Genomic DNA, 60,948 nt, shown 5'->3' on the forward strand with positions numbered 1-60,948 from the left:
AGGCAGCACAAAAGAAAGAAACATGAGAGAGAGAGAGGGCATGTGGCATGAGTGTGCGGTGTACACGAGAGGAAGAAAAAAAATTTAAATCTTTTCAACTCCGATTGTAAGGTGATTTCAAGCCTGATCGAAATGAAATTTCAATATATTATTCACAGAAGCGAGCTCTACAAACTGAACGATTTGGATCATTGTGAAACCTCCTCTTATGTAACTTGCTTATATCTAATTTCATAAGATCGGTCTCGTTTTCTCTTTATATTCCTCAGTATTGATATATTATACTGAGATAAGTATTATATATTGATTAGAGAGCCTCTAGTACGCTAGAGAGAAACTTTGCTGTAGCCATTGTTTGGTGATAGTGGAAGTTTGATCTAGACTTCGGTCCTATGATTTTTATCTCCATATTAAAGCGATTTTCATGTAAATTTGGTATCCTTATACTTGGATTAATTTACATTTCTTGCTCGATTTGATATTATCGAGTTACTATCTATTTTAATTACCACAAAGAGGATAGAATTTATCCTAGATATAATTGTCTTTGTGGCCCTTTTATCCCAACACTATAAATGGATATTAGTCAACATGTTAAGTATATATGATTTGTTATGACGCCATTCCATGTTCCTTTCTGTATAAACAATCTTGATCAGAGCCAGCAAAATGAAGTAGCCATCGAGCAATAAAATAGCTCTGAGAATCTACACCCTCACTTGCACCTGTTTCAAAGGCTTCAAAGATACAAACAAATCTACTTGTTCTGTTTTAACCAACTAAAGCACATTTTACAAAGAATTAGAAAATAAAAACCCATAGAAGTTGCTTGCAACTATTTTGGCACTTCCCCAAACCAAAGGTTTAAAATATACAAAGCCAATCCAAATCATTGCATCTCACCAAATTATACCATGTGTGATGCCTCTCCCAATCTACGGTGGATTTTGTTGGTTTCTGTTATATATATATATATATATATATATATATATATATATATATATATATATATATATATATATATATATATATATATATATATAGCATCAAATAAGAGAGATAGTTTAATATAAGAGGCGGAAAAAAAAAAAAAAAAAAAAAAAATATATATATATATATATATATATATATATATATATATATATATATATTCCCAATCTACGGTGGATTTTGTTGGTTTCTGTTATATATATATATATATAACATCAAATAAGAGAGATAGTTTAATATAAGAGGTGGAAAAAAAAAATATATATATATATATATATATATAGCATCAAATAAAGGAGGTAGTTTAATACAAGAGGTGAAAAAATATAATAATAATTTTTAAATTTATATTAACAGTTCAGACGAGAACGTGATTGTTCAAACTATCCAAATATTTTTAAAATTTATCTATTTATTTTTTTTTAATTTTTTTTAATGTACATATGTGATGTTCATATAAATCGTTGGTGTGGATCTAAAAATTATTATTATATTTTCGTTTCTCACATTAAACTATTTTTCTTACTTGATTAAATTTCTCTCTCTCTCTCTCTCTCTCTCTCTCTATATATATATATATATATATATATATATATATAGTAGCCTCGATGTTGTGATCACAACGACGGCCTCCGTACCATGACTGCCAAAACTGTTGGAAAAAGCAAATATTAAATATATTTGAAGAAATCCAAAGGTCATTTTGTAAACTTAATTGAAGTGGGAAAAATCAAGAGTCACATGGAAAAACCAAAAGTCACATGGAAAAGCCAAGAGTCACATGGAAAATCCAAGAGTCACATGGAAAGTCTAAATGATAAATTTATTAGGGGAGTCAAAAGGTCATTTCTTATACCTATAAATAGGTGGTTGTTGTAGAATTGACGGTGTGGTGAAGTGGTATCCAGAATAGAAAAAAAAGGAGAAGGGTTTGTGAGAAAAAGTTGTATTCTCCATTGTTTTATATAGTTTCTCATACTATTGTTGTATGTTCCACCACCATTACATATTCTATCAAAGTGGTATCAGAGCTCAGAGGTTGGAAATATGTCCAACAGCATGCAATTCCCCATTCCACGACTCACCACCACCAATTATGAGAATTGGAGCATCCAAATGAAGGCATTGCTAGGCTCTCAAGATATTTGGGAGGTTGTTGAAAAGGGATATGAAGAACCCCAAGATGACCGCGCACAAACGGCGGCACAAAGAACGGCGCTTGTCGATCAAAGAAAAAAAGACAAGAAGGCCCTTTATTTCATCTATCAAGGGCTAGATGAAGCCGGATTCGAGAAGGTTGCTTGTGCCACCAACTCAAAACAAGCTTGGGAGATCCTTGAGAACGCTCATAAGGGCGTTGAGAAAGTGAAGAAGGTGCGCCTCCAAATGTTGAGAGGCGAGTTCGAGACTTTGAAGATGAAGGAAGGAGAATCCATCTCGGATTACTTCACAAAGGTTCTTTCTAATGTAAACCAAATGAAAAGAAATGGTGAGAATGTAGAGGACAAGCGTGTGGTGGAGAAGATCCTAAGATCCTTGGATCAGAAGTTTGACTATGTTGTAGCTGCAATTGAAGAGTCCAAAGATGTGGACACTATGACAGTTGATGAACTCATGGGTTCTCTACAAGTCCATGAGCAAAGGATCTTGATGCGGAAAGAAGAATCCTTGGAGCAAGCCTTGAAGTGCAAGCTCACCATCAATGAGAAGAAGGATGGCCCAACTAGTGAAAGCAGTCAAATAAATCGCGGTCATAGTTATACCCGCGGATACGGTCATGGACGAGGCCGTGGACGAGGACGAGGTTCCTTTGGACATGGCAGAGGAAGAGGAGGCACAGGAGTCTTACCTAATGAAGAAAGCACACAAGGTCCCTCTGGCGGAAGAAGGCAACGAGGTTTCTCAAGAGGAGGACGAAGGTATGACAAAAGTAAAATTAAATGTTATACTTGTGGTAAATATGGTCATTACTCCTCAGAATGTTACCATAATGAGAATAACCAAGTGCATGAGAAGGTCAACTATGCAAAGAAGGAGGAAGGAGAAGATGATATCTTGCTACTAGCAGAGAAGGGAGAAGAAGGTTCCAATGAAAATATTTGGTACTTGGATACCGGTGCAAGCAATCATATGTGCGGGTACAAACACATGTTCAAAGAGTTAGATGAGACAGTGGAAGGCAATGTTTCTTTCGGTGATACCTCAAAAGTTCAAGTGAAGGGGATAGGTAAAATCCTAATTCAACTCAAGAATGGTTCTCAACAGTTCATTTCTAATGTTTACTATGTGCCTAATATGAAAACAAATATCTTAAGTCTTGGTCAATTATTAGAAAAAGAATTTGATGTTGTTATGGAAGGTAGATATCTTTACTTAAGAAAACATGATCAGCTGATTGCAAAAGTACCTATGACCAAGAACCGAATGTTTATATTGAACATCAAGTATGTTATGACAAAGTGCTTGAGTGCATGCATGAAGGATGACACATGGCTATGGCACTTGAGGTTCGGGCATGTGAACTTTGGTTCCTTGAAACTCTTATCTTCGAAGGCAATGGTGAAAGGATTACCTCTCATTGAGGATACCCCTGAAGGAATATGTGAAGGATGTATTATTGGAAAACACTCAAGAGCTAGCTTTCCAAAAGAGTCATTTCATCAAGCCCGAAGGCCTTTGCAACTCATCCATACGGATATTTGTGGTCCCATCACATCGGCCTCATTTGGAGGTCGTCATTATTTTCTAACATTTATTGATGATTTTAGCAGAAAAACTTGGGTGTATCTCTTGAAGGAGAAACGTGAGGCCCTGGAGACATTCAAAAGGTTCAAAGCTCTTGTGGAGAACCAAACCGGGTGCAAAATCAAAGCTTTGAGATCAGATCGAGGAGGAGAGTTCACCTCGAAGGCATTTGAGGAGTTCTGCAAATCTCAAGGTATTTGGAGGACTTTGACTGCACCATACTCACCCCAGCAAAACGGCATAGCAGAAAGGAAGAATCGGACCATTCTTGACATGGTGAGAAGCATGTTGAAGACGAAAGAAATGCCAAAAGAGTTTTGGGCGGAAGCTGTGAATTGTGCGGTATACATTCTCAACCGCTGCCCAACAAAGAATCTTGAAGGAAGGACCCCTCAAGAAGCATGGAATGGATATAGGCCAGATGTATCTCATCTGAGAGTATTTGGTTGCATTGCCTATGCACACATCCCAGATCAAAGGAGAAGCAAGCTTGATGACAAGAGTTATCCTTGCATCTTTATAGGATATGATCAGAGATCCAAGGCATACAAACTTTATGATCCAAAGGCGAAGAAGATCCTCATAAGCCGTGATGTGAAATTCAATGAAGAAAGAATCTGGAATTGGGGCACCAACATGATAGAGGTGCAAGAAGAAGAAGAACAAGTGAAGGCTCAAGTTGAAGATCCCATATCACCTTCATCACCTAGCACGAGATCTCCATCTTCAAATGAAGAATCCAGAAAGACAAGAAGCATTCAAGATCTCTATGAGGTGACGAGTCCCCTTAATCTCATTTGTTTATATGCTAATGAGGATGTAATCTCTTTTGAAGAAGCAGTGAAGAATGAAAACTGGAGGATGGCCATGAATGAAGAGATGAAGGCAATCCAGAAGAATAACACATGGAAACTTATTACTCTTCCAGAAGGTCATGAACCCATTGGAGTGAAATGGGTATATAAGGTAAAGAAGAATGCAGAAGAAAAGGTGGAGAAATATAAGGCTCGATTAGTAGCTAAAGGCTACAAGCAGCAAGCCGGAATTGACTACGAGGAGGTATTTGCTCCCGTAGCACGCATGAAGACCATTCGTCTGGTGATTTCTTTGGCTGCACAGAGTAATTGGAACATCTACCAGTTAGATGTGAAGTCGGCATTTCTAAATGGCTTTCTAGAAGAAGAAGTATATGTTGAACAACCCAAAGGGTATGTGAAGAAGGGACATGAAGAGAAGGTTTTAAAGCTAAGGAAGGCACTTTATGGTTTAAAACAAGCTCCAAGAGCATGGAACTCAAGAATTGATGGCTACTTCAAAGCAAATGGCTTCAAGCAATGTCCCTATGAGCATGCTGTGTATGTAAAGGAGAAAAATTCTAACATTCTACTTGTGTGTTTGTATGTGGATGATCTTATTTTTACAGGTAATAATCTACAAATGTTTGAGGAGTTCAAGCATGCCATGATGAAGGAGTTTGAGATGACAGACATGGGGTTAATGACATATTTTCTGGGTTTGGAGGTCAAACAATATCAAAAAGGAATTTTCTTATCTCAAGAAGGTTATGTCAAAGAAATCTTGAAGAAATTCAAGATGAAATATTGTAACCCTATAAGCACCCCCGTTGATTGTGGAGCAAAGCTGTCAAAAGAAGATGAAGGAGAGATTGTGGACCCTACTCTCTTTAGAAGCTTGGTAGGATGTCTGAGGTACATGACATGTACTAGGCCGGATATTCTATATGCAGTCGGCCTAGTCAGCAGATTCATGGAGGAGCCCAAATTAATGCACTGGAAGGCAGCAAAGAGAATTCTTCGTTACATCCAAGGTACTATTACTGATGGACTATTTTATTCTCATCATAGTAACTTTGAACTTATGGGCTATTCGGATAGTGATTGGGCTGGAGACATGGATGATCGGAAGAGTACTTCCGGATTTGTATTTTCTATGGGAGATGCAGTTTTTTCGTGGATGTCAAAGAAGCAACCTATTGTTACTCTTTCTACATGTGAAGCCGAATATGTTGCTGCATCCGCATGTGTATCACATGCTATATGGCTAAGAAGCTTGCTGAAGGAAGTTCATTTTGAGCAAAAAGAACCTACCAAGATAAGCATTGACAGCAAGTCGGCTATTGCACTAGGAAAGAACCCGGTGTATCATCAAAGAAGCAAGCATATTGATGTGCGTTTTCATTCAATCCGGGAACATGTGAAGAACAAAGAAGTAGAGCTACTGTATGTGAAGACACAAGATCAAGTTGCCGACATATTCACTAAACCATTAGGAGCAGAGCTCTTCACCAAGTTTAAAAGTTCTCTTGGCATGATGAAGAAAGAACAATTAAGTTTAAGGGGGGGTGTTGGAAAAAGCAAATATTAAATATATTTGAAGAAATCCAAAGGTCATTTTGTAAACTTAATTGAAGTGGGAAAAATCAAGAGTCACATGGAAAAACCAAAAGTCACATGGAAAAGCCAAGAGTCACATGGAAAATCCAAGAGTCACATGGGAAGTCTAAATGATAAATTTATTAGGGGAGTCAAAAGGTCATTTCTTATATCTATAAATAGGTGGTTGTTGTAGAATTGACGGTGTGGTGAAGTGGTATCCAGAATAGAAAAAAAAGGAGAAGGGTTTGTGAGAAAAAGTTGTATTCTCCATTGTTTTATATAGTTTCTCATACTATTGTTGTATGTTCCACCACCATTACATATTCTATCAAAAACTTGTCCTCATGTCTGAGATGCGAATTAGCTGCTGGAGCCCGAAGCCCGGAGTCCGGACCCCGGACTCTCCCTCACAAGCCCACATAGAAACGGGAATGGAAGAGAGGAAAGCTACCACTTAGCTTTTCCGCATACTTCGGTCCAAGGCATGCCCATCATCTTCGCTTTAGGCATGGCGGTGACTCGCTTCTCCTCCTATGTCCGGCACCCTAGCCTTTTCTTTGCTGGGCCTGTGCTCCTCTTCCCTAGCATCCTGCTATTAGATCGCTCTAGCAGCTTCCATTCTACGTATCCTGCTATTAGTCATTGATACTTTGACTGGTATCATTTAACGACTATTGAAGATTCAGGAAGCTTCTAGTCAACAAATTAAAACATGGCAGCCTTCTCTAGGCAATTTTCCACCAATAAAGTTGTCCACGAGGTGCAACTCTGATCTTCCAAATGAATAAGAAAATTATTAGCCTCAATATTTTCAGAGGGATCATTGCAGAATAGGAAGTCGTTAGCAACCTTCATCTTTAACAAAGGAGAACCAGATTTGGCCCAAACCAGAGTATCTATGCATGGGTGTTGAGGTAATGCAATAGACTTAATTTCAACTACCATGCCTGAAGAGAAAGTACAGCTCATTAAGGTGCTGCAAATTCTACTGGCCTTGTGTAATTAATGAAGAAACCAGCAAACTGTCAAGGTTCAGAGTAGTACTCAGCAAGTAGGGGACTTGAGAAGAAGAATGTTCAATACCAAACATAAGAAAGAATCTGAATTCTGCTAACGTCACCTATTTGTCGCTGAAATGCAAAGCTAAGCCTCTTAAAATGATTGGCAATTTCCTTCCAAATAGCTGACACTTTCCCTCTAACAGCATACTCCTCCCAGTTGCCACGAAATCCATACTTTGCTCCAACAACTTCGCCCCCCAATGAATGAGGATCGAGGATTAAATTCACTGCCAAACGAGTCAAGAAAGCTGTTTGATTCTGCTTCAGATCCTGAAAGCCGAGCCCACTGAACATCTTAGGCTTACATTCCATGTTGACCGATCTCATGAACCTATGGAAACGATCCGATACCTTTTGAATATTATCAATAATTCTGGACGGCACGACACAACTAGACATCAACTAAATGGGCACAGAAGAACAGATTGCCAGAGAACCACTCTTCCTACTTGACATAGTAACCAGCACTTCCACCCACGCAGCTTACTGTTTATTTTATCAAGCAGAGGATCAAACTTGGTTAGTTTTAATCTCCGACCTGCCACAGGAATACCAAGATAAGTAATTGTACCGACCTTCTTGTTCACATACAAAATTGCACAGATTTGCATCTGATCTTCATAGCTAAGCCTTAGACTGAAGAATGCATAAGATTTATCCATGTTGACATGCTATCTCGACTGTGAGCAATAAGATGCCATGATATCCCGAATGATCTTCGCATTACAGATTGTTGCCTTAACAGTGATTAGAAGGTCATCCGCAAACATGGAAAGGGAGCCTTGAAAGCTTCTACATACGTGCCGGTTGATAAGCCTTTAAGGATCCCCTATGAACAGCTTCCTGCATAGATCTAGACAGTATATAAGAGCCAATACTGTTTTGAGACTGTTTTGGTGCTGTTCACTATAATTTTTAACTGATATTACTATTAATCTAGAAACAGTTATCTTAGATTTTTGCAGTAAGAATAAAATGTATTGCTAGTGCTATGATGGCGAGGCCAAATCTATGCAGTCCAAAAGTAGAAGAGAACCAAAATGCAGGTGACCTAACCAAAAGAGAGAATAAGCAGGGATGAACAAAAATCATATGGGGCAGGCACTAAAGAAAAAATTAAGGGACGGACTTTCTATTTTGTCATGTTTCTTCTAATACCAACTAAAAAAAAAAAAAACTAAAAGCAAATGCGCCTCCCAACAATGAAGTTGTTAGTTTCGTAAGTAAAAATAAAAAAGCATGATTTTCTCTTTATTCCTCATTTTCATAATATATCTTTTATCGATATATACTACATAGTCAAATGATACATACTAAGTAAATTAATCATCAAGCAAATCAATACATACCTTCAGATAAATTGATACACAGTTTGCAGAATATAAAGTCTATCAATACACTTTATACAACCAAATGATATGTATTTAATAAATTAGTTATCTAGCAATCCAAAAATACATACCTCCAAGCATAATGATATACACTTTATAGAATATTATGTTTACCAATATACAACACATGATATAGTGATACATACTCATCGACTTCCTAATACATACTGCAAATCTTTTTGATACATACTTGGCAGTATTTAACATACACATCTAGAAAAATCAATACACAATTTTTACAATATGAAATTCACCAATATAGAGTCTACAGTCATATGATATACACTTAGCAAATTAGTCATCTAGCAACTCAATATACATATCCGAGCAAATTTATATATAGTTTGCAAAATAATATATCACCAATACATGGTATATGATATGGTGATATATACTCATCGGCTTTCTGATACATACTGTAAATTTTTTTGATATACATCCAATAGTGATCCAACATACACTTTCAGATAAATCGATACATAATTTCTAAAATATATTTTTTATTTGAAGTTATGTATTGGATCACTTTTGAATATGTATCAAAGAAACTTGCAATATGTATCAAGAAATTGATGAGTATATATTATCAAGCTATGTACTATGTACTGGTGAACATTATATTTCAAAAATTATATATCGATTTGTTTAAAGATGTGCATTGAGTTGCTACATGACTAAGTTGCTAAATATATATCTTCTGGCAGCCATATACTATATATTGATAAACTCTATATTTTGAAACTATGTATAGATTTAGTTGGAGATGTGCATTCACTTACTCAATGATTAATTTATTTAGTATATATCATATAGCCATGTAATATATATCGATAAAAGGTATATATTGAAAATGAGAAAGAAAGAGAATGGCATATTTTCTTTAATCACAAGATTGATAACTCTATTAGTAGAAAGTTCTTTAACTTTTAAATTTATACTTTAAAATTGATATTAAGAAAAATATGGCAAACTATAAAGCTCATCCCATAATTGTTTCTCTAATGCCCACCCTATATAATTTTTGTTCATAGGGAATGTGGGTTGCACGAACGAGCACCGAGGTAAGTTCATGCTTTTTTCATGCCCACCTTCAAAACCAATGGTGCTTGTCACTTGCCACTTTCCTTGGATTAAAGACCACATTTCTAAAAGTTATTTTATTTTATTTTAAAATAAAAAAACAAAGACCTCTTGTGCTTGCATGACAAAGATCAATATGGGCATCACACCATCTTGTTGTCACGCCCCAAACCTAATAATATTCACATCGGTCATGTGATAACCGCATACTCCTTAGGATAAGATCCTAAAGAATATGCAAGGCTTGAAAATTCATTACAACCTCAAGATCTCATGAACACTATTGATTTCAATTTATAATAAATATTCTACATTATCAAATCTTAAATAATTTACATAACTCAGACAACCATCTGTTATTGATGATGCTCTATCTAATCAATTATTTTAAATTGAGATTTCAATTTTAGCAAGTATAAGCATCCTATAATTGCAAAAAAGAAAAGATGAGGGTTGTGAGCTTTACAGTCCAGTAAGAATCTCCACACACTGACACCAATATAGAAGTATAATTTAAAAATAATCGATAAATAATATCAAAGAGAAAATATAAACTATAAAATCTCAAGTCACGTATCCAATATAACTTGATATCGATATATATAAAAACATGCATCATATATCATCGAAGATCTATTTTTTTTCAAAATTGATATATTACACATAGATCATTAAGTAAACCTCTTTTTACTTAATTATAATTTCATATATTATCATCTATATCTCATTAATATGATCCAGATCAATCAATAGTTATTTTTAAAATTTTGGACTAATCATGGTCATGCTCGAACCCGTGACTAGCAAACTTAAATATCACGTCACTGCCAATGGTGAAGTTATTTTTAGTATCATGTTCCTATCCATGGCAAGCTATTCACAATGCCATGTTCTGTCCATGGCGAGCTATTCTGAGAAACATATTTCTACCCATAATGAGGCTATTCGTAATTTAACGTGGCTAGTCCCAACCCTTTTTTCTCGATCATCAATTTATCAATCTTAATCATACCAAGAAAATACTATAAATATTATTATTTTTTTAATTTTTAGTAGCTGATATCATAATCCAAACCATTCGAAAGGCCATCAATAAAAGTATGTATTACAAAAAGTATAAGTAGTCATACCAACAATTACATATCCATCAAAATCAGTCACGAGAAATCAAAACCATACAATGCATAAGTAAACATATATATAGATATTTATGCCTAAGAATCCTTATCTCCACTAATTATAGACCCAAGTAGAGCGAATGTTGACCTACTCTTTAGTTTACAAATTCGAGGATAAAATGCCCGACTCAACACCATCTTCCCTTAGAATTGCTCACCTATGGAGCCAATCCAACTATCAAATCAATTATAAAAATCCAAGATCTCTCTAGTGAAAAATTACAGAAATTTAAATAAGTGATTGCACGATACTAGTCTGAGACCTTGCTCATACAACACAATCTAGGAACCTCCTCCTAAGCTCAACCATGATCTAGGTTTGCCTAGGTTTCTGGACCATCCATTCATCCAAAAGACATCTAAAGAGAAATCCAGAAAAAGAAAAAATATAAAGAGAGAAACTAGAGAGAAGCTTGTGGAGAGATAAAGAAGAGAGAGAAACTGAGGAAAGCAAGTGAAGAGAGGGAAGGGAGAGAAAGAAGAGAGGTTTAGGCCGGTCACCATTCTTTATGCATGGTGTACTCGGATAGTAGTGACCTTTGGCCAACTGTAGCTGCAACAGTGACAATACCTAATCGTAAATAGCTATGACACGACCCTTGATGATGATAGCCAATCTGATAGAAGAAGAAGAAGAGAGAGACAGGAGAAGGGGAATAGGGCTCTAAGCCAGTCGTCTCCACGGTGGTGACCCTAGACAACAATAACGCCTCGATGGCTTCAGCCCTCGGATGCCCAAGCATGGCTACATCCAATGATGCCAGTCGATCCAGCGGAAGAAAAATAGAAAAAAGAAAATAAGACGGCTTTGTCTACTAAAATCCAACGAATCGCCAGCCAATTCTAGGTGATAAGAGAAGAGGCATCAAAGGTCTTTACTCATCTTTGATGAGATATCGGCGATAGTTTTCCAAGGAACATCCGGCAGAAACTAAAAGGAATGTTATGGATTTTGTCGACTATTGATCAAGAATTGAGAGTGAGCCACTTAAGAGGAAAAAAATGCTCCTTTTATAGATTGAATCTAGGACTCGGACGAGTGATGAATCCTTCTCCTTACCAAATCTGGGAGAGAGGAGGCCAACTCCTATTAAGAGTACTCTTTTTTTCCGCCTCATATTTCCAGGTGAGGTTTAGATTTCTCTCCTTTTTTTTTTTTTCTATTTTAAGATTCACGTGGAAAAACTAAAAAAAAAATATTGGGTCCTCACTCTTGTCTGTCCGTTAAGTACCTCTTGTGCTTACGCTGCAAAACGTAAGCAAATCTTGATCAACGTAGACAAACGATCAAAACATCCACTCAAAAATGGCAAACGATGAAAAGTATAGGCAAAAGCAAAAGATCAATAATGTAGGCGTTTAGCCGGTTCTTTCATCCTTCCTTCACGTGAATCCACCATCGGATCACCCACATCACAGACCTCAAAGCAATAAGAATTCCATCATTCGTCCTGCTGCACAGTCCTCAGAGCGAGCGTGGATGATCCAACGGTCTCCGGGCGCGAAGGAAGCCGTATCCTCCTTCCTTCAAATGACCGCGTCTCACTCTGCCGGACAAAAGATAATGTTTTTTTTGGAAGTGTTTTGGCTATTTTTTGCGGGGAATCAACTAATAATTTCTTTTTATAGGATCCCGCCCACCTCTGCGACCCACGAAATGGAAATGGAAGCGTCTGTGACCGGAAGCTGGAGTCCGGATTCCCGACTCTCCTTCACAAGCCCACATAGAAATGGAAATGGAGATGGAAGAGAAGACGGCTACCATTCATCTCTCCGTACTTTGGTCCAAGGCATGCCCATGTTCGCTTTTGGCGTGGCGGTGACTCTCTTCTCATCCTACGTCCGTCAAGCTTTGACCACTACCAGGACGGCCAACTTCACGCCGCCGATGGACATGCTCGCCTTCTCCTTGCTCGGCCTATTCTCCTCTTCCCTGGCATCCATCACCTTCCGTCCTAAACTTCCCTACATCGCCTCATCCTTTGAAGACATCAACGTTTTCTTCCTCGCATCCACTTTCGCAACGCTGGTTTGCATCCCTACTCACGTCCGGCATCATTGGATTGTGTACTCAGCATGTATGGTTCCTTTGCTGCCTCTTGATCGAAGTCCATGCATGCTGTTGCTCCGTTTTCTAACTTGGATCCTTCGCCAAATCCAGCATCAATTACGCTCCTCCGCGCATCATCCTCACAACCTGTGATGGCTGCTCAACACGATATTGCTGTTTCTTCTGCTACCGCTCGTCTTTGCTGATGATGGTCTGGTATATATGTAGTGTTACTTTTACTACTGCTAACAAGTGAATGGGATGTTTATTGTGCCATGTGCCTTTCAGGATTTCTGCTACTTCCGACCACACTTCCTTTAGTATCAGTTTCAAGAGTTGCTGATAGGTTCCTTTATCATCAGTTTCAGTTTCTTGGGATGTCTCTTGGGTCTGTTATATCTCTTCAGGCTGATATGCTCTGCTTGTTCATTCCTCCAGGGATTTTCTTTTTGTATCCATAGCTGCTACATGTTTGATATATGCTGTTTAATTATATATGTTACTTTGAGGTTGCTTTTTCTGTGTTATTTCAGGTTACTGGCTGGCTTTTTTACAGTATAGTACTTTCGTTTGGGCCAGTTACTGCTCTTGAACTATGTTGTGCTTATTTTCTTTTCTAATATAGTTTCCACGTTGATTTAAAAAAAAAAAAAAAAAGAACAAGGGAATGTAAAATCTGACGAATATTCTAAGCGCTCAATGGTACATGGATACCTCTTCTCCATCAACGGCATGTACCAGATATCAATCACAACTTAATAAAATATAACAATTCTGGCTTGGGTCGGTCAAGGCAATGACCAAGACACGGCAGGCTGTGAGATTGAAGTGAAGAAACCTGATTGCAACTTCCCCGTTGGGGCTGGCTGGTCCACTATCATGTATGCATCATATTCTGCACGTAAGGGCCCCAAGTAGGTGGACCTGCACCTGTGTTGTGCGCGTGAGGGGTGCTCGAAAAAATCGATCTGTACTCACGGAAAATAAAGTTATAATTTTTTTATATAATAAAATAAATTATCATAAAATAATAATAATCTTCATAATTTAATCAGATAATTAATAAATAAAAATAATCAAATAATTTATAAAAAAATATGACAATTTTGACATGAATCTTTCATTATTTAAAATAATAAAATTATTATAAATCTGCTATAGATCAACTAGGAACTACATAAATATATCATTAAAAATAAATTTTAATTTTCATAATAAAAAAATTATTATTAATAAAATAAATTTTAATAATAAATAGAAATAGAGGACATGCATCATCAAATATGTGGATATTTATAATAATTAATAAAAAAAATTTAAAAAATTAAAATTATTTGACTTGTAACTTGCGGTATCAGAATTGAAATAGTATACCGTAATTTTATCAAAATTATGATACCGCCAACCATCTGTTAGGAAATATTCATATGAAATAATATTATAAGCAGTCAGCTTGCGTTGGATTTAAAACATTTACTTTTTCCTCTTAGGAAAATGTGTTTATCAAGAAAATATATCGATCCTTTTCCTCAAATAAAAAGCCAAATTCAGATTTTTATTTTAAAAATTACCTTAGAAGAGTCAAAAGATGGAAAGGTCTCGGTGACGGGGTAGAAAAGCTATGAAGTGCTGGAAGAATGATAACTACTGAATTGCTGGGAACAGATGGAGATAACCTAATGACATTAATAAATAAGAAAATACCGATAATACCCTTGTGGAGACCGACTAAAGGTCGGCTAATTTTCATAACGACTGGATAGAAAAGTTGAAAACAGATAGAATAATGAAAACGACCTAACTTAATTACATGGAGGATAAAGATGAGATAAGAGGATCCAGAGAGAAAGATATAGCGACCGTACTCTGGATCTGTTTTGTCGGATGTAATCTGATATGATATGAGATATCAAATTTTGTCGACTCTAAAGATCTGTTTTGTCGGAGGTAATCTGATTAAAATATTAAATTTTACATCAAGTCATCATATTTAGTATACGTAGAAATGACGGTGAAATAATTGATGGATCCTGTACCTATTCTTTTGGAGGAGAAGAGTAAAATAAATACCATCGGAAGAGCTGTGGGTATTTTTTTTTGAACCACAAAGTAGCAGTAATCTGAAATTATAATTTTCTGATAAAAATATTTTTTCATAAATTATATAAATATTATATTAATTATATAAAATAATTAATATTAATTATATAATAAAATATTAGATTAATATATATTAAATAATAATATTTATAAATAATAATATATTTAACATATTAATATATATATTCAAAAATATTAATTATCAATAAATAATTAACATTTTTTATTAATTATTAAGAAATCTAACATAGTATTTATTAATAATTAATATATTTATTTATTTAATCTAACATAATATTTATTAATAATTAATATATTTATTTATTTATTAAAACGTATTAATTTTTTTTATAATAAAAATATATTTTTTAATATATATATATATATATATATATCTAATTTAAAAATATTTATTGACTCAAGTATATTTGAAAGCCAACATGGCCATTATATAAGTAGGCCATAGATGATTGATAAATAGATTGAAACATTACTTGAATTGTTTGTCAAGAGTATAATTGAAAATTTGATAATATTTTCGTACAAAATTATCTATAATTAAATATGATAATTTTTTTTAATACTATATATTTTATGGAGTAATTGTCAACCAGCAGAGTATAATAAAATTTATTTTTCTTTATAATTATTTATTTAGATTAATAATTTTTAGAAATCATTGAATTATCTTATATCTAATCAAATGACTGCTAAAAAGAATTCACGCATATCACTCCGCCACCATAGGTTGCTAGCAAGCCAGCGTAAGCCTGTAGCTGTGACTTTGGAGTCACCACTGCTAACCAGGTACTGCTACATATCTACAAAGACATGCAATGGCTGTACTATAGGAGGTGATCTCTTGGATTTTGAAAATACTTATGCTTTCCATGCCAAGCATGCCATAATCATCGCCAAGGATTTTTAGTTTTTTTTTTTTTTTTTTTTGGGTAAGTAAGGATTTTCAATTGTTTGGGAGGATTATGGAGGTTAGAAGATTTAAGGTTTATTCTCGGTGAGGTCAGTCGTCGTGACTTTTGCAACTTTTATTTTTGTCTTTTAGTAAAACCTGTAGAACTTGGAAAAACTTATAATTGCAATAGCAGGTAGTAGGATGTTGCTGAATGCTTCTCTGGTACGAAATTGGTAGCTCTTTGTGATGGTGAGTATATTTTGCTTTCAGTTCAGCCCTCATCTTTATTTTCCTTTTGTTCCCGGTTCGCTCCTTGGATACGGACAACAACTACTTGCAAAACCAATCACCAATGGCACAAAAATCACCATATTTACGATACCAAAAAGTTAGAGATGGCAATCAGATCCGATCGTGTCAAAAATTTATCAACCTAAATTTGATATATTTATTAAATAAATCAAAAATTTTAGATCTAAATCCAATCTATTTAGTAAATAATCAAATTCAACCTATATTATCTATTAATTAAATAAATCAAATCAGATTAAACAGATTAAATAAATTTTTAACGAATTAAATGATTTAAACAGATTAAATAGATTAAGTGGGTAAAAATATATTAAGTAAATTTTTAAAAAATTAAGCAGGTCTTAAAATGTTAAATGGATCAAATTATAATTCGATTTATTTATTAAACAGATCAAAATAAATTAAAAAATTAAAAATTTATATTTAAATTTAATTTATTTATTAAATAAATTTAAATAATCAAATTTATTTATATTCTAAATCTATTTATGTCAAAATCCAAACCTGTTTGCAACGCCCCCGACCCTAAAGAAAGTTTCTCGGTGGTTTGTACCAGTAGTCAAGTTTGCTGCATTAGATTGCTGCACAGTTTGCACTCTATTATTGTGGGCGGTACTAAACGTTTTTTATAAGAGGAAGTTGGCACATGGTGACACATATAAATGCGGAAGAAGACGACAGCGGGTAGGAACCATACGAGAATGGGTGTGAGCACTAGGGGGATGGAGTGATCTGAGGGAGACTCAATGTTCGTTCGATGGCTATTCTAATATTTTTAGTTTATGCAATTATACAATCTATGCGCATCCTAATTTTATGTTGTTATGGATTTTTTTTTTTTATTTCAGAATTTTATTTTACATATATAGGCACAAGTAGAGTTGTGAATGAGCAAACTTGAGCTTTCAATTGTTTGGCTTGTCTCACTAATATAAAGAAGGTAATAGAGCTTGAGCTTAGCTCGATTCGAGCATGACAATGAATGTTCAAAATTGGATTGCCTATTAATTGAACGAGCTTGTTATCAAGCTGAGACCGAGCATCTATTTATTTTTGCAAAGACCATAACTCTTAGGTTCAGCTTATTTGAGTTTTTGAATGAAGTCCGAGCTTGGTTCTTTTCCTAATTGAATGAGCTCAATTGCTTGCTCTCAAGTTGAGCCCAAGCCGTTTATGTATTGGTTGGTTTATTTTCAACTGTGGGCATAAGGCACATGATAACTTTAATTTAAAGTTCTATGTAGGATCCTATTTTTGAGGTTTAAATGACTTAAAGTGTTCACCAACTATGTTAAAACAAAAAAATTTCCAGTCACGCAAATAGTTGGAGTGTTATCACTTAACTCTCCATCATGAGGAAGGTCCATTTACAATCTAGCCAGGTGATTATGTTTGTCAAGTGTATGATTCTTTACTTTACAAGATGACTTGGAACTTTCTCTTTTCTGCTTTTCATGTAGATTTTATTGCTATGTCTATGCTTCTTGTCCATGTTGACCCATGACCTTCTTATTGTTTATTTTTTGTCCGGATACCATGATGGTGGAGTGACTCAACTCTCCACCAAGGCTAGATGAGGTTCTACTTGATTCAACTAAATCATTTGTTATTTCTAGTTCTTTTTCATCACACTGTGCTATTACACTATGACGGTTTTACTTATATCAGCTAGGATTGTGGGTTTCATCCTAAAAGTTCCTAACCCTTTTTGATGTGTTGACAAAAGAAATGTGAATGCTAGGAGGCCAATATGGTCATTTGAACGTTATGGCAGCAAGCAATATTATTGATATGATGAAGGAGGTTGCAATTGTACTATGGGATAAGCGATAGAAGTGTTTTAGCTAAGTGGTTTCAGTCATCTTGTGCCTGCTATTATGAAGGGATGGCATAAATCTCTGTTGTAGAAATTGTTTCATGTGTAACTTTAGTCAAAGAAAGTTGCCTGCCCCATATTTTAGGTGTTGGTGGGATGTGGGGTTGGGTTAATGCTGCCCTGGTTTAGATTCACATTGCAGTGCCCATGTTGCGATTCAAAGCAAGATTAATTTTTTAGGTTAAGGGCTGGTACGTACGATGGCAAGCTTTTGAAAACAATTGTATATTATTAGGCAATACAAGTTTCTTAGGTTAAGACTCTTGTTTTTTTTTGTTCTTTTTTTTCCTTAAGAGTAAAAGAGGCTGAGATGTTTTGTCACCAAATACATGCTACATGCTATGCTGGTGGGATTTCTGGCAGAGAGATGCAGACTGGGAGTTACAGACCTCATGAACTTGCACATTGCAGCCAATAACTTTGAAGCAAACAATTAATTAGGGGATCAGATGATAGAGGAGAATTGTTACTGATTTTTGTAGCAGATGATGCTGGGGATACTAAAATTTATCCATCTGTGATGAGGTCCTCATGAAATGATATGGCAAAGGAGGATTCATGAAGTAACAGATTGACATAATATTTTCAACAAAATCCTCCCAATTGTGTGGCATATAGCAGAGTATGTTTCTGTTGTGTGCTTGGTCTATAGTGCCAATCATGCTGAATGATGGGCATGTGAGTGAATTACCTCATTACAGTTTTAGGACTTCATTGTTGGAGGAATTGTGGTAATCTTTTATATTGTACTAATGCATTGCATGGAGGTGCAGTTAAAGCATCTATTGATTTTTCATAGAACTGTAGATGAGAGGGATTACTCTGTAATGCCCCGGCCCAAATTGGGCCCAGAATCAGCCCACAGTTCAAACAAACAAAAAAAAAAAAAAAGAAAAGAAAAGAAAATAGGGGAGAGTCTTCTTCCTCCTCTCGCCGGCTCCCAATCGGAGTCGGAAACGAGCTCCCTCCGATCCTATTTAAGGAGGAGAACTCTCCTCTCTCCTCTCATCGAGAAATCTCGGGGCAAAACGGCGGCAATCACCGAAAATTCCTCACGGAGATCCGTTACTGTGCCGTTCAATTTCTCGTCGGAAAAGCTTCGCCGGCGATAGAGGTAAGCCTCCTCCCCTTCCTCTCTCCTTCCCCTTCCTTCTCGAGCCGATGTGCACGCTCGCCGGCGATCGGAGTCACCGGATTTTGTTGCGGAAGAATCTTCCTTTTTGCCATTTTTCCGTCGTCGGTGGTCACCGCCGACCACCGGTTTGGCCGCCTCTTGCCGTCGGATCACCTCTCCTTCAGCCGCCGACCATCCCCGCGTCGGCTGTGCCGCCGGCCGGCCAACCAATGAGGGGATCAAAGATCCTTTGTTTCGATCAAAAACAAGCCGCGGGAAGAAAAGAAAAAAAGAAGGAAGAAGAAGAAGAAAAGAAAAGAAAAGAAAAAGGAAAAAGAAAAAGAAAAAGAAAAGAAAAAGGAAAAAGAAAAAGAAAAAAAAAGAAAAAGAGAAAGAGAAAAATAAAAATAAAATAAAATAAAAAGAAGAAGAAGAGAGAAAATTTTTTTCTCTCTCCTCTCTCTACCTTCTCTCTACAGTTTCTCTCTCTAGATTTTCTTTTTATTTTCTCTCTCTAGATCTTTCTCTCTTTTTATGGATTTTATCTCTCTAGAATCTTTCTCTACTCTCTCTCTGATTACATCACAGACCCTAGGATAAATTTGAAATAAAAATATGATGATTTGAGATTGCTCCGAAATTCATGCGGTAGATCTGATCCCAGTCGATCCTATTCGAAATTGTAACACTTGATTCACATTAAGTCACCCTGATAGGACCTCTGATGATCTCGACCATAATTGCCTCATCTGAAGGATACGAAGATTTCTCTCTCCACTTTCTCTCTCTACTTTCTCTCTCTAAAATTTTCTCTCTTCATGTATTTTCTCTCTCTAGAAGTCTTATGGATCAGTGGAGGATCCTGATACATAGACAAGTCCTAATTTTGGTTAATTTTGAGAGAGGTCCTCGATCTATATTATTAGGATCGATTATCGATAATTTTCTCCATATATGATCTTTATATTTGATCAGGGTTACGAAGAGATGATTGTCTGCAAATGATATCGAGTGGAATATTTTGTTAAAGAAATTCATAAATCAAAGAAGAACATTGATTTTTGTGCTTGGATCAGTCACCAGTAAAGGTAAGAATCCCTGTACATAATCATCATTATAAATATGTTATTTTACTGTTGGTCTTGCATTATTGGTTTTGCATCGTTGGATTTGAGATCAATGAATCTGTTATATCCGAGACACTGTTATTTATTTATGTGTTTTTGAGCATGAGTATGTTATATCAATACATATGTATCAGCGATTGATGGCATGATTATATGGGTATGACATATTTATTACATTGCAAAATTTGAATTGATTAATGAAGTCAATTATTTTAATTTCATAAAAATGAAAAGAAAGAGAAATATGGTTTGGACTGGCCTTGTCATGTGGAATAGTTTGCCAGGAGCTTATGCCTGGGACAGCCCCCACAGGCTTATATGTGGAAGAATATAATCCGAGAAAGATCATGAAGAATCTGATCCAAGAAAGATCATGAATAATTTGATCCGAGAAAGATCATGGCCACTTTGATCCGAGAAAGATCATGAATATTTCGATTCGAGGAAGATCACAGAAATCGATCCGAATAAAAGATCATGGCCACTTACTCTTCTAAGTGGATCAAAAGTATTTTGATATTGTTGTTAATTTAAGGAAGAAAAATTTATTTTGTCAGAATATGATATACAGGTTATGATGAAATCTTTAATAATTCATATTACCATCTTCGGATTAAATTTTTTTTTATATTTTTCTTGTGATTGTTGAAGATGGTGAAGTGTATTAATTATTCAAGTCAAAGTTTGGATTTTTTTTTAAATTGAACTAAGACATCTTATTAGTGTTAAATTTTGAATGACTTATACAAGGGATAAAATTTTGTATGAATTTATTGATTGATATTAAGGGTTGTGATGAAAGGAGCTTTATAAGAAATAATCAAATTGATTCTACTTAAGGATGTTGGTTTGAGTTCTTCTAGTTTGTCAAGTTAGAATTAATTCTTTTAAAAAAAAGAAGATTGATTTAGAAATTATCTAAATGATTGTAAGGTAAATCTAAGGTTAACTCCAATTGATTCTAGATATGTTGGATTCTTGAAGAGTGATGAAACTTATGCAATTATTTCAAATATAGGAAGTGGATCAAGATTTAATTTTTATATGCTATACCCAAAGGTAGTAAAGATAAAGAAACTTAAAATTTTGTCCTAAGTCTTATATGAAATTTGAAGATTGGATCTATTCTGGATTGATCTAACATATAAGGATATTTTTATCTTTGATAGATTTATATAATTTGATAAATTAAGATCAGAGTGCGCAGCAAAAGCATGGTGGATTAAATTGATTAGAAATATTAATCTTTTAAATCAAAAGATATTATGATGAAATACATTAGTTGTAAATAAGGAAAGATTTTATTGATAATGAAAGGATGCAATAAATTTTGATCTAATCTGATTATAGTCGGATAATTTTTGTCAGTAGGTTGTTTCATTGTAGATAATACCAAGAAATTCTAGATATCTCAAGTTTATTAACAGCTTGATAGTTCTGATATTAGTTCAAACTTAGAATGTCCTGACATAGATTTCATATTTTTTTTTAAATTTAATATTGTTACTTGGACTGATATAGAAGATTAAGATTTTTCTTAAGATGAGAGTCTACATATAAAATTTGTTGGAAGATCAAGTGAAGAAAGAAATCGATGATTGTGAAGAGTGCCCGATGTTTGATCTTTATTTATTTTTTATCAAGGATAGTCTGAGATAATTATGAATTTTGAGTGAAATATATTAGACAAATAACGGTGGTATATTAATACAAGTCCAAAATGTTACAGTTCTTCAAAAAGTTGAGAAATCAATAAGAGGAGATGAATTTGAAATTTCAAATAATTTTATTATAATAAGATCATGAGAAATAAATAATATATAAGACATTATCGTAAGTTTGAAAATAACATGAAGAATGGATACTTTGAAATATGTATCTCGAACGACATAACTTAATTTTGAGGACGAAATTATTTGAAGAGGGGGAGAATGTAATGCCCCGGCCCAAATTGGGCCCAGAATCAGCCCACAGTTCAAATGAACAAAAAAAAAAGAAAGAAAACAGGGGAGAAGACTCCCGAAGGGAGTCTTCTTCCTCCTCTTGCCGGCTCCCAATCAGAGTCGGAAACGAGCTCCCTCCGGTCCTATTTAAGGAGGAGAACTTTCCTCTCTCCTCTCATCGAGAAATCCCGGGGCAAAATGGCGGCAATCGCCGAAAATTCCTCACGGAGACCCATCACTGTGCCGTCCAATTTCTCGCCGAAAAAGCTTCGCCGGCGACGGAGGTAAGCCTCCTCCCCTTCCTCTCTCCTTCCCTTCCTTCCGAGCCGATGTGCACGCTCGCCGGCGATCGGAGTCATCGGATTTTGTTGCGGAAGAATCTTCCTTTTTGTCATTTTTTCATCGTCGGTGGTCACCGCCGACCACCGATTTGGCCGCCTCTTGCCGTCGGATCACCTCTCCTTCGGCTGCCGACTATCCCCGCACCGGCTGCACCACCGGCCGGCCAACCAATGAGGGGATCAAAGATCTCCTATTTCGATCAAAAACAAGCCGCGGGAAGAAAAGAAAAGAAGAAGGAAGAAGAAGAAGAAAAGAAAAGAAAAGAAAAAGGAAAAAGAAAAAGAAAAAAAAAGGAAAAAAAAAAGAAAAAGAGAAAGAGAAAAATAAAAATAAAATAAAAAGAAGAAGAAGAGAGAAAAATTTTCTCTCTCTCCTCTCTCTACCTTCTCTCTCTACAGTTTCTCTCTCTAAATTCTCTCTCTACAGTTTCTCTCTCTAAATTCTCTCTCTATTTTCTCTCTCTAGATCTTTCTCTCTTTTTGTGAATTTTATCTCTCTAGAATCTTTCTCTACTCTCTCTCTGATTACATCACAGACCCTAGGATAAATTTGAAATAAAAATATGATGATTTGAGATTGCTCCGAAATTCGTGCGGTAGATCTGATCCCTGCCGATCCTATTCGAAATTGTAACAATTGATTCACATTAAGTCACCCTGATAGGACCTCTGATGATCTCGACCATGATTGCCTCATCTGAAGGATACGAAGATTTCTCTCTCCATTTTTTCTCTCTAAAATTTTCTCTCTCTTCATGAATTTTCTCTCTCTAGAAGTCTTATAAATCAGTGGAGGATCCTGATACATAGACAAGTCCTAATTTTGGTTAATTTTGAGAGAGGTCCTCGATCTGTGTTATTAGGATCGATTATCGATAATTTTCTCCATATATGATCTTTATATTTGATCAAGATTACGAAGAGATGATTGTCTGCAAATGATATCGAGTGGAATATTTTGTTAAAGAAATTCATAAATCAAAGAAAAACATTAATTTTTGTGCTTGGATCAGTCACCGATAAAGGTAAGAATCTCTGTACATGATCACCATTATAAATATGCTATTTTACTGTTGGTCTTGCATTATTGGTTTTGCATTGTTGGATTTGAGATCGATGAATCTGTTATATCCGAGACACCATTATTTATTTATGTTTTTTGAGCATGAGTATGTTATATCAATACATATGTATCAGCGATTGATGGCATGATTATATGGGTATGACATATTTATTACATTGCAAAATTTGAATTGATTAATGAAGTCAATTATTTTAATTTCATGAAAATGAAAAGAAAGAGAAATATGGTTTGGACTGGCCTTGTCATGTGGAATAGTTTGCCAGGAGCTTATGCTTGGGACAGCCCCCACAGGCTTATGTGTGGAAGAATATGATCCGAGAAAGATCATGAAGAATCTGATTCGAGAAAGATCATGAAGAATTTGATCCGAGAAAGATCATGGCCACTTTGATCCGAGAAAGATCATGAATATTTCGATCCGAAGAAGATCACAGAAATCGATCCGAATAAAAGATCGTCACATGATCCTGGTAGTCCAAAGCCAAAGCCAAAGCTAAAGCTAAAGCAAAAAAAAAAGGATTAAAGATGATGTGATAATAGAAGAAAATAGAAAGATAAGACATGAAACAATCGTTGAATAAAATTGTTTCTCTTATTAACATATGATGATGCATCTCTTTTGATGAAACAGTTAATCTATAAATGTTTGTAGTATTTTGGACAGTGAGCGTCGACTTTTATGTGTTATTGCTTATTTTTATTTTCAGATTATATTATTATATTGGTGTGATATGAGAATTCTTACTGGGCTGTAAAGCTCACCCCCCTTTATCTTTCTTTTCTTCTCAGAGTTACAGGATGCTTATGATTGGCTATGGCCTGGATTTACGGGTGGACAGAAGAATAAATAGAAGTGTCATAGTATCTGATCAGAGAATTGAAGAAATTTAATTGTAATTATGCAAGTTTTATGAATTATTATTGAAATTAAATATTATGGTTGATAAGGTTGTAACGATTTAATTTGGCCTTGCATATTCTTTAGGGCTTGCTCTAAGGAGTGTGCGGCCATCACGTATCCGATCCGGGTGTTGGGTTCGGGGCGTAACAGAATGGTATCAGAGCTTAGGTTTGAGATCACCAGAGATTATAAAGAGATATTAAAACTTTATGTAAGATCAGTAGGATGTGACAGAGTGGCATCTGAGCTTAGAGCTTAGGTTACATTTATTTGGAGACAATGATACAAGTGATTAGGATATGATAGAACAGTACTAGAGCTCAGGTTTAAGGTCACTAGGAATTGTCATATAAGTGATATCAAAATTTTGAGATTATAATCAATAGAGTATGATTGATAATATTAGAGTTTAAGATTATGATCATTAAAGGTATGATAGAATGATATTAGAGTTTAGGTTATGATCACTAAAAAAAAATATATATGATTTAAGTGGTATTTGAGTTTAAGGTTATAATTATTCAGAATTATAATTTTAGTGATATCTGAACTTAGGTTATGATCATAAGGAACATGGTTGACATAAAAGAAAGGAATCAATATTTGGATTTTGAATCAATAAATACTATGATGAAAATTTATGTATAAGTGGTATATGATGTCTATAATAAAATTGATGAGTATATATTGGATTTCAATTAGTAGGGTGGCCTGAATATAAGAAGAGTTGATCTTAGAAGGAAGTGAGAGGTATTGATATGTTATGTTGAGTATACTCGATGATTTTGGAATGCTAAACCTATATGGAAGGAAATCATGATAACTTTTTTAATTTTGATGTTAATTATCTGAGGATTACAAATTTTAAATTTATCAGAAGGAAGTTAGGATATGGTCTAAGAAGAAATTTCATCATATGAGAGAGAAATATTTTTGAGCATTGAACCTATAAGAGAATCATATATGAAACTCAATCTTAGATGAAAAAAAATAAAATAAATATATATATATATATATATACTTGAATTTTATTTTGAGAATATGAGATACACATCTTGATAAAATCTTTGGTTACTCAAAATATCATATTCTGAATATGATTCCTCGATCTTTCAAGTTTTATTGAATTTCAAGTCAAAAGCTTACTCTTCTAAGTGGATCAAAAGTATTTTGATATTGTTGTTAATTTAAGGAAGAAAAATTTATTTTGTCAGAGTATGATATACAGGTTATGATGAAATCTTTAATAATTCATATTACCATCTTCGGATTAGATTTTTTTTTATATTTTTCTTGTGATTGTTGAAGATGGTGAAGTGTATTAATTATTCAAGTCAAAGTTTGGATTTTTTTTTAAATTGAATTAAGACATCTTGTTAGTATTAAATTTTGAATGACTTATACAAGGGACAAAATTTTGTATGAATTTATTGATTAATATTAAGGGTTGTGATGAAAAGAGCTTTATAAGAAATAATCAAGTTGATTCTACTTAAGGATGTTGGTTTGAGTTCTTCTAGTTTGTCAAGTTAGAATTAATTCTTTTAAAAAAAGAAAGATTAATTTAGAAATTATCTAAATAATTGTAAGGTAAATCTAAGGTTAACTCCAATTGATTCTAGATATGTTGGATTCTTGAAGAGTGATGAAACTTATGCAATGATTTCAAATATAGGATGTGGATCAAGATTTAATTTTTATATGCTATACCCAAAGGTAATAAAGATAAAGAAACTTAAAATTTTGCCCTAAGTCTTATATGAAATTTGAAGGTTGGATCTATTCTGGATTGATCTAACATATAAGGATATTTTTATCTTTGATAGATTTATATAATTTGATAAATTAAGATCAGAGTGCGCAGCAAAAGCATGGTGGATTAAATTGATTAGAAATATTAATCTTTTAAATCAAAAGATATTATGATGAAATACATTAGTTGTAAATAAGGAAAGATTTTATTGATAATGAAAGGATGCAATAAATTTTGATCTAATCTGATTATAGTCGGATAATTTTTGTCAGTAGGTTGTTTCATTGTAGATAATACCAAGAAATTCTAGATATCTCAAGTTTATTAACAGCTTGATAGTTCTGATATTAGTTCAAACTTAGAATGTCCTGACATAGATTTCATATTTTTTTTAAATTTAATATTGTTACTTGGGCTGATATAGAAGATTAAGATTTTTCTTAAGATGAGAGTCTACATATAAAATTTGTTGGAAGATCAAGTGAAGAAAGAAATCGATGATTGTGAAGAGTGTCCGATGTTTGACCTTTATTTATTTTCTATCAAGGGTAGTCTGAGATAATTATGAATTTCGAGTAAAATATATTAGACAAATAATGATGGTATATTAATACAAGTCCAAAATGTTACAGTTCTTCAAAAAGTTGAGAAATCAATAAGAGGAGATGAATTTGAAATTTTAAATAATTTTGTTATAACAAGATCATGAGAAATAAATAATATATAAGACATTACCGTAAGTTTGAAAATGACATGAAGAATGGATACTTTGAAATATGTATCTCGAACGACATAACTTAATTTCGAGGACGAAATTATTTGAAGAGGGAAGAATGTAACGCCCCGGCCCAAATTGGGCCCAGAATCAGCCCACAGTTCAAACGAACAAAAAAAAAAAAGGGAAAGAAAACAGGGGAGAAGACTCCCGAAGGGAGTCTTCTTCCTCCTCTCGTCGGCTCCCAATCGGAGTCGGAAACGAGCTCCCTCCGGTCCTATTTAAGGAGGAGAACTCTCCTCTCATCGAGAAATCCCGGGGGAAAACCGCAGCAATCGTCGGAAATTCCTCACGAAGACCCGTCACTGTGCCGTCCAATTTCTCGCCGGAAAAGCTTCGCCGGCGACGGAGGTAAGCCTCCTCCCCTTCCTCTCTCCTTCTCCTTCCTTCCGAGCCGATGTGCACGCTCGCCGGCGATCAGAGTCGCCGGATTTTGTTGCGAAAGAATCTTTCTTTTTGCCATTTTTCCATCGCCGGTGGTCACCGCCGACCACCGGTTTGGCCGCCTCTTGCCGTCGGATCACCTCTCCTTCGGCCGCCGACCATCTCCGCGCTGGCTGCGTCGCTGGCCGGCCAACCAATGAGGGGGATCAAAGATCCCCTGTTTCAATCAAAAACAAGCCGCGGGAAGAAAAGAAAAGAAGAAGGAAGAAGAAGAAAAGAAAAGAAAAGAAAAAGGAAAAAGAAAAAGAAAAAGAAAAGAAAAAGGAAAAAGAAAAAGAAAAGAAAAAGAAAAGAGAAAAATAAAAATAAAATAAAATAAAATAAAAAGAAGAAGAAGAGAGAAAAATTTTTTCTCTCTCCTCTCTCTACCTTCTCTCTCTACAGTTTCTCTCTCTAGAATCTCTCTCTATTTTTTTTCTCTAGAGCTTTCTCTCTTTTTATGGATTTTATCTCTCTAAAATCTTTTTCTACTCTCTTTCTGATTACATCACAGACCCTAGGATAAATTTGAAATAAAAATATGATGATTTGAGATGGCTCCGAAATTCGTGCGGTAGATCTGATCCCAGCCGATCCTATTCGAAATTGTAACACTTGATTCACATTAAGTCACCCTGATAGGACCTCTGATGATCTCGACCATGATTGCCTCATCTGAAGGATACGAAGATTTCTCTCTCCACTTTCTCTCTCTACTTTTTCTCTCTAAAATTTTCTCTCTCTTCATGCATTTTCTCTCTCTAGAAGTCTTATGGATCAGTGGAGGATCCTGATACATAGACAAGTCCTAATTTTGGTTAATTTTGAGAGAGGTCCTCGATCTGTGTTATTAGGATCGATAATTTTCTCCATATATGATCTTTATATTTGATTAGGGTTACGAAGAGATGATTGTCTGCAAATGATATCGAGTGGAATATTTTGTTAAAGAAATTCATAAATCAAAGAAGAACATTGATTTTTGTGCTTGGATCAGTCACCGGTAAAGATAAGAATCCATGTACATGATCACCATTATAAATATGCTATTTTACTGTTGGTCTTGCATTATTGGTTTTGCATCGTTGGATTTGAGATCGATGAATCTGTTATATCCGAGACACTGTTATTTATTTATGTATTTTTGAGCATGAGTATGTTATATCAATACATATGTATCAGCGATTGATGGCATGATTATATGGGTATGACATGTTTATTACATTGTAAAATTTGAATTGATTAATGAAGTCAATTATTTTAATTTCATAAAAATGAAAAGAAAAAGAAATATGATTTGGACTGGTCTTGTCATGTGGAATAGTTTGCCAGGAGCTTATGCCTGGGACAGCCCCCACAGGCTTATGTGTGGAAGAATATGATCCGAGAAAGATCATGAAGAATCTGATCCGAGAAAGATCATGAATAATTTGATCCGAAAAAGATCATGGCCACTTTGATCCGAGAAAGATCATGAATATTTCGATCCGAGGAAGATCACAGAAATCGATCCGAATAAAAGATCGTCGCATGATCCTGGTAGTCCAAAGCCAAAGCCAAAGCTAAAGCTAAAGCCAAAAAGAAAAGGATTAAAGATGATGTGATAATAGAAGAAAATAGAAAGATAAGACATGAAACAATCGTTGAATAAAATTGTTTCTCTTATTAACATATGATGATGCATCTCTTTTGATGAAACAGTTAATCTATAAATGTTTGCAGTATTTTGGACAGTGAGCGTCAACTTTTATGTATTATTGCTTATTTTTATTTTAAATTATATTATTATATTGGTGTGATATGAAAATTCTTACTGGGCTGTAAAGCTCACCCCCCTTTATCTTTGTTTTCTTCTCAGAGTTACAAGATGCTTATGAGTGGCTATGGCCTGGATTTATGGGTGGACAGAAGAATAAATAGGAGTGTCATAGTATCTGATCAAAGAATTGAAGAAATTTAATTGTAATTATGAAAGTTTTATGAATTATTATTGAAATTAAATATTATGGTTGATAAGGTTGTAACGATTTAATTTGACCTTGCATATTCTTTAGGGCTTGCTCTAAGGAGTGTGCGGCCATCACGTATTCGATCCGGATGTTGGGTTCGGGGCGTGACATACTCTATCCGGTCTAATATTTTACCTGAACACTTCTTTGGATTGGTTGTTTATTTATTCATCTCCCTCTTTCTTACATGGCACACGATTGGTGTGTTCTTTGATATGAAATCCTTTGATGAAGGTGACACCCTTTTGAGAGTAATCAGAACACTTTATTCATCGAATACAAACAATTATTGAACTTTAATTTAAGATCTCTTTATAGATACACTGCTATGAGTAGATGATTGTGATTTTTGTTTTGCTTGGTTCATGCTTCTTTTAATTGCACTGAACTGGCAACCAGCTGGCTATGCTACTGCGTGGGCCAGGAATGAGCCTTGTAGGGACCTGATAAAGATTCTCATGCAATTTTTAGGGTGGATGTTTTGTGTACACTGAATGTGTCATTGGTTATAGTAATCATGTTTCAGAGGAAACTTACTGTGGAACCATATCTGACTCAATATGTAGATTCCTATTTGGCTATGAAGGTACTAAAACTTATCCTTGCTTGACTTGAAATCATCCTCTTTAGAGGCATTTCACTCATATTATTTTTTTAAAAAGGAAGGTTGCGAAATGCGGTTCTCCAAGAATCCTGTAAAGGACAGCTTATATTTGAAAGAATTGCACACTACTGCTGTGCTGGTTTTATAATATTGTACTCCTTCTATAATTTGGTGTCACACGTATCTTGTATTGTGTTTTAGTGTCCGCAAACGGTACCACTTATTTTTTCTAACATTAAAACTTAAGATAAAGCGCATTACTAAGCATGATCAGGTTTGCAGTTCTTTTTTTATTATTTTTTTTTTTTTTACCTTTGCAGAAAAGCAATGTGTTGTGTAAGATGTATGATTTATTTAATTTTCCATTTTATAGTAAATGGGGATTGTTCTTCAAGGAGGATTTTAATATGACTTCCAAGATTCTCTTTGATGGAGAGTACTAGGGTGACAACTGACTCAGTTGTTGAAGTCACTCTATTTTGTATACAAATGCCCTACGTTCAAATCCAAAGTATTGATATGTCGATAGTGGTAGTACGACAAGACAAGAAAAAAAAAAAAAAAGTTGCTGTATAGCCTGTGAGAGAAAGGAATAAGCTTTATGAACTGTCTTTTATCCGAATCTAGCTTAGTTTTTCTGGGAAATAGCTATCAGATGCCGTGGACTCTGGAGGCTTGAGAAGCAATGCTCATGTGCAAAAAAGATGGCACAAATGTTACTATTTTCAATTGCTGAGAGATGATCACGTAGCAAAGAAATGCTCATGGGCAAAAGGGTTTCACAAATATATATGATGTTGTGGAGGTTGCTGAGATATGATCTCCTGGTTGGTGATTTTCAAATGCTACACAAACATGACCAGGGACTGGTGCAGTAGGCAGGAATGGTCCCCCCATGTTGTGGAGGGATACCACATGGACTATTTGAAAACAGTTCTTGTGAAAGCCTGCTCCATTCTTTCCATCGCTTACATCACTTTTCTTCTTCCAATTCATCATCTTCTTATTGCTTCTAATGGATTGCCTTAAGTTGTATCATCGCTGCCGATCGGAATATATTTGCTTTTTTTCATCTCTTATTCGACCACCATTTGTAATATTCTCTTTTTTTTTTTTTTCTTTTTGAGAAATAGGGAGGCAGCAGCCACCCAATCTTATTGAAAGAACAGAGTTTTACATAAGCTATTTACAAATGAAAAAGAAAGTTGTTAATCTTGCTGCCTTTGGTGAACAAAAAAACAAAGAAGAGTCATCCCAAATTTCCGCTTGATGAAGGACAGAGTTATCCTAATCTATTTGAAGGATAGTAGTAGACCAACATCTCTAGCCTTTTCTTTAGCTGATCATGGCTATCGAGCATCTTTGTTGGGCACAAATGCTTCCAAAAATGAAAGGAATGTAAGGTTCTTTGAAGAACAGAGTAAATAGGGCCTATTTTTCTAAGAAAAATCTTTTCATTCATCTCTTTCCAGATCTTCCAACAAATTAGTGCAATCAATTGATCTCCTGCCCTCCTGGATGCTGGTTGAAATTTTTTAAATCTCCAACTAGTCCATAAATCATGTAAATTCGATGACAATTGTAATATTCTCTTCAAATTTGGTTTTCTTGAATCATAGTGTTAAACATTATACTTGTCAAAAAAAACTAGTCTATATTTTTTATAATTAATTTTATATTTCCTTTCGCAATATTTACTCTCTTACCATTAGAGACAGTCACTTTGTTCTCATCGTATCCTTTGGCCATTCATGTCTTCCCTCATGACAGATACATCCTCTAGTACGTCTAAGGTAAAAATAATCCAGTGTGCATTCGTAGGCCTCAGTTGGATTTCTCTTGCAATGTGTACATATGGATCTCAAGCCCTATTAATGTTCTTCGCATGCCTTTCTCTTCTGAGTTACGTGGTCAGTTGTGCAATAAAAGAAAACGGATCCTTTATGGTACTTAAAAAGTATCATAATATGCATATTTTAGAGACGTCCATCAAAAATGGATGGCCACACTCTTATGCACACTCATTAAAATACTAGAAAAAGAGGAATAGATAAATCCTAGAGATATTTGAATAGTTAAGATAAATACCACATAACCGTTTCTTTTTTTATGGACATCCCAATATATGCACAGCATCCTACAGTATTTTTTGAGTATCACAAAAGATCCCGTTCCGTGACAAAAATAGGCTAATGTGAAGCAGATTATAGACTAGAAGGTTATATGGCACTATGCACGTCTGGGATCTGATTTAGTTAATTTTAAGCGTCAATTTTTGATAAATTTCCCACTAAAACACCAGCAAGCGTATCCAGACTCAGCAGTCTACGGTTATCATTCCCTACAATATGCAATAACCAGTTCCGCTTTTAATCTAATATGTTGCTGTTCAGTAATCATTGCAGGATACATGGCGGCTTTGGATGATGTTAGTAATCCTCGTGAGAGTCCAACAGTGGTGGCAAGGGCCAATATTTAAGACTCAGCATTTACTTAATGATTTCTTGCTTCTGTTGTTACCAGAAGGTATTAGCAATGGATGATGTACTTAGCGTGTGTTTCAATTTTTTATTTACATGATTTGATTAAGCATCCGAGTTATGTTAACTCAGTGCCAAGATACTTTTGGATATTTAGAAGTTGATGTTCCTCTAAGTGCAGGTCATTGTATCTTGAAGAATTACTTTCTAATGACTATTGTTACACTGCGCAAAATTCCTACAATCGCATACTTGTATCAGTTTGCAATGCATCTCTGCTCTGATGATACCTGCAGAATTATTCCGAGTCTCATAATATTACTCCGATAGTCTGTTGTTGATGCTTTTGAGGAAAAACCATGATATTAGCAGTGAGAAAGCTACAAAGTTTCAGGTCATGGTTCTCCCAGTAGTGTGGGGTAGAACACCTTCCTTCTGGAGAAAATAATTAAAAAGATAAAGGGGTTGGTACTTCACACTAGGACCTACCCCTGAAACCGTTCTGAGTGGTGCCAATTGCCTCGAGTCTTGAGACATGGGCCCTAGCAAATAAATAGATGGACAATGCTAAAAATAACGAATGACTCATAGACAACCTGAAGGAATAGGGTTGAGCATCCACTGTCGGGTGAGTTATAAATGGATGAAAAATTCTAAAATGAGGCAGGACTCACAGTCCATTAGAAGCAACAGAATTTAGCACCTACAAAGTCGACATTGCTGTTTCAGGCATAGATTTCATATATACTACTAGGATAAGCCCTGTAGATGGCTCGACGTAAGATAGAAGGCAACGCTATTGGCAGATGATGGTGCACCTCAAACTTGTTATCTAAAACATCTTGGATCCGACCATTGCTGGATAATAAATCCGACCAATGGAAACTCACAACATGGCCTCCACTAAAGATGCCACAAAGCAATTTTAAAATGTTTCGGACATGAAATAGATAGCTTGTTGCTTCTTCCAATCACCTTCATTTGATTTCCTCGGATTTTAAACCGGTGTTAGTTGACACCTCTCGGTTCTCCTCGCTCTCCAGAGCTAAATCAAGCACATGGATGTAGTCCTAGAGTAACATAAAATGAATAGCTTCAAAACTGAAACTATATAGAAGTAAATTAGAAGATCTATTAAGCCTGTTCCAACTTCTTTAAAGTTCGAACAAAATTTGGAGTTTAAAAATTGAGAGGTAAAAGTCTCGGCTTTGAGGAAAAAAAAAAAAACAAAAAAAGTAATATAGTCACCCAGTTGGAACATCCCCTTCAAGTACCTTTTAACAGCCCCTTTATTTACCCTATAAAAGGAGGGCTACTTGAATCATTTGTAATCAAATGGATGGAAGCAAAAAGTACGGATGGTGATTTCTCTTCACAAGCAGCAGCCTTTACTTTGTTTATGTTCTTCGGGTGATATATGCTGGTAAACTACCTTCTGAACTCTGAAGAATCGGCTATCAAAGTTCATCACTAGAGGTGTCAATGCGTTTGAATTGTTGTGGCTTGAGAAAAGTCCATCTTATAAGAGCCTTGCCCAAGCTCATTTTGTTATTCATTCATTTCTTATCCCGCCTATTCATGGTCCATTTATTTAAAGTCAAGAAACAAACAACAATTAAGAGCTATAAGAATGACTAGAAGGTGAGATAATTCAGGAGACATTTGGAAGGACACAGTTTATGTGTAAGTTTATTCAGCATTCTAATCTGCTCCTTTTTTCTTTAATTTATTATCTTATTGCGTTGGTTTCCCATACAAATTGGCAATGTACATATCTCTATGGTTGCAAGAATTTCACCAAGGCATAGGAAGATAAAACAAGAAATTCTAATTGTAATCTACATACTAAGGAGGGGGGAGGTAAAACAAGCATTAATTGTAGTCCACATACTGAACCAAACAAACGGCAAACGGAAAACTCAAACCCTACTTATGCTCTCCCTTTTCCATCTTCTGATTCATCAGCCATAAATATTTGAAGATCTAGGGATCACACAGCTAGAGGTATAAATTCTTTGACTCAGGAACCCCAATGAAAACCAAAACCATATACTTGTGATACAATAATAACAAATAATACTAGAGAAAAAGGTGAAAACAAGAATATCATAAATTACTCAAACAAATAGTTCCCATGAATTATGAATGCTATATATATTATGCTTAAGTGTTTAAGTTGATTTACAAGAGATCTAGGCATACTTGTGATATAATGGATGAAGGACTGCATATTTGTATGCCCTATTTATGGCACGTAAGCCCGTCTTATTCGATAGCTGTCTATCTCTCAATAACAACCATCAAGCATTGCACAGCATTCTATGGTGCAAACCGTGCATTATAGAGGATCCATGCTCTATAACATAATGGTGAATTTTCCCTCATACACAGCCCATAAATTTGAACCAGGAGCTAGTATGACTCATGAAACTTGACTCTCACAATTTACCTGCTATATGCTGATTCTGGTATGACTCATGAAACTTGACTCTCACAATTTACCTGCTATATGCTCATTCTGCTTGCATTGGAGACTCCTATAAAGTTGCCCACATATTTGGAGAGCTTGAAAGAGCATTTACAACAGATATAAACATATAAATCTATACAAAAGTATATGATGGAGAAAAATCAATATTTTAATGGCATGCAGTAGCAATTTGGGGAGACAACACTCACCTACTTAGCTTGAATATTATGGTCTACATACTAAAAAGAAAATTGATTGACAAGATCTAACATAACATTACAACCCATGAAAGTTTCTTTCCAAATTTTCTGAATATGACTTGAAATGTTGCAAAATTTTCTGAATCAACACAATATTTTTTCCCAACACGAGAACCCCTAATGGAGCATGCATGTATTTTTGCATACCCATGCAATGATGAATGGGTACAGATGGTGTAACCATCAATGCAATATCTAGCTTCATATCAAATTATATTTTCAACTTTCATGGTGTCAATTAAGGAGATGAGTCGTAGTTGGACACAAAATCACTTGCATTGTGGGAAAGAAAGATCCAAGCAGTTCATTGTAAGGTAGTTGAAATGTTATTTTTACCCAATGCTGACTTGAAACAGTAAGTCGGTCACCTCTATGTCAAGCTATTAAATAGCATATTAATTATATGTTGTGAAAGGTATTCTAGTAACAGTTGGTCTCATCATCTGATATAGTTACTAAATATGATGCATGCAGAAAGACCTTCCCTTCAAAGGCTTAAAAAAAGAGTCATGCAGAAATAAATTTCAAGAAAAACTTCTTAGCAATTGAATTAGCTAAAATGATTGCCAAAAGTCTAGGATAACTAGCTTGAAAAGCTAGGCATATTGGTGATACAGACGCTCCCAAGATGGTCTAGTTCAAGGAAATGACTGATTTCCAAGTCTAAGCTCGAAAATGAAGTCAGTCCTAATAACACAAACATTTTCTAGGAATTCGGTGACTTCCTTCTTCACAACCTGAAATATGGTGAAATGTACTGATGGATGAAAGCTGAATGATTAGCATAAGGATTCAAGCCGCTGCTACCATATATTGCTCATCCTATTTACGACATTATCATTTTTTTTTTGAGTAACTATTTATGACATTATGAGATGATAATAATAATATTTACAAAATTATTAGAAAAGGGTAGTTTGCAAACTATGGATCAAAAACCAGATAGTGGATACACAATGTGTTGGGAAGCATGACAGCTCCTGGGACCTCTACACCTTTCAAAAAAATCAATAAAAAGACATAAAATGTAGGTTTAGATTAAAAGTAAACTAAATATAAAACATCTCAAATGTTACTTTTGGTTGTTCGGTGACCAATGTAATATTCTAGAATTTATTTGAGCAAAAAGTTCGCCACAATTCATAAAAAACGCTTGTTGGATGTGATGTGCCTGCAAACAGGAAAAATCAGTTCTTATATAGCTTATTATATTTCTCTTGACATACTGCAGGCATTTTCTTCTTTATTCCAGCATTCATGGCATGAATTTCATGATCTCAGTACCAGCATTCAACTCTCATGAACATGTGAGAAGGTTTTAAAAATTTCAGTGACTAAGAAATTTTTATAATATCACATGATTGAGTATCTCTATAATGAATATAGCTGATTTCAAAAACTCATAATTCATCAGATATTTATGTCAATCTTCAACAAAAAATTCTACGACTCATACAACTGTAATCATAAGCTATGTAGCATATAAGCATATTCAAAAACACTATATCGTGCCTCCACTTTCTACAGAGAAAAAAGCAACAAGACATTAAAAATAAAAGTAAAATTAGATAACATATCATATTGGTGGATTTTCAGGCCATCTAGGCAATTAAGTTGCTTTACCAAGATTTTCTCCACATTGATGTGGGGTTTCCCTACTTCCTGATATTCTTATCAATTGAAGACTCACAAAGATATTCTTGTCAAAGGCAATAGTCTTATGAAATGATAACAGAAAAAAAGCCAACTTATGTTGGACCTAAGACAAGCAATGTTTTTTTTCCCTCAAAAAAGGTGTTTATCAATAGACCAAAGTCTTTCTGGTCTCTTTTGAATGTGAAGACTACTACTAAGCTAATCTATGCTGACAATTATGAATCCTTACATGAGTTATTATACTATGTAAAGGCACTCAGACAATAGATTTGCTCTCCAAAAATTTTCACCACAATGTTATAGTGTTTCCCTGTCAGGAAATATTCTTATGAAACAATATTTTAAGCAGTCAGCTTACGTTGGATTTACAACATACAGTGCTCTTTTCTTAGAAAAATGTGTTTATCAAGATAACACCTTTCCTCAAAAAAAAAAAAAAAAGAAAAGAAAAGAAAAGAAAGAAAGAAAGAAAGAAGATACCGAATTCAGATTTTTATTTAAAAAGAAAACTTAGATGATTAAAAACATGGAAAACTCTCAGAGAATGGGTAGGAAAAGCTGAAAAGTGCCGGAAGAATGATAATTACTGACTTAATTCCAGGATCCACAGAAAGAGAAAATGACACCAAAGGAAAAGGTACATATCCTAACAAAGGAAGATTACACACAGAGACATACAGACATACATATCTCCTATCAATATCTAAACAAACTCAAGGTGCATGCATGAATAATGGAATACATGCATGAGGATTTTCTTGGCTAACTTAATTTTAGTTTAGATTTTCCTCCAAAAAAAAAAAAAGTTTAGATTTCTTTTCACTAACTGCTGTATACACCGTATCCCAGAATAAAGACCTTTATCTCACAAGATCTATACTCATAGCATTGGAGGTCTAAAAAATAGAAGAAAATATAGATCAAGACAGGTCGAGAAAACCACAAATACATATAACAATATATAGACATATTTCGGGCTAGGATCACTTTCTTCAAATTTCTGATTGGAGAATACCTGACAACAAAAGCACAAGCCACATCAGTTCTAGCTATAACTAGTTACTAATTTTTAACACAAAGCAATATGTAATGGTTTACCGACATATATATATCATTACCTAGGTATATAATTAATTTAAAAATCAAATTAAATTTTGTGTGTGTGTGCGTGTGAGAGAGAGAGAGAGAGAGAGGGGGAAGGGGGGAGAGAGAGAAATAGTAGTAGTAGTAGTAATAGTATAGGTTTGATTTCAAAGGCTGGAGGTACCAAATTAAGTTGCAACTATCATGAAGGTTTCATTTCAAAGCCTGAAGGTTCCAAAGTTGCAACATCATGACTTAAAAAGCGGGGTTTCTTCTTTACTGCAACTTAGGGGCCGACGTAGAAACCATTCTTTCGAGAATTGTACCTGGGAAACGATTGAAGCAGATGCTGAGAATCTTATAGCCTCCTGCTAATATCTTATGGTCGGTTCCCCTCCCTCCAGTAAATGACATGTTAACTGCTCCCTTCTTTTGATTTAACCCACTGGTCTCTGCTGTAACCTCTGGCCACTAAATGGGAAGCTTGGCAGAACCTGTCAGAAGACTGCAGATTCTTGCCACCTTTTCTCCCCAAGCTCCCATCAAACACTAGGGTCCAGCTAGCGGCTAAAGCAGCACGCTTTTGAGGTACCCACTGACAAACTAGTACTTCTCTCTGAGTTCAAACTGATGCAAACCAAAACACAAGGAAAAGGCCATCACCAACCCACATGCAACAAAAGTTAAAATCTCTCTCTCTCTCTGAGACTTAAAAGAGAAAATCTCTTGTAAGACCCTTTTAATAGTAAACACTATAATTCCGGTTCAGGAATCGCCGAACGACGATGGATTGTATACATGGATATAGTGTGTTGAAGGAGAACAAGTCCGTTTCTCTACATCAGATCTACATACTCCATACAAAGCTGAGATAGACAAAGGAGATAAGAGAAGAGAAGAGAAAAAGAATGTGAAATGATACACGTGTGCATGAACTTTGAATCTACTGACCTTTGGAAGTCTGTGAATCCCATTCCCCCAAGCTGACCACTCCAGTTCCTTCTTCCATTCTTCTTCCACCCATATCTCTTCTCTTCTTCAAATCAAAACCCAAGTTTAGCCACTCAAAATCCCATTTTTAATCATCGAATCCATATCAAAATGCTCGATTTCACTTCATATCAACTTTTCCAATCCCAAAACCAGCAAAATAAGCACAATGATGGCCTAATGCGCACCACCTGTAGAATCCTTCGAGTACTTCTTTAAGTACACACTTAAATTACCACCAAAAGTATCCATCCAGCTCTCTCTTCCGACGATTGTCATCAACCAAACTGCACCATTACACCTAGACATTTTCATCACCTTCTTCTTCTTCTTGATGAGAGTTCAAAATAACCAAAGGCAAAGAGCTCCCACCTAATTCCAGTGAGAGAAACTTATGATAGTACTAGTAGTAGCAGTAATAGTCGTAGTAGTAGTGAGTGAGCTTAGAATCATCAAAAGGGTGGTCTAACTCCACCACCACCACCACCACCCCATCCATAAGCATCACCAGGAAACTGATAACTCCCAATATTTGCACCCAAGTTATAGAACGAAACACCGCTGCCACCTCCACCGCCGCCGCTTCCACCACCCTCGCCACCGCCACCACCACCGCCCGTAACGCCGGAAGATTGAGAGGCCGCCGGCTGCTGCCCCTGCGCCACTGGCGGCACCGCTGCCTCCTCGTCCCCCTCGATTGGCAGCCGCTCATACACCGCGTTCGCGAATGACGCCGCCATCAGCACCACCGGCCCTGCCGCCAACAGCGGCCCCACCACGCTCCCCCCGACCACTTGCCCTTGCCCGCCGGCGAGGAAGACGGTCAGACCGCCAGTCCCTGGAGGCGCTGGCGGCGGGAGGACGGTGCCGGTGAGCGAGAGGATCTCGAAGCGGCCGCGGAGGGTCGCCACCACGCTCCCCGGTGGCGACGCCCCGGGCTGGCGGAGCGCGACGTTGGCGACGGTTCCGCCACCGCTGAGGACACACACGCCCCGGCCCCGCCGGCGGGCGTAATCGGAGACGCACTCGACGACGTCGGCCCCGCCGGAGACCTCGAGGACGTGGGAGCGGAGGGCGTTGGGGTTGTCGCGGGTCACGATGATGGGGGGCCTGGGCTTGTTCTTCGACCCCAGTGGCCGGCCACGGGGGCGACGTACGGGGCCGAGCGCTTCGCCTCCCGCCTCGGCCGCGGCGGAGGTGGAGGGCTCGCCGCCGCCCTTGTCGGGGGAGGACTTCACGTTCTTCTCTGGGGAGGGCTTGGACTGCTCCGGTGGGACGTGGGTTGACGGCGCCGGCGGTGGGTGGAGGAGGTGATGGAGATAGCGAGACGGACCTCCGCCACCGCCGCCGCCGCCGCCGCCGCCGGATTCCATTCCGGCCATCGCCGACACATCTACTCTCTCCCACCACTTGCTTGCCAGCTTTTCTTTGTTCTTCTCCTCCTCTCCCACTAAGCTATGGAGCTCGGAGAAGTGCTTCCAATCTCACTCGTCTCTTAAAAATATCGCCTTTAGTGGCTTCCAATACAAAAGGCGAGATTTTCCTTCTTCCTCTGTCTCTATCCTTTATGGAGGATAGCTTGGATTCTTCCGCAATCCTTTCTTGTACACCAATTCAAGCACTGGATTCATCAATAGAAGACACTTCAGAACCAAAAGGACTGATCTTTTTGGTAATATTAGCTTAGACTTCTATGCCACCTTTTGTCATTCCTATTATGATATATGGTGAGACCAAAACAAATTCAAACAAAGCTCCAATACCACTAGAGAAGGCCCTTTCTCACCATGCCTATCCTCTCCAAAAGAAGAAGAAGAACCGAAATCTGAGGTGAGTTCAGTGTAGGAGAACCAAACACCCATGCAACTGAGTACAGAAAAAGAAGAAGAAACTCCACCATGAGCAAATCATGGCAGGAGAGCAGAGGTCAGTGCAACCGAGTCCCCACCCCTGCAGTTCTTGGAGGGAGGGGGAGAGAGAGAGAGAGAAGGGTGGTCTGAATAGTGTTTGATCCGGGAGGGGCACTGGAGAGAGACGGTGGAAATTGTGCACTAGACGTTAAATTGTGAATTACAAAATTAAAAGCAGATGCGATGGCATATGGTATTGTGGGGGTCGGGAGGTGAGGAGAGAGAGAGAGAGAGAGAGAGAGAGAGAGAGAGAGAATAAAGAAAAACCAGGGAGAAATGCATGCTAAGGGTATGCAAGCATGCCGGAAACTTATATAAAAAATATAGTCTTTGTTAGTATTATATTGTACAAAAGTACATATAATAAGGACTTTTTTTTTTGGTGCAGCATATAATAAGGACTTAGAGGTGTTATTTTAGCAGGCGCATAGGATGTTACATGCGCTGCTGGCGTTGCTTCCGTCTTAAAATAGAGGGGCTAGAAGATAACAATACTAGGGGACCGACAAGGCTTATGTTCGTTTAGCTGTGTGGCTCTTTGGACTGGGTGAGGACTGGGGTAGGTCACTGGACCATTCATATGGGCACCGTTGTCTTTTACTAGGAGTACATCAGTACATAGCCTCCTCTGTAAATGTAAGTTTGTATTAATAAATCTTTTTCTTTGTGTTGTATACTTGTATTACTTCTAACGTAAAAGGCACTGCAATCTTGATAAGGGAAGCCAACTGCAAGTCTGCTGCTCTCTTTATATCCAGGATATATTATAATATTCTGATTCAACCTACACATATCAAGTTAAAAAATTGATGTCAGAGCATCTTAATCTTATATTTATGTTATTATATGATGGCATCAAAACCATTGATCAATGATTTCTCAAGAAAGCCATTCATCAACTACTACTCGCTTTTGATTCACTAGATCAATTTTAGCTTAAGTGTCCAATGCAAGTCCTTGAGTATGAGGGATGAATTGATCATTCAGTAGTGCAAGAAAAATTGTAAGCATGAAACTACTGCAAATTCATGGTTGTTAGCTTTCACTGCCTCTTGATGATGCTTATTTACATAACATCCAAGATAGCTTGTAGCTCATGATGGCATTCGAAACTTTAATTAATATAATGTTTTTTTTAACCGCTTGGATGTTTTGTGATTGATATCTCGCATTAAGATCTTAATGGTTTCGCTCGTAGATTTTGAAAACCAAAAACAAAGTCAAGGACTCAAGCTGACCCCTGTTAGCTCATGCGACCCACAAAGCAAGATCCTCGGATCAACCAATTAGATTTTAGATTAGTTATGGACCAAATGACCAAACTGCTCTAGGGTTAGGTATGACCAACCGCGGTCTGGTCACCGGTAGTTTGGTTATGGGCTGGACATGCAGCAATCCCGTCACGTGCGATCAAATGGTCAAGAATGGGTCGCGGTTTTCTTGGCGCGAGAAGTGTCAGACACATGGACGCCCAACGGCGCATCATCGGGACTCGGTCCAACCTTCTCTCCAAGGATCCCGTGTATCTTCTCAAACATGGAACACCATTCGGTTCGTGAGATGAGTTATCCTTGGTCGAAACGTGTCCATCATTTCCTGGAGCTCTGCGGCAAAGAGGTGGCAAGCAAGAATATGCAGGGTTTTAATAATACTGGCATCACGAGGATGCCTGCTTCTTTAAAAAAATCTCTGGGGATTCGGTGGCCGCTGCCGGATTCAACTCCTATCTCTGTTAGGAAAGAAATTCTCAATGAACTTGATAGATCTTAATTGTAATACTTTCCAAAAAAGATTGCTAGCATCACTTGATAGATAGCAAATCTTATTGTAATTGTTGTTTATTTAAGCTTTTTAAGATGGTCATAATAAAAAATAACAATGGGTTTTTATCTAGGTTAATTTGGCTCATCTCAATTACATGGTTATCTAATTGAACCTAAACCAAGTACTCCAAATAGGCCGAGATTTATTAATACCTGTGCTTGAACCAAACATGAACAAATTAATGTCTTTTTTGAACTTTCAACATAAATATTTTCATCACTTGAACATATATTTTATTATTGATAAAGAAATCAACAAGGCAGAAAAAAAAAATGCAAGGGTGATAATGTAAAAAAAAAAAATTGTTAAAACTATATATTAAAGTTTGTAACCCATAACATTAATAAAATGCCACAAATATGCTAACTGCTCCTTCACCAACCCACAAGACTGCCTTCTTTTGGACCCAACCCCAATACTCTAAATCAGCTATCTGTATTTTATATGCGTTTCCAATCATTATATAATCTGTTTAGGGAATAACGTTTGAAAATAAGAAGGCACTTATTACTAACTAATTTTTTATTTTCTGTTAACTCGTAAACTTCCCTTTTTTAGATCTATATTAAGATATTTTATTGCATTAGATTTCAATCTTTGTCGGAACCAAATTGACATATAAAATTAGAATGTCTTTTTTATTAATTCTTAAGATGATTTGAACAAACTCATCTGGAGCATATAAATATAAAAATCTCCACTATAATATCAAGTGTTTTAGGCTCATCAAATAAAATATATATGTATATATGTTAATAAATTTCAAGCTCTTTTTTAAATCAAAAACAAGTGCTTATAGAATTATTTTAGGAGAAATTAATGAAACAAGAACACTTGATACCTAACATCATACACTACCACTTTTTTTAATCCTTGATGGTTTAACTAAATAAACAATAAAGGTTAACCTTGGCATTGTTTCCAACGCTAAGTAGCCTCGATGAGCAAGTGGATGCTAAAGCATCAAATAACAACTTTTCTAAAAACTAATGGGAAATATTTCTATGAGAACTGTTGAAAGATGCTTCCCTTTTTTTATGCCCCATTGTTGGCATGTCTGGTTTCTTTTTTATTTTTTGTGTACTATGACTGCTTTTGAAAGGTCTTGATTACTTTGTCACAAAGTACAAGATTTCACAAGACTATGAAAGAAAACTAGATGAAGCTTTTATTTTGTTCTAGCAAGATCCTATACACCATGAGACCCCCAAGTTAAGCTAAAAAGAGTCATTCCTAAATTATAAGAAGTTAATATCAAAACTTTTAGGTCAAGATTTTTTATTTCTTTCTGATTTTTTATATTTCCTACCACAACCTAGCTAGTATATATGTAATGCTTGTCCTTTAATAGATGTGCTTCCAGCCAAAATGATCTTATGATCATCCTAATAAACAAGACTTCATAACATAAGCTTTATAGTTTCATTCTTTATATTTTGTGGGGGGAAAAAATGGCAGAGAAGGAAAAGAAGGAGCCTATTGTCAAATTCCTAAGGAGGCGGCTACTTGGCCTTGATATGGCACCATTGCACACCCTGATATTAAGCACTATCAACTGGATTTAACCATTGATTTTGGAGGTGAGCAAGATACACAGGAATTGGGAGGGAGTGTCGTACTGCCATTCCACCCTAAGATGAGTGTGATACCACCACATGGTAATATTTAGCAGGGGTGCCCTTGAAATTGCTACCCTCCCCTCTTGGGGTCAGTATAAGGCTACAATGTGCCAATTTTAAGCTTAGTCGAAACCCCGATAAAAATATATCAATTCTTAAGTTAATAGACTAGTGTTTTCATTGAAACATGCTCCTTAAATTATGTCATTCTTCTATAGTCAAATGAATGACGTCTATTTGATAGGAACCCAAAGTTACTATGTGCATTTATTAATCATGTCCACCAGGTAAAATGTCATTATAGTGTTGTTCATAATCTTATGTTGCCATTGGAAGCTTTGAAAAAAAAAATATTTAACAATAGTAAAAGGTGATGTGCATATAATTGAAATAATAAAATATTGAAGCATGGGGCTACAAAACAACAATAATATTTATTTTGGAAGTTTGGCACCAATGTAGTATTTCTATATGCTAATTTATGAGCTCAAAGCAAAGGAGAAAGTTGTGCATTTCTTAATAGATAAAGCAGCGCACTTATTGTCATTGGCGTTGGAACCCATGTGCTTCCCATGGTCTTCTATTGTCGTGTTCCTCGATCCAATCCATTGCACCAATCTAGACAAGATCCCTGATTCAATTACTTTAATCAAGCTGACTTTAGTATCATACCTAATATTTTTATGCAAATAAGATCAATACTTTAATCCATAAGATTAGAAATGATTGCACCCTCTTCCATTGCCAGTCTTAATCTATGATGTAATCTTGGGTCCATCTTGAGGTGTTTGCTTTTAAAAGTTTCAAGAAAGCATATAAATAAAAAATATATATAATTTAATTAGATGGGCTTATAGTTTAATGAGCCACACCAAATGATCAAGATGCAAAGGCTTTAAAAGTTTTCAATTTAAAAAGCTGATGATGGCTTGAAGGGCACATCTAAGGACATATGTTGGCACATTAACTTAGATATGATGGACTTTCTCCACTCAAGAAAAGATTAAATTAAGCTCTAATTGAAGCTAGACAAACCAAGCTCGAACCAGCAAGGTATGTTCAAAACTAATTTCAAGCTGAGATAAAAATCGAAGCAATTCATTGAAACTAGGCTCAATAAGGCTCTAATATATTTAAATTATATATTTACATTTATATATAATAAATCATTGGATTAAAGTTTTAATTAACATATTATTTTATTTTTTGGATTGATCTAATGCTAATTTAGACCTAAACCAAACTTTGAACTGAAATTTGAAATTAGAAATCAAGCTTTCGTTTAAGCTTGGACAAATTTTGATATAAACTTGAGTTTATTTTCAGTTTGATTTAGCATTATCCAGCTAACAAGGGAGATTTATGTTTGGCTCGAATCAAAATTAAGCTTGAATTTATTTAAAGTAATGGTCAATATATCAAGCTTTCTTTTGAAATTTAAGATCAGAAATTAATTTCACATCAGATTAGGTCCAAGCTCTTGACCATTCTCGGCTCATTTACAACTCTTAGAGCCATGCAACGTAGGAGATCGAAGAGCCATGAGCTGCCTCAAAAGCTCTGGTTGGGTGGCACCATTGCCATGTGGAGTGCCATAACAGATTGGAATCATCAAGAGCCATGTGGATATGGCTTGTGGGGCTCAGAGGGCTGCAAGTGAGTTAGCTTGGTCGTCCAAGATGTGCTCGGGCTTCATGGTCACACGGCGATGCCAATCTAGATAGAGAAACCCTAGGGACATGTCAAGTGAGAAGCTCACAAATGGGACCCAAAACCTATGTAGAGGAGCTGTAGGGTGTAGCAAGGGTTGGGTCAAAAAACCCTCATGACAAGGTTAGAACATGTTTCAAGCCAACTCATTTATCTTACATTAGCTCATCTGCAAGTCATCATCAATTCAATTAGAACTTCCCTTATCAATGATATATTTTTTTCTGATAGTAAATTGTACATTGTTAAAATGAAAATATATAAGGCCATGAGGAAGGTAATTTGGATCGAATATCAAAATAAAATGAGATGCAACATGAGAGAGAGGGAGAGATAGGGTGCAAGGGAGGAAATTGAGGTGGAGGAGAACATGGCAAATCAATGCATATGTTTGGTTCACTTCTAATCACGAATCATGCAACCTCTCTAATCATCTGGATGAAGTCTCAATTAGGGTCACCTACTACACCATTACTACTTGTTTAAAAGGCTTGATTAAGTAATGGTGATTGATTGAGTCCAGAGCGCAAACCGAAACATGACTTATAATTAGGTTGGTCTCTAGGTGAACATGTAATTGATAACATTAAATAACCAACCACCCAAATCCATTCATTTTGGATGAGTTGAAGCAGGTTGGTTGGTCCGGGGAAAAAAATTGCTATCCAACACATGATGCAAATGCCCGAAGAGCTAAATCCTTCGGCAGAAAATGAAATTAAATGGAAAAGAAGAGGTTTGGACAATGGATGCTGTTGTGATTTCTCCTTGATGTTATTTGAACTTCTATGAGGAGACATTTGTTGATCTATCTATCATGGAAACCCTCTTGACTACAATGTGAAGCAAGAGAACTAAGGATCCATCATTTCAGGCAGATTGGACAACTACAAAATGGTGGGGCTTTTGATGATACAAAAATTATAGACAGATCTTGTATATAAACATTAGCATAATTGATGATGGTGGTGGACAGGCAATAATGCACTGTCACCAAATTATCATAATTTTCATTTTATCCAAGCATACGGGTATGATGTTTTCCAGTATCTTGAAAATTTTAGGATTGCATGATCTATAACCTACTGAGATCCCTCTCCAACCTCTTCATCCTTCTTGCCAAGTCTGTTCACAGCCCATGGTTGATATGTAATTGAAGAAAGTATCATGAGATTTGGAAGGAAGTGACTGAGACAGAAGAGAGCTAGTATTTCAGAAGAGCCAAGGTTTTAATATGTATATATTCTGTACTGTACCATGCACAGTACAACCATTACGTTACATAAAGGAAATTATCTCAGGTTTTTTCAGCATTGTTCATTCCAGCATGGATATTGAGAAGTGAACTAAGTAGCAGATTATTTAGCAAATAACACAAAAGAGGTGGATGATCTGTATTTTTGCCTCCCACACCAGTCATCAGATGATGAATAACCTTCGAGCTCTTGAAAAAAAAAAAACAAAAAAGAAAAATGACTGATAACATCAAGATGCTCACGACTTGTTAAGTGGGCCTGTTTCTTCTTAAATATGTGGCACCATCTGACGTGCATGATAATGTAGCAGATGAACATAGCAAGCAAAGTTCATTTAAGGCCTTAGCCTGTCACAGTTGAGAGGCCCTTTCATCATTACTGCGAGTCCAAAGCAAGCATATTAAGCACCGAACAGTTTAGGCATCAGAGATGCCTCTATTGCACCCTAACTCACCTACGAAGTAGCTGAAAATTTGTATGCTACTATGAAAGTGTCAAGAAGATTTCTGTCTTTTTGCACAACCACCATGTCCGGAATTTATTTAGTAGGCATCTGTGATACACTAAGGTCTCCCATGTTCACAGCCAAGGACAATTATAATAACGTCAATAGTTCAAGGCAACAAACTGATTAAGCATAGATAACGTTTGGATTTGCGAAGACATACCGATATAAAAAGCAGAAATATAAGTGTTGCTGCCAAAATCTCACGTTCGAGGTTGGAGGTTATCCTAGCGATCGAGGCGATGAGGTTGAGCGGAGACTGACTCCAAGGATATGTAAAAAGTCCTGACTGAGGTATTTTTCAGTGAGGACTTTTCGATGCTTAAATCAAAAAGTGAAGAACAAAGAGAATGAGAGAATAATTTTTAAGAACTTATTTAGAGGGGGGGAGTGAAGTCCTACACGTCTAAGAGACTAATCAATTTTTGGTTATTACACGTGGATCAAGCTGACGACAATTATTTTTACTCAGGGGCATGATTTGAGCTTTATACGCATCTTCTTGAGGTTGGCTAAGGAAGAAGTGAGAGTCCAGTTTTACAAAAGCAATCAATCCAAAGATTTGATAGGTATTTTGATATGATCACCACAAAAATAACATGATCATCACAATTTCTTGCATATAGATCATTTGTGACAACCTCTTGGTGTTTACATAAGTTGACAAAACAATCAGCAAGCGAGCGCTCCCTCCAGTGTATGCCAATCTAGTAAGCAAGAATTCCTATTGTTGAAAGAGGATGGTGGCTAGAATGCCTTAAAAGGTATTGCAGCACTATTTTTTGCATGGGTTAGCTGAGGCTGGCGAGCTTTCATGTACATGATATTTTCTTTGGTATTGCTACAAGTGAATGCATCGTTACTATCTTTTATCTTCTCTGATAGTTCCATTAATGCTTTTGTGCATTCTTTCTTAGTTTCCTAATTGATGAATTCGCAAATTCTTTTGCATATACGGGGAAGCATAACATTTAATTAACCCGGCCAAACCACAAACAGATAGGAACTTGCTTACGGAGAGAGATTCTCTTATATAGGTTTTAGCTCTCAATATTTAAACATCACATTAGGAGACATTTGGAAAGGGAATCTCGATTAATCTATTGACAGTACTTCACCAAATATTAAATCTCCCCCTCTCTCTCTCTTTCACTATCCATCTATCTATATATCTATTTACCTGTCTAATCTATATATCTGTCTGTCTGTCTATCTATTTGTTTCCAGATATACTAAAAAATTAGAACACTTATCCTCTATTTGGTATGAAAGATGGATCGAAGAAATGATGGATGAAGGATGATGGATAGATGAGGATAGATCGAAGATGATGGATGTATAAGGCAAAGGATGGATGGAAGAACGAAAATGATGGATGTGTGAGGGAGAGGATGGATGGAAGATCTTCCATCCAGCTCTGTAGATGTTCCATCTATCATTTCATATATTTGGTGAAAAAAAGATGGATGGATGGAAATAATTTTCTCCTATGTTTGGTTTGGGAGGAATGAAAGGAAGAATGGATGATATTTTTATTAGATTATCCTTTAATAAAAATATTACTATTATTAATTTATAACACTTATTGATATCAAAGAAATAAATAATATATAAACTTATAATCATTATAATCTATAATTATATCAAAATTATATAAATATTTAATTTATATTTAACAAAATAATTTTATAAACTAATTATTATTGAATTAATTATATATATCAATTATATATTAATTAATTAATTTATAATTAAATTTAAATAATTAAATAATATTATACAAATAGTTAACCAAAAAATAGAAAATAAAAATAGAGGAATAGAAAAAATTCTAATTAATTAATTATTATTATCAAAATTATGTACTAAAATTAAAATAATTAATAATAAAATTTAATAATATATGATTAATAGTATATATAAATATATATATAAATAATATGAATAAAAAAGTAAAAAAAAATATTATATTTTTATCAAAAAAATTAATGAGGAGTAATTTTATTTATGCAAAAATCTATTTATCAATGCTTTATCCATCCTTTCTTGCATCCTCCTAAATTGAGAGGATACAAATTGGTGGGCCAGGGTGAATGAATAACTCCTACTTTTTCGCTCATTCTTTCTTTAACTTTTTGAATCAAACAGTTGATGGATGCAATCCATCTTTCCACCCACATCTATCCACCCTCCAATTATCCGAACCAAATACAAGAAGATTGAAAACAGCTTTATCGCTTTTTTCTTATTTTGATCCAGATCAGTTTGAAGGGTTGAAGTCGAGAGGTGACACCTGTTGTAAGTTTAGCAGCGTTCCAAAGTTTCCCGGCAAACCTACAAAGTATCAAGATAGGATATGATCAATGTTTTCTCAAAAAAAATGTTTTCTGAAAAAAGAAGGGTAGAGGGGACAACAATTACCAACCAGCCATCCCTTTTTCCCTGCAAGAACTTCCCCAGTGTGACAGCCAAAGAAAAAACTTTATCTTTTTAGGGAGACATGCTAGTCCTATGCAGTTGATGAATTTATAAATGGATTTGACTGAGAACATTTTTAACGTAGTCCAACATGAATTTGGGACATCAGAATTGTTATTCGCCACAACTGATTGTAGTAAGTTTAATAGCTCAATTAACTCATACACTTGAGATTGGTTGAGAGGGAGAGACAGTGAAAGGTTCCATGGTCTGGAGTCCTAGGATTAAAGATGGGTGACCTTCTCATCCTTACAATTGCATGCAGAGTAGACGTTAGGGGACAAGGAAGCCATGGTTGCCTCTATTAGCCACTTGTCAGGCCAAAATCTAATTGTTTCTCCATTCACTATGGTGTAGAAGATGCCCGATCAGAAGGGATTCATTGCTTTGGTGGTTCCTTTCCAGATTAATTGGCATATCCTGGATTTTTCGATGAAAAAGATTTTGATTTTGTAGTGAGACCGAGAAATCAAAAGGTTAAAGTCAAGTCACCAACACCATTCAGCAAGAAGAACTTTTTTGAAATCAACCAGATTTTTGACTCCCAGGCCTTAATTATGCTTCACTTAAGGGTAATATTAGATTCCTTGTGGATGAAGGGTCATATTTTTAACTCTTCAAGCTAGCCGGTTAGCCGACATTAGTATTTCCACCGTAAGAATATCCTCGATCTGACACAATGTTAGATATGTTATTGACTTATTCCAAAGACGTCAGCTTGCCGGTCATAGACATCCTAGATTAAATTCAAAAAAAAAAAAAAAAAACAGAAAGAAAGAAAATCCTCAAATGTTAGTCATGCCACCTGTAAGGTACAGTTTATGGATCGTTGAGACAAGAAAGGCCTACTCAGCTTTATGAATTTGAACAAAGAAAAGCAAAAGTTGGCCTTGTGTTCATGCTGCACATAACTAACCACCTTGCTAAAGTAACACCATGGTCCCTGTGCTTTTTGTTTGGCTACTCATCAGAATCTTGCCTTCTTTTCATTCAGGATCTAACACCACATTTGTTGCATTTCATTTATTTTGCAGGGTAAACTCATCCACCCGACCAGATCCACAGCAACAGATCCCAAAGCAAAAACATGCGGCAAGGAAGACAACCTCCAATATGCAAAATACAAGTATATAAAATACTTTTAAAGAGGAGCTCCACTACTGGTTATTGCAAAGGTAGTATACCCAGGAATTACAACAAAAGATGACTTCCAGCCATGGTACCAAAACCATGGAGGAAAAGTTGATTGCATCACATGGTTCGCAAGAGAAGGCATTATAGAAAATGAGTATCTCCGCTGCTGAAAGGGTGGCAAGGTGTGATCCTAAGAACTGCTAGCTAACAGCCGACAAAGTAGAAAACCCAAATAAAATAAGAGGGAAAAAAAAAACAGCTTTATCTGCTTCGATTTACCTCGAAACTACCTATGAGGCAGACTAACCTTTACTGCTCTGCAACTCCCCACTCGTAGTCCCATTCTTAAGATACTTTTATTTCAATTTTTTTGAACTTTTATCCATTTAGGCAGCCTTGGATACATCTTTGCTGGATCTGTTGTACTTCATGTGGCTGTTCACAAGCTGACCAGCAGCAAGAGCTGACATGAGAGAGAGCTCTCCAGCTAGAACAGCACCTGCCACAATGGAGGCCAGAAGCCTAGCATTTGATCCAGGTGATTCCAAGCTTGCACCCTTGACACCAAGTAGGTCCAAACAGGCTGCCTGAGAGGCCAGCTGCGTGCCACCCCCAACTGTACCAACCTGCATGAAAACACGACAGTATCAAACTTTACATCTAAGTGGCAATACACATCATGTTGCATACAGAAGTGATGAATAAATGCTGTTAAATGAATAACAAACTCTCCTCCCCACCAAACTCCAAAATGAAGACACAGAAGAACCTATAAAGCTCAAAAACATGACATATAAGGAAATAAACCAAACAAGGTTTTAAAAAAGGAAGGCTCCTAACAGTAAGGAAGGATGACAAATCAAATTGCCACATGACATGATGGTTGTGCATCCCAAGTTCAGGTGGTGTTGTCAATAAACACCATAGAAACCAAAAACTTGTAAGGTACCAAAATCCTATGAGAATTTATTACAGACCTAATAAGTGACAGAAGAAAGTGAACTTTCAGTAAACTAAAGCATTGCCAGTAATGGTGGAATTCAAATAAACTTGCAAGGAGAGGAGATAATTGCAACAGAAAGATGGATCAACATATGATGGGAAGGACAGAACAACAGAATTACCTCAATGGATGGCATGGTCACGGAGACATGAAGATCCTTGCCATCGTTCACAGCTTCCATCATGGTGATGCAGTGAGAACTCTCCACATTCTGTGCAGGATCTTGGCCAGTGGCTATGAAGACAGCAGACACGATGTTGCTGGCATGAGCATTGAAGCCCCCAAGAGCTCCAGCCACAGCAGATCCAGCAAGGTTCTTGATCATGTTGAGTTCAACCAGTGCTGGCACAGTGGTCTTGAGAACTTTTTTCACCACCTCCTCCTTGATGGTTGCCTCACAAACTACCGATTTGCCACGTCCTTCAATCCAATTCACAGCAGCCGGCTTTTTGTCGGAACAGAAATTACCTGGTCAATGCCAAAAGAAACATTAGGATTCAACAGAAAAGGCAAACTAAAAATGGGCTTCCAACATTTTCAGTTGTAGAAAAAGCTACTTCATTTGACACTAGCTGGTTTGTTTCCTTTTTGACTTCCATATTAGATGGCATTCCATGAGCAGAACCGCAAGTGAACCACATAGATGCATCACCTAATTGATGGATTAATATCTCCAAAAGTTTGAGGTGCCTGGCAGTATAATATCAAGAACCATGACATGAACGGATATTGACAAAATAAATTTAACCACATGGACACAGACATCTCCTTAATAAATGGACTAAATCTCCTGGATCTCAACGTTAGTGGTCGGATACAAGACCCATGACATAAAGACGGGCTGACAACATACTGTTGCAATCTCAACCTGACATTAATAAGCTACATGCCTAGACCCCATGCCACAATTACCATGCGGCAATCTCACTTCAAGAGATTTGGCATAGACACTGGTTGTAAAATATAGGACTACAACTAGAGATTTTTGTTGACAGGTGCCAATTATATAGGAGGAAAAAATCCGACATATCATGTCTCAGCAGTCTAACATAAAGATAGATAAAAGCAGAAGACAAAAAAAAGGGTAAACATGAGCATAAACACCAAATTCTACCCATCCGACGAGATTTTCTTGATATATATTCCCTTGTAATTTGTTGATCACTAAAATCATAGAAAGTGAAAATCACAAGGGGCCTTGCTCTAAATACAGGTATCATAAGCAGTAACATAGGGAAAACACCTAAAGCAAATTCTCTAAAAACCCATGATTTTGTCCAGTCTAGATATCGATTTGGTGTTCACTATTAAGTTGTTCATCTGTTTCTGATGCAAACTAAAAGAAATTTAGACCATGAAAAAATAAACAAGTGATTAGAGCTTTGTCAGGGCAAAAGATCCAACCAGTTATGCTGATCACATCCATGTCTCGGAAGTCACCCTGCAGATAATCCAAGACATTCTGGACCCCTTTTGACACCATGTTCATCCCCATTGCATCTCCAGTGCTGCAACTAAATCTCATGTAGAGGTTCCTCCCAGCAAGCGCGCACTGGATCCCCTGGAGCCTTGCAAATCTGCTGGACCTGCAAATATTTAGAAAGAAAATAAAAGCAGATTTTAGCCTCTAAAATGCATGAATCAGCTCATATAAGAGGAAACATGTCAGCAAAACAAATCAAAAAAACTGTAGAACCCATTAAAAACTTACCCCTTAAGATTCATCTTTTCAAAGTTAAATATCATGCAAACGGCATGAAATGAGAGGGAAGATTCGTTTTCCAGCACAAACTTACCGCAAAGAACGATGATAAAAAGCTTCATTAACATGAAAATCTTTAGCCAGCCTTCATGGAAACCGCAGAAAACCAAGAGTATATTATATAAAAGGATGCAAACATCACCAGAAAGTACAAGCATGTTAACATTAGGGTCATTCTTTTGTAGGTAAATACCATAAAAAAGTTGGTCAATTTTCTCATTGATCAACTTATCCATGTTCTCACACTTTTTAAAATGAGCAAGTTACTTTACCATGGGCAACATTTATCCATAAAATAAAAAAAAATTTTATCCATCCAAAAAGTGGCTAAATCATTTTTTCATCAATCAGTAAAGTAGATATTTAATATTGTACCAAAAATGCCCATCCTCATTTCCAATGTCTCCATCATTCAATGCTTAATAACTTCAATGCTTAATAACTTGATCAAATCTAAAAAACATAAGAGATATCATGAAAAATATAGATAAATTTTATCAACTTATCCAGAAAAATAGTAATGTAAAAGAACATTTCTTATCGGTAAAAGAACACAGATAAATTATTTTTTTATTTAAATATTATCTAAAAAATATTTACCAAAAAAATATGGATTCTCATGCAAATCTTTTACCTGTAAAAGAACGGACCCTCATACAGAAAAGATTGTAACAAAACAAATAGAGAATAGGAAATTGTTAAAAAGCATATAAAAAACCAGTCTTGATTGTGAAAAAGGCAACAAAAAAGAAGCAAAATAAGAATCCCACAGAAGCCCATCGACGAACACAACACAGGCATTCCCAATACAACGCTTGGGCACTTAAAAATAAAGAAGAAACCGATAACAACAAAACAACCCAACTCCTCTCAAAGCGAGATCCAACTTTTAGTCAACGCGAGAGAAACGCAAATAATCCAAATGCCGCGGCCGATCAAAGAAAGAAATGGACAAAAGCAGAGATTACCTGTTGAACACGACGGCGAGGGTCTCGAAATTGGTCGGCTCTTCCACGAAGGCCACGAGCTCCGCGGCCCTCCTCGCGGACGGCAGCCTCACGACCGGCGCCCGCGTCATCCCGTCCCTCAAAACCACGCTCGCGGCGCCGCCGGACCCCGCAATGGCCTTGCACCCCCTGTTGGTGCTCGCCACGAGGCACCCCTCGGTGGTCGCCATGGGCACGTAGTACTGCCTTCCGTCAAGCAGCAGCGGCCCGGCGATCCCCACCGGCAACTGGACGTACCCTACGGGGAGCTCGCAGCACTGCCCTAGAATCGACCCGTAGTCGAATCCATCAAGCGGGAGCCCTTCCAGGGCTCTTCCGGTCATCCTCCTCAGCGCCTCCCGTCGGATCGCGGCTGCGCGGCGGCAATCTCCGAGCTTAGATTCGAGAATGTAGGAGGGGATCTTGCCGGCGACCACGGAGGAGATGATCTCTTCGTCTTCCTCAGTGACGGCTGGCATTTTCTCCGGGGCGGTTATGGCGTCGCAAAGGAGGGGGCAAGTGGCGGGGGTTGGGGCGGAAGCTGCGGCGGTGGGAGGGGCGGGGGATAGAAGGAAGTCGTCCTCCTCGTCGTGGGAGGAGACGATGGACTGGACGAAAGCGATGCCGAAGAAAGAGAGGAGGTAGATGAGGGAGCCGACGAGGCCGACGATGGCGAAGATCTCGGCCAGACCGACGACGTGGAGCGGCGTCGAGGAGCGGATCTTCTCGCGCCACCGCCGCATCAGGAAGACGAGGGAGGCGGCGAAGAGTGCCGAGAAGAGAAGATTCGTGTGCCGGATGGGGAGCGGGAGGGCGTCCGACGCCTGGACTCGGGAGGCGGCGCCACCGCCGGAAACGGATGAGGGGACGGTCTCCGCCGGGCGGGTGGTGGCGGCGCTGTTGGGGAATCTCCGGCGGACGTCCATGGAGACGGAGTAAAACCAGAACGAGACGAGTGGCGGAGAAGGGAAGAACCGCACCGCGTTGAACGCAGAAGGCCCCCGACTTCGAGTCGTCGGGCTTTTAAGGGCTGGGGTGGATGATTAGGGTAACCGCCGGTGCCTGTAAATTATGTTTCCGTATCGCTGTCACGGGTTGGCAGAAAGGCGAGGGAGGAAAATATGATTGAGGAAAAATAGAAAAAACTTTGACGGCGGTTCCAGTGACGAGAGAAGTGGCGCTGGCTTTATAATACGAGACTCCGACTCTCAATTTATTGCAGTCTCGTGGAGATCTACGTATCTGCTGCTGGGTTGATGGCAATCTGAGAGGGAACTGCTTTCCTCGGGACAGGGCATCTGGTGGTTGAGGGGGACTCTAGAATGATGGTGTCTTAAATTCAGAGAGATCGAGACCGTATGATGTTCCTTCATCTTTTAATGTACGATATTTAGAATTTGCTTTAGGGTTGCTCTTCAGTTATGGTGGTTAGCCATACTTATCGTGAGACGGATTATATATTTTTTATTTGTTTTTATTTTTTTAAAAAAAATTTTAAATTTTTTAAATAATATTTATATTAAAATTATATAAATATCCATCTTATCAAAAAAAATTTAAATTATAAAAAAAAATTAGATCCTTTGATCATTGTTGATGAGATAATCTAGATTCAAAATGACACGAATCATCTCAAGCCCATCCACTCCGTCATGATATCTATACCTTTCTTTATGATTCCATCATGATGTCTATTCAGCATATTTTTTAAAGACGAACTATACTATTATATCTCATCTTACAGTAAATACATCAGAGATTGGATTTAATATCAGGATCAGATTTATCCATAAGTCCTGTAAGATCTTTTATTTTGTCCGACTTATAGACTATTTACAGACTATATTACTGTAATTATCTATTTGTATTAAAAAAAATTAATAAATATATATTTTTATAAAGATAAATTTTTATTTTTTTAATACAAATTTTTTATATTTTATAAAAAAATCAACGTAGAATATCAGTTTTTAGCTTTTAAATAGGATAAAAATTGAAATTTTTTTAAAACAATATTTTTTATAACTGAAATAAATATTCTCTCAATTAGATGCCTCAAATCCTCCTCTAGCATGATATATAGCCAAAAATATCATTAACTATATAATTTTTTATTTATAAATAATATTAGTATATAAAAAAATAAGATTTTTTTGTATCAAAAGTATAATAAGTATTTTATATAAATTTTTAAAAAAAAATACTCTACCAAACATAAGTCATCCTTGAATAAATCATTTCTCTTTGATTAACAAAATATATTAAAATTATTTTTTTATAATATATAAAAAAAAAATTCTTTCCGCGAATCAAACAAATCCTTAATGGCTTAGTAAAAAAGTAGTCATGCTAGTGAATTGGTGGTGTTGCAAATGGCAGATGGGTGGTTTTTTATTTTTTATTTAATCTAATCTTATAGGAATCAAAATAAAATTTATTTAATAAAATATTATTAAATTTAAAAAAAATTAAAAATTAAAATTCATTTAAATTCCGAACAATTGGAATTTGATCGTGCCCATCATCTAAACCCAATAATAATATATATGTGTGTAATTTTAGAAATATACACACACAATAGATAGGTGAGAGGATCATAAATTTCATGCTGATATTATGGATTATGGTTGTTTGTTCAATTCAAATTAAAAGGTTGGTGTATTATGAATTTTTACTTGATATTAATTATAATTAAATCATTATGCAAAGGTCTTTCTCTTGTTCCTCCCCAAATTTTCTCTTTTATTTTTTGATAAAAAATTCTAAATCAGATACCTAACTCGATCTGAATAATCCAATCTAAATAAAAATTAATCAGGTGGGTTCAGATACCTGACGAGTTCATTCTTTTTTTAATAGAACAAGTTTAGAATATATGGATAATTATATATATATATATATATATCAAAATAGAGGCATTAGCCTCTGTCCGCCATGTGCTTTTTTCCCGAAGGACCTTCCGGCATGTGTCCATACAAAGCAGCGTTAAGGTTATGTAATTAGCCGCTCCAACCCATCCACCCATATAAAGTATAGAGGAAAAATCAGGAAAAAAATATTAGAGAGGGCAAGAGTGTGAAGGGGGCCTCACGGCGGCTAGTAGAGGGGGCCTCATGGTGGTCAATGGAGGGCAATGTGGAGGTCATCGGCAGGGTGGTAGGGGGGAAGAGAGGAGGCAAAGAGAATGAGGAAGGAGAGGGGCTAGAAGGTTGAGGGCAAGGGCACGAGGGGAGCCTCGCAGCAGCTGACGAAGACAATGAGGAGGTGAAGGATGGCAGAGAGGCCGTCAACGCGGGGGGAGAGAGAGAGAAGGAGGCAGAGGAGGGCAAGGAAGGAGAGGGCCATGAGGGGCAGGGAGAGGGCGATGGTGGGAGGAGGGGAGGAAGTATAGGAAAAATCAACAAAAAAAAAGAAAAAAGAAAAAATTTATGCTTTGGTTGGGAGTTTGGGAATAAAAAGAAAGAAAAGAAAAATATGAGCAAGGAGAGAAAAAAAAAAAAAAAAAAAATATATATATATATATATATATATATATATATATATATATATATTCTTCTTAATTGGGAGTTTAAAGAAAGAAAATAAAATAATTTCTTTCCTTCTTAGTTGGAAGCAACGGAGAAAAGAAAAAAAATTATAATATTTTTTTATTATTATACCCTTAAAAGAAATCCAATAATCCAAGAAAGGAATCAAAAAAAAAATCTTATCTTTTAATTTTTTTCATCTTTTCTTTTATGTTTATTGATTTTTTCCATCCATAGGAGTCTTAATCAGGTGAGAGGCTTAAAATTAGTCATAGAATTGAAATATAATATTAATTTTATTCTTCATTATTAAAGAAGTAAGATGAAAATTATAAAAAATTTATTAACTTCTAATTCTTTTCTCTCTAAATATGCTTGATTTGGAGAAGAAAAAAATTATAGATTTGAGGAGATTTATACTCCCTCATTTTTCTCCTTTTTTTTCTTTTTTTTTATAAAAACTCTCAATCAAAAGAAGGTATTAACTTTCTCTCATTTTTTTCTCCTCTCTTATTCTTCTCTCCCAACCAAGGCGTTAAGGACAAGACCTTTCCCACATAGATGATCATTTTGTTTTCTTTTTGCTTCTTTTTCTTATCATTTTATTATCTTTTTCAGATATCCATGGGAAAGGAGAGCAATTGAGAGAGATTAAGGGATTTCTCAAGTTCAGGTGGGGTTTTGTCTCCAGTATATGGATTCTGTACGAGTTGTGGCAGTGTAAGTTGGTTTCTAGAGGTTTTGAGAGCTTAATCTTGGTAGGAGCAGGATATTTGTAGGGTTGGGATTTTTGACCGAAAGAATTCTTCGTTGGTATAAAGCAAAAGTGAGTTACAGCACATAAAATCTTTACTAATGATAAATTTTCTTTTCTTGGCTCCCTTAAAAGTTGACATTCTGATCAAAAATCAAAATAGGAGGAACACCAAAACAAAGGCAAGATCGAACAAAAGATACGTGATCACACCTAAAGGATTTCAGATTGGTGGGATTGGCAGAGAGGGGAACTTACTTAGAGTTCAAGTTTGAGATATGTGGGAAAAGAGAGCAAGTTTCCAATTGGATTTTTTCTCAAGTATATGAGATTCTATGTGAATTGTGGCGGTGTGACCTGGTTCCTTGAGGTTTTGAGAGCTTAATCCAGGTAGAAGCATGATATGTTGTAGGGTTGGGGATTTTTGATTGGAGGGATTCTTCTTTTGGCTACAAAATTTTCAATTTATGGGGCTCTATTATCATGATAGCTCATCGGTGGGCCTCAATGAGAAGAAAGGTGTATAGTTCTAGAAATTCCTATGATTCCATGACTTTATAAATGCATGTTTGATTCGTTCACCAAACAATCCTTTATAAAATGGTGTATAAAATGGCTAATTGCCAACATCAATTGCTTATAGTGGTAAAATTAATGACCTTTGTGAACTTAAACAAACCAATGACATGACCACAAATTTGGATAGACTCTCAAATGCAAAACCATGCATCTTGGAGTAGGCCCAATACCAAAGTTATCACAGGCACGCAGAATCGCAATTCATGGGAAATTTGCCAAAAGAATTGAAATATTGTGAGTAGTCACAGCATTGTTCGATATATACGGAGTTTTAATATAAGAATTAGAATATTAGAAGTAGATCTGCATGACATGGTTACATGCTATTTATGTTTATATATAGTTGATTTTACACAATTTAAGCAAATACTATTAATAAATAGCATGTTTATATTATAAAAATATATATAATTATTTTATGTACACTGAATGCTTGAGTACATCAAAAAAAACTCCAAATGACAGATTCCCAAAACTTAGTAGACGATATTGGTATGGGCATAACATAAACCCTCTCTTCTTCTAGATTGGTAAAGCCTCCATTTGATATGTATATCTTGCTTGTCCTCGTGGATGAGTTGGAGGATGAGGCCAATAGTCTTACAGGCAGACTGCTGGTGACCATTTTCTTGGAGACAGTGTGGAATTTTAGAGTGGAGTTGAGGTCAAAATCATAGATGTACAAGTGGGCATCAAAGCACTCGATCCGCATGAGATCCCGGCTCTCCGAGTGTTCTTGAGCTCCACCTAGTAGCAGAAAAAGAAAAGAGAGTGAGCTCCGAAGGAAAGAACAAAG

The 60,948-nt window shown here is 36.2% G+C and overlaps 2 protein-coding genes across 5 annotated transcripts; both read right to left on the minus strand.

Moving 5' to 3' along the window:
- Positions 1–37,569: 37,569 nt before the first annotated feature.
- LOC105049375 (AT-hook motif nuclear-localized protein 25) lies at positions 37,570–41,216 on the minus strand. 4 transcript variants are annotated; one of them, XR_012134004.1, is made up of 3 exons: positions 39,067–41,216; positions 38,442–38,742; positions 37,570–38,047 (listed from the first exon to the last, which is right to left on the minus strand). XR_012134004.1 is itself a non-coding variant. In XM_010928997.4 (2 exons), exon 2 carries the CDS (start codon positions 40,485–40,487, stop codon positions 39,558–39,560), a length of 930 nt encoding a protein of 309 aa, XP_010927299.1. In that variant the 5' UTR covers positions 40,488–40,726; positions 40,892–41,216; the 3' UTR covers positions 38,749–39,557. The 4 variants fall into 4 exon arrangements, 1 of the variants encoding a protein (XP_010927299.1); XR_012134006.1 differs by lacking the exon at positions 38,442–38,742 and having other exon boundaries at positions 37,574–38,047; XR_012134005.1 differs by lacking the exons at positions 37,570–38,047; positions 38,442–38,742 and adding an exon at positions 38,749–38,981.
- Positions 41,217–51,521: 10,305 nt separating this feature from the next.
- On the minus strand, positions 51,522–56,427 carry LOC105049376 (3-hydroxy-3-methylglutaryl-coenzyme A reductase 3). Its single transcript, XM_010928998.4, has 4 exons — positions 55,275–56,427; positions 53,949–54,130; positions 52,666–53,012; positions 51,522–52,167 (listed from the first exon to the last, which is right to left on the minus strand). The coding sequence occupies exons 1-4, from the start codon at positions 56,216–56,218 to the stop codon at positions 51,928–51,930; spliced, it is 1,713 nt and encodes a 570-aa protein (XP_010927300.1). The 5' UTR covers positions 56,219–56,427; the 3' UTR covers positions 51,522–51,927.
- Between the last annotated feature and the right edge of the window lie 4,521 nt (positions 56,428–60,948).

This window comes from Elaeis guineensis, chromosome 8 (assembly GCF_000442705.2).
Source record: "Elaeis guineensis isolate ETL-2024a chromosome 8, EG11, whole genome shotgun sequence".
NCBI lineage: Eukaryota > Viridiplantae > Streptophyta > Magnoliopsida > Arecales > Arecaceae > Elaeis > Elaeis guineensis.

Bases quoted from the DNA above. Each gene is read 5' to 3' on its own strand.
- LOC105049375 (XM_010928997.4), bottom strand. From the start codon at position 40,487: ATGGCCGGAATGGAATCCGGCGGCGGCGGCGGCGGCGGCGGTGGCGGA.
- LOC105049376 (XM_010928998.4), bottom strand. From the start codon at position 56,218: ATGGACGTCCGCCGGAGATTCCCCAACAGCGCCGCCACCACCCGCCCG. The intron at 54,131-55,274 runs GTAATCTCTGCT...AAATATTTGCAG, and splicing joins CTCGCCGTCGTGTTCAACAG to GTCCAGCAGATTTGCAAGGC. The intron at 52,168-52,665 runs GTAATTCTGTTG...GTTTTCATGCAG, and splicing joins TGACCATGCCATCCATTGAG to GTTGGTACAGTTGGGGGTGG.